Source organism: Jaculus jaculus, chromosome 2 (assembly GCF_020740685.1).
Source record: "Jaculus jaculus isolate mJacJac1 chromosome 2, mJacJac1.mat.Y.cur, whole genome shotgun sequence".
Lineage (NCBI taxonomy): Eukaryota > Metazoa > Chordata > Mammalia > Rodentia > Dipodidae > Jaculus > Jaculus jaculus.
Window position 1 is genome coordinate 96255074 of NC_059103.1, and position 72089 is coordinate 96327162.

The 72089-nt window shown below is 38.5% G+C and overlaps 1 pseudogene; it reads right to left on the minus strand.

The window, feature by feature from the left end:
- Positions 1–44784: 44784 nt before the first annotated feature.
- Positions 44785–56085, minus strand: LOC105944985 (annotated as a pseudogene).
- Between the last annotated feature and the right edge of the window lie 16004 nt (positions 56086–72089).

A 72089-nucleotide genomic window follows, 5' to 3' on the forward strand; every position in this document is an offset into this window, starting at 1 on the left:
TCGAGCCACTGCAAAGGAACTCCAGATGCATGTGCCCCCTTGTGCATCTGGTTTAAATGGATACTGGGGAATCAAACCTGGGTTAGGCAAATGCCTTAACTGCCAAGCCATCTTACTAGCCCAAGCCAACCTATTTGATGCTATATTTTACATGTTGTTTCAGTTGTATAGAGAAAGACAAAAGACTGAGAACACCTACTTGATTCTAACTCTAGATTATATTTTTGTGAATGTACTAGACATTCAGCTTACTTAAAGGGGTATAAAGAGGAGGAAGAATTATGTAAATACACTAATCAGATCAATGCAAATCACAAGAGTATATTCCATTACAGGGTTTGGGAGCCAGCTGTATAAAATAGAATAATTTTCATTTTCTTATGTTTGGGTGAAACTCCAGCAGATTCTATTTCCATATTCTGTGATTATAACTTTGTTGGGTTTTACTTTGATTACTTTTCCATGTAAGATTGTGTGAGACTACATATGGTGGAACTTGGCATTTTGGGCATAAGTGGCTTGTTTTATTTTCTTCTCTTTTTGGCTGATTGGTTTTGGACTTTGTTTCCAATAACTTAGCTAAGAAACCACACACATGGAGCTTTTGTGAGGTTTCATGCTTGACCAAAGTATGGCTTGGTAATGTGACAACCATCTCAAAGGTTTTTTTAAGAAAGGATGGTGAAAGGATCATTTTTCCCTAAAAGATTCAAGAAATATTTTAGTTTAGCAAACTTGATCCCATGAACTCAGTTAGAATACTGATGCCAAAATTTCTGGCTACTCTTTTCATATGGAAGAAGCCTTGCGTGAGTATGGAATAGAGAACAAAAGTCAGCTTCCCTGGGAGTATTGGTAGGGAGAGTTAAAGTGAAATTAGATGTTCTTCTGAGTTATCACAGTGTAAGGAAAAGACATGAGAAGAGATAAAGAAAGCAGAATCTGGTGAAATAAAATTGATCAAAAGGTTTTCTATTTAAATATAATACCATGAGTTTGTGAAATCTGGATTAAAAAATTACCTCTTCAGTGTTTCTCATGCAAACTTTTCTTCTAGCATGTAATATTTGAGTAAACTAAAATATTTTCTTCGCTTTTCTCAATTAACATTTTGGTAGTATACTTCAGGTCGATGTTACCTGAGTTAAAAGTAGTTTTTAAGTACATGAAGTGTGGATCCTTCCAGCACACCACAGTGAACACATTGGGGAGATGTACTTTGGAGAACTCAAAGGTGCTAGATCCCCGATTTAAAGAAGCATTTCACATGTTCATTCTAGTTTATATTTTCATTTAAATCTTTTAGGTTAAGTTTTAAGCTTTTTAAAAGTTAGTTTTGAGAATTGAGACATAATACTAATACTGTAGGAATTGGTGAGGCCTTGACTTAAAGCTTTCTTTGTATTGTGATTTCCTTTGGGTGTATTTTGCTAAGTGAAACTTGTTAAATTTTTTTGTTAACTAAATTTTTTTCTTAAAATAAAGACTTTTTCACAATGAAAAAAAATAAATATAATAAACTTGTAAGAATGGCTTGAGGCAATATTTTATCAGAAGGATCCAAACTTTTGTGGTAAAATCACAAGGTCTTGGACCAAATTTTAAAAATAAACCATTGCTGGATCTTTCATCCCTAAGTGGGGGAACCTGGAAAATCCATAAGCATTCTGACCCAGAGATCCCTCTGTAGGACAGCATTTACAGGATGAGAGCTTTAGATATAGATATAAATCTAGAAGGTTCCTAGTCTCATTTTCTGAAGGAGGTAATGAGATCAGAGGTAGAGACCTTGCTGAAATCCCAGAGGACTAGAACTCTATCTCTTGGTGTAATTCTTCTGAGTGGTAGGATAGCAGGTAAAGTGACTGACATATTCACTAGCAGCAAAGGCCTATGATGAGTCTATCTGCCTAACCAGCTGCAAAGTAATGCCATTGGCCAGCTCAACACCATGCTTCCCTGTATTACTTTGATGGCTTCTAACTGAACTTCTGTCCTGCCTCTCCACTACTCTAACCCAATGTCTTGAATGCTAACCCTAGTGATTCTTTCAGTCATACGTTGACTTCAAACCTTTTGGTAGATCTAATATTGTCTACTGGATACTGTTAGATCTCCTTTGTGTGGAATACAAGGTCACTTTGATATTTCTGATGTGTGCACCCACCACACAGGTTGCTCTGAGCCATCTTACTACCCACAACTCTAGCCTAATTCTCTCTCCTTCCCCACCTCTTTCCCTCTCCAAAGCCTGTATATCTTTTCAGCCTGGAGTGGCTTTTAATCTTATATTTCCATGTTTTATCGATTCCTTAAAATCAGATCTTATAAATTAAAAAAAACTAATACTTTCAAAACCACAAACAAGGGCTAGAGAGATTGCTCAGTGGTTAAGGTGATTGCTGGCAAAGCCAAAAGACATGGGTTTGATTCTCCAGCACCCATGTAAACCCAGTTGCAAAAGGTAGTACATGGGTCTGGAATTCATTCACAGTTTTGGATAGAAGCTCTGGTGTGCCAGTTCTCTCTGTTTCAAATAAATAAATAAAATATTTAAAAAAAAACCCAAATTGAAGAAGCATGATCCTATAGCTAGAGAGTTGGTGATGAGAGACTTCTTCCTTCTGAGGCAATGCGAAGGCTAAGGTGTTTGTGAGCTGTTTTACCTTCAACAGAAGACTTTCCTCCCCACTTTAGCCACTTCTTATTTCTTATCAGCACTGGGGAAAGTGGAGCCATTCCGTTGGGTCGAGGAATCAGCTATTAGGGTCCTGGAAAGCCCTTGAGGGCTCCCTTTTACTACAACTCCTCTGTGGGTGAGTTTGGCTACATTTCAAACAATTCCTTCTCTGATGCATGTATAATTCAGCTGCAGCAGAGCGTAAACAATCTAGAAATCTTTCACAGGTCTGCTAAGTCATACAATATATACAATCAGTGGTATAGACAATTCCTTTTATCCTATCCAAATAAAACTTAGATAGAGCCTGTTATAAATGAACTATTGGTCAGCTGTTTATGTTGCAGCCTAGCCTGAGATGTATTCTTTTATTTGTCTATTTCTTCTTCCTCACTCTCTTGTCATCTCCTCACTCCTCACAGAGTAATTGTCACAAAGCTATTTACCAATATAGCTGATTTTCCCAAGAAACAAGGAGCCTTGAAGATGCATCATAACCCCTCATCTCTGTGGCTCTATGACATAACATGATAGGACATGATAAATGTTTACTGAGTGCATAAGGTTCCTCTTTGTGGCTCTATGACATAACATGATAAGATGTGGTAAATAGTTACTATGTGCATAAGGTTCCTCTTTGTGGCTCTATGACATAACATGATAGGATGTGGTAAATATTTACTATGTGCATAAGGTTCCTTTGTATTTAGAATATGGAAACCAGATGAAGTAGTGGTTTAAACTAAAAACAAAACAAATCCTATTCTTCTCTCCTACCTCCATTACTGTTTTATTGTGGAGAAGGGGGTTTCTTTTCCTAGCTTAGGTATGATTATTTATTAAACAGAATTTTAACTGTTTATATAGAAAACATGACCTAATGTAGCTATGGTAGCATATAATTTATTTTACAAAGATGCTATGGCTATAAAATATACAATTATAAGGATTTTAAGATACTGTGTACCAACCATTTTTGTAGTAAATTTATTAAAACTTATTAATTTGTAGTAAATTTATTAAAACTTATTAAAAATTATTTCTTTTAAGCATGAAATTATTTTAGCATATATTAATTGAGTAAATAATAGCTTTCACTGTGACATGTTTGTAGATGTACATACTGAACATTGATTATATTCCCTGCTTTCCTCTCTTGGTCTCTTCTGCTCTCTCTGCTTCTCTTCCTGTTCCCGAGTAGCCCCCCTTCTATTCATGTATCTGATTCTCTTCATATCCAGCTTCTGAATATGTGAACGACTTGTAGTATCAGTCTTTTTGCGTGTAACTTCCTTCACTTAATATGATGCTCTCCAATCCCACTAGTTTTCTGTCAGTGGCATGATTTTATTCTTTAATATTGCTGAAGCTTTCTCTTTTCATTCAGTCCCATTATCAATTGTTGGTATCATTTCCTGAACTATTAGAGTTCTTTTCAGAAAGTCCTTGCCTCTTTCTATATCTTAAAGTATTTTCTCTCTCAATTTTAGAGTTTCAGATCTTACAACAAAGGCTTTGAGAGAGTGAGAAACAGGGACCTACTTTTAGTGTACATGTGTATATCCCATGTTCCCAGCACTGTTTGTTAAAAACCTTATCATTCCTCCAACATATATTTTTTCTATCTTTGTTGAAAATCAGGAGGCTGGGTTTACTTCTGGGCCATCTGTTTTATTCCATAGGTCTATTTGTCTCTCTCTCTCTCTCTCTCTCTCTCTGTGTGTGTGTGTGTGTGTGTGTGTGTACCAGGAGCATGCTGTCTTTGTTATTGTGATTCTCTATATAGCTGTAAAGATATTAGTATTATTCTTTCTGCTTAGCATTGCTTTGGCTATTTGGTGTATTTTGTGTTTCCACATAAATTTTTTTGTTATTGTTTTTTTTTTCAGGGTAGGGTTTCATTCTAGACCAGACTGACCTGAAATTCACTATTTAGTCTCAGGGTGGGCTTGGACTCTTGGTGATCCTCCTACCTTTGCCTCCTGAGTGCTGGGATTAAAGGCTGGCTCCACCACACCCAGTCATCCATATAAATTTTATAATTACCTTATCTAATTCTGTGGAGAATATCACCAGAATTTTGATGGGGATTGAGCTAAAATGGTGAGTAATTTTTAGCAACATAGCTATTTCCTAATATTCTGCTCATTTATGAGCCTTTAATTTGTAATGCTTTTTTCAATTTCTTTCTTTAGTGTTGTATAGTTTTCATTACTGAGGTCTTTCAACTTCTGGTTAGCCTCCCCCCCATACACCTTAGCTATTTTATTTTCTAGGCACATTGTGAATGAGATTGTTTTCCTGAATTCATTCTCACAATGTTCATTATTTGTGATTAGAAAACTGCTTGATTTTGTGTGTTGCTTTGTGTACCTTGCTACTTGTCTGAAAGTGTTGATCAAATTTAAGTGTTTTCCAGTAGTCTTCAGGGGTTAAACATAAAGAACATTTTTTTGTGTGTGTTTAGACTGGATGTAACACATTCCAATAAGAAAAAAAAAAATACTTGGACTAATGTATAGAACTTTAAGCTCCTTTTACACTTAGGCACAAATTTTAGAACAATTTTCTTTAAAAGTTTGTTTAACAATGCATTGACTTTACAAATCATAGTTTCTACTATTTCCTCAAAAGATTTAAACATGCATTTCAACTTCAGTGTATGTATCTCTGAACACATGGTAGATAATCAATATGGACATTTCTTTGTCTATAAACATACTGAAATGCTGTGCAAAATGTAACATCATTTTATCTGCAAACCATGCAAATGAGCTTGAAAAACAGAAAAGGAAGTAACTAGGTAGGTGATAGAATTCAAGGTGGGGGTAGGGGCTCAAATCCAGAAAAGCAAGTGGAAGATGGCACCTTATGGGAACCATTGATAGATACTAAGGGCTTTTAATACTCCATAGGGAAAATAGACATGTGAAGATAATACTGGGCCCCTACATAAAGTACAGAGTCTTGAGGGGATACCCAGGTTACTTATTGAAAATAATCTAGAAATATCTTCTTAGTGGCCCCAGGGGAAAGAAAAGGTCCATTTCTCTACCTTGAGGTCATGAGGTATCCCAAATTAAAGTTTTATATGTGTGATACCCAAAGAGCTTCAATTTTAAGTGTCTTCATGGTATAGGAAACCAAACCAAGACATTAACACAAAAGATAGTTCAGAGTTATAGAAACTCTAGTCATCATAAGATAGGGTTTGTGACAGGGAAATGTTCTCTATATGCATAAATAAACATAATAGCTCCCAGCCACACTTGTACTGTTGTGGCTAGTGGGACTAAATAATTTAATTTTAAATTTTATTTAATTTTAATTAATTGATTTACATTAAAAAATCACATATGAGCTGGAGAAGGTGGCTTAGCAGTTAAGGCATTTGCCTGCAAAGCCAAAGTACTCTAGTTAGATTCCCCAGGACCCATGTAAGCCATGCACAAGTAGGTGCATGCATCTGGAGTTCATTTGCAGTGGCTTGAGGCCCTGGTGCACCCATTCTCTCTCTCACTCTCTCTGTACCTCTTTCTTTCTATTTCTCTCTCTCTTTCTCTCTCTGAAATAAATAAAAATATATTTAAAAAATTATATATGGCCACTGGCTCTTGCATTAGGCAACCCAATATCCCACCAGAATTGTTGAAATCAGGTTATGCCCTGCCATAAGTTACTCCATATTGTATAAATCAGTGTTTTTATTCTTTTTAAGACTGTGTCTTGCCCTGAGACACTGTATATCACAAACAGCTTTTGAGGATGGAGAGTGACCCTTCACCTTAGTGACATGTACCCTATTATTATACCATCTGTCTGGTACTATTCACATAGCACAGACTGATGAATGACTTATTCTGGAAGTAAAGGATGCTCCATTGTAAAATTTATTAGGGTGAGTTATGAATACATGAACACATTAATGTACTATCAGGAAAAGCAGACACAAGAACTTATTGGACTTAACAGACTGAGGAAAAGTATAACTCCCTCACTTGGATCCCATAGAGGAGAACACCTGACAAGTGAATGATGTTGATGCCTGCTCCTGCTCCTGCCCCACCCTGACCCCACCCCAAGCTATCATCTGATTACCTCAGGGGCTTCAGCTCAGCTCAGTCACTGTTGACATGGCTTCCTCAAATGCTTTTTGCTTGTATTACTCTCTATCTATCAGGACCTACAACCCATCTAGTGCCCAGATCCAATCCTGCACTTCCCCTCTACAGTGTCGGCTGTCCTGCACTTCACTATGTGCCTGTGGGCTCATACTAGCCCAGTTCAACAGCAGCTCCAGTAGTCTTCCAGCCACATTAGCAAACTGACTGTTACAAAGGTTCTTTTGGCATCTCTATCAGATTCCCTACCTCTCAGACCTCTGACCTCTGTTACTTCTGTAATCTTTAAAGCCACTCTATAACATACCTACCCCCATATAATATGAATGTACTATGTGATCAGTTATATGTAAACTTAGGGTTAATATTAATATGAATAAAGAACCTATGGTTGCCTAGGTCAGGGCTGTCTTGTAAAGTAAGAGGCTGTCCAAGAAGCTTTAAGTTGTGAATTTGTTAGTCAATAAATTCTGTCATTGTGAAAAGACACAAACATGTTTACCCATGTTTCTGAGGTAACATAATTTTGACAAGTAAATGAGAAGTGATTTCACGGTACATGTACAGAACTCACTGTAAATTCAAGTAGCACAGAACAAATGAACTCCACTGAAGATAAGCATATGACAAGTGCCTGAAGATCTTGAGGAAATATCATGTTCATAGTTCTGAAGGCTAGAAAACTCAAGATTGGTCAAATAAGTCTGGTAAGGGTTGTGTGTTGTGTTCTAACATAGGAGGCAAATGTGGATGGTAAGTGGAAGACAGCATGTGCATATGAGACTGAGATATGCCAGGTTTGCTCTGTAATAGCTATTGCTCCTGATAACTAATCCAATCTCATAGGAGCCTTATTGACCCTTTCATTATGGTACAGTTCCCCTTCCCACTACCTCTTAGCACTTTTAAATTGAGCTAGGTCTCTAAAGCATGAATATCTGGGAACTGAACATATTCCATAGCACTGATTTCAACAGATACAATCAATAAGACAGAGTAGTGTTCCTAAAGTGTCCTAGGCCTATTTGTTTACACGGAAATTTCCTTCCATATGCCTGTGTCATGGTGGACAGTTCAAAAACATGTGTTAATGGTAAGATTCTGCTCTCCTGTCTCCTCCCCTCCCATCTCTCTCCCCTCTCTTCTTTCCTCTCTCTCTCTCTCTTTCTTTCTTTCTCTAGAGCTGCTGGTTTAAGTAGCCCAGGCTGGTGTCAAGCTTGTGATCTTTCTGTCTCTATATCTCAAGTACTGGAATTACAGGTGTGTACCACTATTCCCAGCTAACAGTAAGGTCTTCAATCAGTAGATAACATGAAGGTCTACAAGAAGAAATGCTGGTCCAAAGGAGTTCTGGCAAGATCTTTCATGGCCATTGATGGAAGATGGCAGACAATTTTTAATTTTTTGATTTATTTATTTATTAGATACAGGGAGGAGGGAAGAATGAGCATGCCAGGGCCTCTAGCAACTGCAAATGAACTCAAGATGCATGTGCCACAATGTGCATCTGGCTAACATGGGACCTGGAGAATTGAACCTGGTTCCTTAGACTTTGTGCCTTAACCACTAAGCCATCTATCTCTCAAGCCCACATTTTATTGTTTAATATCTGCCCATTTCATGGCCTAGAAGCCATCCTGTAGTGTCTAGCTCCTGTCCATGATCAGATAAATTCCTTATTCTTTTTTATCTGAAAACTTTTTCTTCTAGACTTCATATTTGTAGATTGACATAGATCCATTTTGGATGTAGGATACATACATGTTACATGACATATAAAAAACTTTTGATTTATTCTCAAATAATCAATAGGCTTTTGATAAGCACATTCAGTTTAGGTTCTGAACTAACAATAGAATGCAGTCACTAAATGGTTCAGGAGCCCTTAGGGAGAATCATATCTTCATACACCTTCCAAGTGTCCTTTGCTGAGGAATGTACCCTTGAATGAATGTGCCTACCCCTGACGTGTACACACACACACAGTCCTGACTAAAACTCCCATGTTTCTGCTTGGAGGTGGGTTCATAGCAGACTACCCTTGTGCTATTTTTTACTTGGTGCAAGTAGCACATATTTTATCATTCTTTAATCCTGTGATTGTATTCATTGGCTTTGCATTCACCAACAGAAGAGTTCATTGTGTTTACCTGTGGTTTCAGTTTAGAATTACCAGTACCCAACTAAATGGAGGTTCAAGTTTATTATTAAAGAAAAGTAAAATATAATGCAACAAATGTCTAATTCAAGAATTTCATAGGAAAATGATATTTTGTTAATATTTTCTTCCTTGAAGTAAATGTCAAATGATAAGTAGAGCTTATCAAATGGCATTGCTGAAATGTTAAACCAAGTCATTCAATGAAACAATTTTGCAATGTAACATAATAAATAATTTGCATTTTGGGTACCAGAAAAAGATATATAAAATTTTACCTAAATATGACACTGTGATATAAATGAGAGAGCTACCAAGCAAATTTTTAAAAAGCATTTCACAAAAATTCAGATGCACACAGATATCACTTGCCTTGGATCTAAAGATATCCAATGAATAACTGTCAACAAAAGAGGAAAACAACTTTGCTCTCTCTAAAAATAAATATATAGTTCTTATCCTATATACAGCCAAATATTTGTATCAGTTATTACATGTGAGGTGCCCAAATCTGGGCTATGCATCAACAGTTCAGATTTGAAACATGTAATCAGGAAAGTACTGTATTTGAGGTGAATACATCTCAAACTAAATTCAGTTACCAACCAAGCAACTAACTCATAGAAGAGCATGTAGCAGAACTAAGATTAAAAATTTACAAGTCTCTGAAGTTTACATCATCAAAATAAATGCGTTCCATTCAAAAGCAAACAAAAATTTGGCTGGAGAGATGTCTTAGCAGTTAAGGCACTTGCCTGTAAAGGCAAAAGACCCAATTTTAATTCCCTAGAACCCACATGAGCCAGATGCACAAAGTGGCATATGCATCTGGAGTTCGTTTTCAGTGGATGAAGGTCCTAGTGCATCCATTCTCTCTCTCTCTCTCTCAAATAAATAAATAAAATATTTAAAAAGGAAGCAAAAATTGCTTTTCAATATAAGAAATTCTTTGAGTTTTACAAACCCACCAGAGCTAAGTATTTCTTCATACAAACCAATACTTCCTAGAAGAGAGCCAAAGGCAGCATGCTTGGGCGAGGTGAGAAAAGCAGAGTGTTTTCATCTTCTCAGCAGGACAGATTCTGCATGCCATGGATTAAATGGCCCCCTCCCTCATCCATACGTAGAGTGACTTTTAATGTTTTCCAAAAGATGTTTTAAATGAAGCAGGTTTCAAATAAATTCCCCCTTTTTTTGTGGTCTCTAAGCATTAAACAGAAGAGTTGGGTAAAGTGGTTACAGACTGCCTGGTGTTGGTATCCCTGAATAGGAAGACTGCCAACCACTGATTCAATCATTTGGAAAAAATGCAGAGACTTAGAAATAGGTCTGTTACTAGAGAGTTACGTTCATCGGTGTGAGCAAGCCTCCCATTGCTATATACATTCTGAAGCAGTCTTGTTACTAAAAATATGCTAAGGCTGAGATCCCAGTACTGAAATAAAGGAAGAGTGAAGGGTATGTCAGAGGTTGGAACTGTAACTGACTCTTAAAACAACAGCATTGGTAGAGACCCAAATTGCCTTTTAGGGGCTATGAGAGAGGAGGGTGTCACAATTAGAAGACACAATATGAATTAAGGCCTCCTCGAGATTGACATATATAGAGCAATGGGCCTTCAGATAGTAGAGAAATGGGGTGGGTGAAGTTTAGCATACAGTATTAGGAGAGTGAAAGGAATTTAATAGGTATATTATATGCTTGAATTCAGTTGAATTTTCTTAGTAATATTCAAATAAAATCTTGATTTGTTTCCAAATTTCATTTTTAGAGTAAGTATTAAACTTTCTTGAATAGGATTTTTTTTTTTTCAAAACTCAATTACAAGGATTTCCGAATACAAAAGGCATTTGCTTTCTGTGTGATAATGAGAAACCTGGCAGATCAGTGTAACTTGCTGTGAGGTCCTTAGAGAAGGCGTATACAAGAACTGGCTTGATCTCAACAGTGCAATACAGGAGTGGGCTGCACCCCAATCACTGTATAACCATGGTGCATGTTTAATTTGGAAATCATTTACAAACATTCTATCCCATAAAATGAAAAAAAAAAAATCTCTCTTGGAGGATTAGATTAAGCTGGCAAAGGAACCAAGTTGTTATGACTCTGGCCTTCATCTTATCCTGGAAAACTAAAAACTTTAGAACTAAAGTCAGGGATGCACAGCCAGAGAATTCATGACATTGTGTGTCATTTTTTGGGGGGTGGTGAGGGAGGAGTAAAGTATCGCTCTAGCCCAGACTGACTTGGAATTTCTTATTTATGTAGTCTCAGGCTGGCCTCACAATCATAATGATACTCCTACCTCACCCTCCTGAGTGCTGGTATTAAAGGTATGTGCTACCATGCTCAGTGCATTTCTTTTTTTTTTTTTTTATTGTTTGTTTGTTCAGTGCATTTCTTGAAGTAGATATAGACAAGGGTCACCAATGAACCTTTCTTTACACTTATATCATTTATTCATAATGTACCCAGTCTTTCATTTGTCTGCACACTATAGTATGATTCTTTGTCCTCCACCCTTATCAAATATGATTTATGTTTTATGTTAATGTATTTCTCAGTATATATTGTAAGGCAAGTCCTTTGTTAATAAAATACTGTATTCCTTAGTGTATCACATAAGAAAGAGTCCATTGTCCTTTCTATTTATGTCCCCAAACACTGCATTATACTAGAAACATAGCTGTGACTACCTAGAGAGCCATCTGAGTCTGGACAGACAGAGGTCAATGGGGAATTCAGCATGAGCTATTGAAATAGAGGCTGTATTTATGAAGTTGACTAAGTCCAATGTACTCATTTCTATTTTTTAGCATTTGCCTTGAGTAGAACTTCCTTTTAAAAAATTATTGACTGCTTCCAAAATTATAGATAATATATCATGATAATTCCCTCCCTACCCCCACTTTTCCCACACAAATCCATCCTCCATCATATCCCCCACCCTCAATGAGACTCTCTTTTATTTTGATGTCATCGTCTTTTACTCCTATAATGAGGGTTTTGTGAAGGTAGGGCTAGCACTACAAGGTCATAGAGTCAAGGCTAATTTCTGTCTGGATGATTGCATTGTAAGCAGTCCTAGCCTTCCTTTGGCTCTTACATTTTTTCCACCAACTCTTCCAAAATGGACTCTGAGCCTTGGAGTGTATGATAGGGATGTCTCAGTGCTAAACACTGTCCACTGTTACTTCTCAGCACTACGGTGCCTTTTGGGTCATCCCAGAGGTCAAAACCATCTGAAAAGAGAAGCTTCTTTAACCAAAAGTGAGAATAACATTAATATATGTATATGAACATAAAGAAAAATGCTTACAGTGCAGTTTGGTGAGCATAATATATGCATTTAGCCAGAAACCAGCAGGTATTACTCCCCTAGGGCTCATGACCTCCCCACCATAGGTTTTTAACTAGGTTTTCAGCACCAGGCATGCATTCCCTCCTGTGGAATGGACCTCCAGTACAGTTAGAGAATGATGCCACTATTGCACCAGTTGGCACATTTAGCCTGGCTGGCCAATCATAAGACTTGCAGGATCCACTGTTGTTTATCTCTGTTGATGACTTCTCTCTCCTATAGGGCTGCATACAGCGTAGATTTTTCCAGCTTTCTGTTAGCTGATCCACAGGGAAGAGGTTGATTTCTCTGTGTAAGTCTTCAATTTTGAGAATGAAGTGAAAGATAAAGAAAGAGCTCATAGGAATTTTGTAATGAAATCTTTACAACCTAGTTTAGAATATTATATAAGTAGTTCTCTAGAGGAACAGAATTACTAATGTGTGTGTGTGTGTGTGTGTGTGTGTGTGTGTGTGTGTGTGTGTAAAATTAGTATTATCTGGAGTGATTTATTGGACTAGTTTGGATCCTGGCTAGTCCAACAATGGCATAAGACTGCTAGAAAGCCAGGGACCTGGTGGCTGCTTAGTCCAAGAAGTTGAAAGCCTAAGAACAAAGGTAACCACTAACACAATCCTAGACAGAAGATGATGATCTGGAAGCTCCCTGGAGTAGCTGGTGGAAGTCCACGTTGAAAAGCTGGAGTCCATAGGTGATTGCCTCAGTGACACATTTGCTCAGGAAGAATGGGACTTGCATGCACTGGGTGACTTCTTCTCCCTTCCTTTTTATTCTCTTTGGCACACAGCCTATTGGATGGTCTGTCCACAGTCAGAGCAGTTCTTTCCTCTGCCATAGTGGGCCCACAGATTATCATTGGAAATGCCATTGCAAATACACCCAGAAACATGTCTTGCTACTCCTAGGCACCTCTCAATCTAGTCCACTTGAAAATTGAGATTAATCAGCGTAAATGATAGCTTCTGCCCAGGTAGGGCACAGTCTCTGAAAAGGATACTTCTCTGTTTTTTGGGGGTTGAAGGGGGGAGAAAAATGTACTTTTAAGCAAACACACATCTTCATAATTAATTCTTAGCTTATAAATTTTTCCTAGTGAGTTTTGCTACACTAAAATACATAAAAAATCATAGGAATAGAATATGGAACTTTGGAAGTCAGGTAGTTTTACAACTTACAAAGCCATAAGATTTTTTTTCGTGCTTGAGTTCTTGGGCTAGAGTTCAGAACTTTGTATTCTAACTGAGTCCACTTGCCTCTGTAAGGTGTTTTGTATTTGATAGAATAGATAAGAATTCTGTGTCATTCATTAGTTGTGATTGTAAAAGAAATTCTTACTTCTTTGGTTTACAAAATCAAATCATGGATATTTCATTATTATTTACTAAAGAATAACTTAATGATACATATATGGTGGTGACTTTCTCTCTGGATACAAATATTGTTTGATGAAAACAAATCCATTAGTTTTTGAGTAAGTATATTTGTGAATATTTCTGAATTTTGCTGTTTGATTTTGTTTTGTATATTATCATTTCCTGGAGTAAATTGCGCAATTGATCAAGGAATGAAAATTGAAGAAAACATCCCTGCTAAAGATTATCTATGATGGCATACAATGTCAGTGTCTCATTTTTTTCTCTAAACAATACCAACTGATATCTTATTCATTGTCAAAATATAAATACTTGAGATGTTAAAAATTATTATTTCTTTCATAAATATAGAAAAGTTCTTCTTTAGTCCTCTCTTATGACCATGGAATTAGTATTTGGAAGATAGTAGATAAGAAACAAATGAAATTATAGGTCACCAAAAATTTTCCCATAAAGAGAAAAACAATCTAGCATAGAGATTCATAAGCATCCAGAAGATGGTAACTAGATGAATGGGTAGCAAAATACAATGTTAAGTCATTCTAGTAACTATTTTGATATTTTGGGTCTGCACTGGCTCAGTAGTTTGGAAAAAGCTGGTTCTAGTTCTGGTCTGATTTAATTTATGAGGTATTTGGGAGAAGTAATGCATAAAAAGAATTCATTGAAACATTTTAGTTGTTTTATTAAAATAGTATACATTTTCTTACTTGAAATAACTTTGGCTTCATCTTTTCCTATTTTTATCCCCCTTTCCCCAGATTAGGTCACCTGGGGTGTTCATAGTTTCTCCTTTGCACTCTAACCAACAAGTTTTAAGCACTGGTTTCAACACATTACCTCCTTGATGAAGATTTATTTTTTTTTTTGTGGTAGTGTCTCACTCTAGCTCAGGCTGTCCCTATAATTTACAATGTAGTCTCAGGGTGGCCTTGAACACACAGCAATCTTCCTATGTCTGCTTCCCGAGTGCTGGGATTAAAGGTGTGCACCACCATGCCTGGACTTGATGAAAATTTTTAATGAATATATTGATCTTAGGAAGAAACTAAAAGTTACTAGCTTTTAAAGTAAGGCTTTCCAAAAGCTAGCATCACCAAATTTATGCAATTAAGCTTATCACTAATAATAGGTTCATTAACTTGTTTTTTTTTTTTCTGAGGTAGGGTCTCACATAGCACAAGCTGACCTGGAATTTACTATGTAGTCTCAGGGTGGCCTTGCACTCTCAGCAATCCTCCTCTCTCTGCCTCCCTAGTGCTGGTATTAAAGGTCTGCGCTACCACACTTGGCTGGTTCATTAACTTTAAAAAACACATGAAGCATCTCTAAGAAAATGAGAAACTGATTCTCATTTTCAAGCCTGTATTTTTTGTTTTGTCCAATTTTCTTTTCCCCTTCTACCAACTCCTTGAGCAAGTGTTTCTGAAGTCATTCTGCTCTACCTCTTCATAATAAGGATTGTTCTAGGGCCTAGAATATCGAGTCAGCAGTGTGCCCAGAGCAGACCTCCCACTGAAACTCTGAAATCAACGGAAAACAAGTGAGCTCCCCGTTAGCAGGCATTGTGGCATGTCCTTTGCAAACTCTGGTAAGGAAAGTTTAATTTTCTTCTTTCTCATACTGTCAGACTGTATCTTTTTCTCTTTTTCCATACTGATGCTATTTCTTGGTCTCTTGATCATTCTCCTAAACTGGTTGAAGTGATGTTAAGGCTGGAAATTCATATTGTCCCATTGTCCTTTCCATTCCTTTTCTGGTCAGAGATGAATGTTTCTGTACAAATTTGGAAACTGTAGCCATGATCTTCTCCAGTTAACTTTACCTCCACTTGGTTGGAGCCATATATACCCAAAACATGCTTTTTAAAATGCATGTTTGTCTGAAGATCTTAATTTCCTTTGGAAACTACATGGTGATAATTTTAGTATATTCTACCTGACAAAGCAATCATAGGAGAAACTATCATGGACAAGCCAGGGCCTCCTGCCACTGCAAACTCTAAACATACCATCACTTTGTGTGTCTGGCTTTATGTGTGTTCTGGGGAATCAGAACCAGACTGGCAGCTTTGCCAGCAAGTGCCTTTAACCACTGATCCATTTCTCCAGTCCAAGAGCAGTAGTTTTGACTATTCTGAGTCCCTTGAATGTCCATGTGAATTTTAGAATCAGCTGGTATAATTGTACTGGGAAAAAAAAAGCTATTGATGTTATGGTAAGTGGAATTCCTTGCCTTCTGTCCCTTTCTTTTCTTCCCTTCCTCTCTTATACTCCCTCTTTACCTTCTTTTCTTCCTTTGGTCTTTTGACTGAAAATAGAAACCAGGTCCCTTCATGCATGCAAGCAAGAACTCTATCACTGAGTTATATCCCTATTCAAAATTAGGTTTTTTAACTAGTTTTTATTTTATTTTTTGCTTTTTTATTGACAACTTCCATACTTATAAACAATAAACCATAATAATTCCTTCTCCTCCCCCACTTTCTCCTTCATAAATCCACTCTCCATCATATACCCTTCCTCTCTCCATTAGTCTTTCTTTCCTTTTGATGTCATCATCTTTTCCTCCTATCATGAGAGTCTTGTGAAGGTAGTGGTAGGCACTTGTGAGGTCATGGATATCAAGGCCAATTTCTATCTGGATGATTGCATTGTAAGCAATCCTACCCTTCCATTGGCTCTCAGGTTCTTCCTGATACCACCTCCACAATGGACCCTGAGCTTTGGAAGATATCATACAAATGTTTTAGTGCTGAGCATTTCTCCATCACTTCTTAGCACTCTGGTGCCTTTTCATTCATCCCAGTGGTAATGGCCATCTGAGAAGAGATTCTCTAAGCAAAAGTGAGAGTAACAATATATGGATATGAATGTTAAGAAAAGTGTTTACAGGGCAGTTTGGTGAATCAAAAAACTTTTGATTGGTTTTGATTAGGTTTTCAGTACCAGGCATGTATTCCCTCCCATAGAGCAGGCCTCCACTTCAATTAGACAGTAGTTGGTTTCCCCCATAACAGATCCGCCGCTATTGCATCTACTCCGTCATTTGGCATGGTTGACAAAACTTGAGACTTGCAGTTTCCCCTGTTTTCACTATTGATGGCTTCTCTCTTCCATAGGGCTGCATGCAGTGCAGCTTTTTCTAGCTTTCTGTCAGCTGGTTTACAGGAAGGATATTTTCAGGTTAGCCCCAGCTTGATTTCTAATTGATCGTGCAGCCCAGACATGTGAAGTCTTCAGCAATAGGATTTTACCATCTATTTCTGGTAGGAAATCAAGAGTCTTGACAATAGCCTGCAATGTTTTGGGGGCATCAGAGACCTCCCTAGCCAACAACTCACTGAAAGGTATACCATCCCTGGTACTGAAATGTTTCTAGTAACAGTCTATGGCTTCTGGATGTGCCATTTTCCAAAAAAAGTATGTTTTCATATGGGTTGTTCACAGTATCTTGCATTTTGACTTTTAAATTAATTTTAAGATTGCTCATTGGTAATTTACACATATAAGATTGGCATTGCTATATTGATCTTGGATCCTTTAACCTTGCTGTTTTTATTTATATGATGTAATAGATTTTCTGTGCTTTTTTTTTCTATAGAAGATCATGGATCTGCAAATCAAAGTAGCTTTACTTCTTTCTTTTCAATATGACTACAAATGAAATAGACAAGGTGAGAGTGGATGTTGTTATCTTTGTGTCCTTTGTAGAAAAGAATTCAGTTTTCAGCATTAACTCTGATGTAAACTCTTATGCTAACTTAATAGATGCCTCTTACTAAGTTTAATGAACTTCCTGTTTCCACTTTCAGTATTTTTATTATGAAAATATTAGCCAAACATGTTTTCTTTATTTATTAAGACAATTATGTGGTGTTTTTTTAATTATTATAATATGGGGCTGGAGAGATGGCTTAGTGGTTAAGGCATTTACCTATGAAGCCAAAGGACCCAGCTTCAATTCCCCAGGACCCATTCAAACCAGATGCACAGGTGGTGCATGCATCTGAAGTTCATTTGCAATGGCTGAAGGTCCTAGTAACCCATTCTCTCTCTCTTCCTCTCTCTCTCTCTTTCAAATAAATAAAATTAATAGATATAAATATTAGAAAAGAAAAATATATAATACAACATGCTAGATTATTTGATTTTGGTTGTTTTTGTTTTTCAAGGTAGGGTCTCACTCTAGCCCAGGCTGACCTCACTGGAACTCACTATGTAGTCTCAGGGTGGCCTTGAACTCACAACAATCCTCCTACCTCTGCCTCCCAAGTGCTGGGGTTAAAGGTGTGTGCCACCACGCCTGGCTGATTTTGATATATTTTTTTTAATTTTTATTAACATTTTCCATGATTATAAAATATATCCCATGGTAATTCCCTCCCTCCCCACCCCCACACTTTCCCGTTTGAAATTCCATTCTCCATCATATTACCTCCCCATTACAATCATTGTAATTACATATATACAATAACAACCTATTAAGTAGCCTCCTCCCTTCCTTTCTCCACCCTTTATGTCTCCTTTTCAACTTACTGGCCTCTGCTACTAAGTATTTTCATTCTCACGCAGAAGCCCAGTCATCTGTAGCTAGGATCCACATATGAGAGAGAACATGTGGCGCTTGGCTTTCTGGGCCTGGGTTACCTGACTTAGTATAATACTTTGCAGGTCCATCCATTTTTCTGCAAATTTCATAACTTCATTTTTCTTTACCGCTGAGTAGAACTCCATTGTATAAATGTACCACATCTTCATTATCCACTCATCTGTTGAGGGACATCTAGGCTGGTTCCATTTCCCAGCTATTATAAATTGAGCAGCAATAAACATGGTTGAGCATGTACTTCTAAGGAAATGAGATGAGTCCTTTGGATATATGCCTAGGAGTGCTATAGCTGGGTCATATGGTAGATCAATCTCTAGCTGTTTTAGGAACCTCCACACTGTTTTCCACAATGGCTGGACCAGATTGCATTCCCACCAGCAGTGCAGAAGGGTTCCTTTTTTTCCACATCCCCGCCAACATTTATGATCATTTGTTTTCATGATGGTAGCCAATCTGACAGGAGTGAGATGGAATCTCAATGTAGTTTTAATCTGCATTTCCCTGATGACTAGTGACGTAGAACATTTTTTAAGATGCTTATATGCCATTCGTATTTCTTCCTTTGAGAACTCTCTATTTAGCTCCATAGCCCATTTTTTGATTGGCTTGTTTGATTCCTTATTATTTAACTTTTTGAGTTCTTTGTATATCCTAGATATTAATCCTCTATCAGATATATAGCTGGCGAAGATTTTTTCCCATTCTGTAGGTTGCCTCTTTGCTTTTTTCACTGTGTCCTTGCGGTGCAAAATCTTTGTAATTTCATTAGGTCCCAGTGGTTAATCTGTGGTTTTATTGCCTGAGCAATTGGGGTTGTATTCAGAAAGTCTTTGCCAAGACCAATATGTTGAAGGGTTTCCCCTACTTTTTCCTCTAGCAGTTTCAAAGTTTCCGGTCTGATGTTAAGGTCTTTAATCCATTTGGACTTAATTCTTGTGCATGGCGAGAGAGAAAAATCTATTTTCATCCTTCTGCAGATATTTATCCAGTTTTCAAAACACCATTTGCTGAAGAGGCTGTCTCTTCTCCAATGAGTATTTTTGGCATTTTTATCGAATATCAGGTGGCTATAGCTACTTGGGCTTACATCTGGGTCCTCTATTCTGTTCCACTGATCTACATGTCTGTTTTTGTGCCTGTACCATGCTGTTTTTGTTACAATGGCTCTGTAGTATAGGGTAAAATCAGGTATGGTGATACCACCAGCCTCTTTTTTGTTGCTCAGTATTATTTTAGATATTCGAGGTTTTTTGTGATTCCAAATGCAGTTTTGGATTGTTTTTTCTATTTCCATGAAGAAAGCTTTTGGAATTTTGATAGGGATTGCATTAAATGTGTAGATTGCTTTAGGTAAGATTGCCATTTTCACGATATTGATTCTTCCAATCCAGGAACAAGGGATGTTTCTCCACTTTCTAGTGTCTTCTGCAATTTCTCGCTTGAGTGTTTTAAAGTTCTCATTGTATAGATTCTTTACTTCCTTGGTTAGGTTTATTCCAAGGTATTTTATTTTTTTTGATGCAATTGTGAATGGGAGTGATTCTCTGATTTCATCCTTTGTGTGTTTGTTGTTAGCATATATGAAGGCTACTGATTTCTGTGTATTTATTTTGTATCCTGCTACATTGCTGTAGGTTTTGATCAGCTCTAACAGTTTGCTAGTAGACTCTTTAGGGTCCTTTATGTATAGAATCATGTCAGCTGCAAATAATGATAACTTGATTTCTTCCTTTCCAATTTGTATCCCTTTTATGTGTGTCTCTTGCCTTATTGCTATGGCCAAGACTTCCAAAACTATATTAAATAGAAGTGGGGACAGTGGACACCCTTGTCTTGTTCCTGATTTTAGTGGAAAAGCTTCCAGTTTTTCCCCATTTAGTAATATGTTGGCTGTAGGCTTGTCATAAATAGCCTTTATTATATTGAGATATGTTCCTTCTATTCCCAGTCTCTGTAGGACTTTTATCATGAAGGGATGTTGGATTTTGTGGAACACTTTCTCTGCGTCTAATGAGATGATCATGTGATTTTTGTCCTGCAACCCGTTTATGTAATGTATTACATTTATAGATTTGCGTATGTTGAACCATCCCTGCATCTCTGGGATAAAGCCTACTTGGTCAGGGTGAATGATCTTTATGAATGATGTATTCTGTTTGCCAATATTTTGTTGAGAATTTTTGCATCTATGTTCATTAGGGAGATTGGTCTGTAATTTTCTTTTTTTGTTCTATCTTTGCCTGGTTTTGGTATCAGGGTGATGCTGGCCTCATAGAAGGAGTTTGGTAGAATTCCTTCTTTTTCTATTTCCTGGAAAAGCTTAAGAAGCAATGGTGTTAGCTCTTCCTTAAAAGTCTGGTAAAATTCAGCAGTGAATCCATCCGGGCCTGGGCTTTTTTTAGTTGGGAGATTATTGATAACTGTTTGGATCTCCATGTTTGTTATAGGTCTATTTAAGTGATTAATCTCATTTTGATTTAATTTAGGTAGGTCATATAGATCAAGGAAATCATCCATTTCTTTCAGATTTTCACACTTTGTGGAGTATATGCTTTTAGAGTATGTCCCTATGATTTTTTGAATTTCTCTGGAATCTGTTGTGATGTTACCTTGTTCATCTCTGATTTTATTAATTTGTGTCTCTTCTCTCTTTCTTTTGGTCAGATTTGCTAAGGGTTTATCAATCTTGTTTATCCTTTCAAAGAACCAACTCTTTGTTTCATTAATTCTTTGGATTGTTCTTTTTGTTTCTATTTCATTAATTTCTGCCCTAATCTTTATTATTTCTTCCCGTCTACTAATTTTTGGTTTGCCTTGTTCTTCTTTTTCCAAGGCTTTAAGGCGAAGCATTAGGTCATTTACTTGCGACCTCTCTAATTTCTTAATATAGGCACTTAAGGCTATAAATTTACCTCTTAGAACTGCCTTCATTGTGTCCCAGAGATTTTGGTATGTTGTGTTCTCATTATCATTTGACTCTATAAATTTTTTGATTTCCTTTTTGATTTCTTCATTGACCCACTCATCATTTAGTAGTGTATTGTTTAGTTTCCATGATTTTGTGTATGCTCTATAGCCTTTCTTGCTACTGATTTGTAGTTTAATTCCATTGTGGTCAGATAGAATGCAAGGAATTATTTCAATTTTCCTGAATTTGTTAAGATTTGCTTTGTGTCCTAATATATGGTCTATTTTAGAGAATGTTCCATGTGCTGCTGAAAAGAATGTATATTCTGCAGCCTTTGGATGAAATGTCCTGTATATATCTGTTAGGTCCATTCCTTCTATGATCTCATTTAGTCCAGATGCCTCTCTGTTTATTCTTTCCCTGGATGACCTGTCAATTGATGAGAGTGGGGTGTTAAAGTCACCCACCACCACTGTGTTTGGTGTTATCTGTTACCTTAGTTCTAGTAGTGTTTGTTTGACGAATTTGGGAGCCCCCATGTTAGGTGCATATATGTTTAGGATTGTAATGTCCTCCTGTTGGAGTGTGCCCTTAATCAATATAAAGTGACCTTCCTTATCTTTCTTGACTAACGTCGGACTAAAGTCTACCCTGTCTGATATTAGGATAGCAACCCCTGCTTGTTTTCTAGGCCCATTTGCTTGAAACACCGTCTTCCAACCTTTCACCCTAAGATAATGTCTATCCTTTGTAGAAAGGTGAGTTTCTTGGAGACAACAAATTGTAGGATCCTGCTTTTTAACCCAGTCTGCAAATCTATGTCTTTTCGTTGGGGCATTGAGACCGTTGATATTAAGAGATATTATTGAAAGGTGTGTATTTATGTTTGCCATTTTTGTGTGTGTGTGTGTGTGTTACTGGTTCTACCTGTGCTCTCTTCTGTTAACTGGTATTTGAGTATAGCTTGTTTTTTCTAGGTCCCTTATATGTGTGCTTTTCCTTTTGTTCAGCATGGAGGATTCTATCAAGTATTTTCTGTAGAGCTGGTTTTGTCTTCAAATACTCCTTTAACCTGCTTTTGTCATGGAATGTCTTTATTTCTCCATCTATTTGAATGGATAACTTTGCAGGATAAAGTAACCTTGGTTGACAGTTGTTGTCTTTCAGAACTTGGAATATATCACTCCAAGCCCTTCTGGCTTTAAACATTTGTGTTGAATAATCTGCTGTAATCCTGATGGGCTTGCTTTTGTAGGTAACTAGATTTTTCTCTCTAACTGCTTTCAATATTTTTTCTTTGGTTTGTGTGTTTGGAAGTTTGATTATAATATGGCGAGGAGAGGTTCTTTCTGGGTTTTGTCTGGCTGGGGTTCTAAAGGCTTCCTGTATCTGTATTGGCACCTCTTTCCCAATTTGGGGGAAATTTTCCTCTATGATTTTGTTGAAGATGCCTACTATGCCTCTGGAGTGGAGTTCTTCTCCTTCTACTATGCCCTGAATTCTTATATTGGATCTTTTCATAGTGTCCCGAATATCTTGAAATTCCCACTCATACTTTTCTATAAGTTTGTCTTTCTCTTTGTTGGACTGCATTAGGTCTGCCACCTGGTCTTCTAGCTTAGATATTCTGTCCTCTCCCTCATCCATCCTACTGGTGAGATTTTCTACAGAGTTTTTTATTTCATTAACTGTGTTCTTCATTGCTAGTAATTTTGACTGGTTTTTTTGTATTATTTCTATTTCCCTATTTATGTCTTCTATTGCCTTCTTTATTTCATTAAATTGGTGTCCTGCCTTTTCTTTGATTCCTTTGATTTCCTCTTTGATTTCTTCTTTGATTGTTTTCATGTGTTCTTTGACCTCTTTGAACATATTTATAATTATTCTTTTGAACTCTTTCTCAGGCATTTCCTCTAACTCTTTCTCACTAGAGGACATTTCTGATGCATTAATACTTTTAGGTGGATTTATATCGTCTTGCTTTTTAGTGTTTCTTGTGTTATAATGTATATATTTTTGCATCTTGGATTAAGTTAATGCTTGGATTTTCTAGCTAGCTGTGTATCTTAGCTGTATCAATTGATTTGATGTAATATATTTTCAGGGTAGGACCTTAAGGTATTAGGTGTGGCTCTTAAGACTCTCAGAGTATCTACAAAGATGTTCTTAGGGGTTGAGTTTCCCTGCTTTAGGATTATTCAAGCAGGCTGAGTGGAATAAAATACAGGTCGATTCTAAAATTTAACTAAACACTGTACACATTCAATCAAAAACAGCCCCGAGTATGTATGCAAGAGTAGTTATTACAATGACCAGATCCTCTATCAACAAAGAGGTTTAGATTTCTGGTCTGTTGAGGGATCCAAGTCAGCTTGTGACCAAGTGAGACCCTTCCCTGGTGCAATCCCAGTTACCTTGGGTGATTTTGGTCTCAGTCAAGTTGTTGCCTGGGTCGTCGGGCTGCTGTTCTGATTTCTGGAGCTGGGCACTTGCTTTTCCTACGGGGCAAACCGAGTCGCTGCTGCTGCCTCTGTTGCTGCCGTATCTGCCACCACCGGAGCCACCACCACTGCTGAAGCTGCCGCTGCCGTGTCCACCGCCGCTGCTCCCCCCGAAGCCACTGCTGCGGGATCTGCTGCCGCTGCCGCTCCTGGGTCCGCTGCTGCTGGGCCCGCTGGTACTGGTGCTGGAGCCTCTGAAGTTGCTGCCGAACTCTGCTCCTGCTTGGGTCCCACTGTCAACCCAAGTTGGTGTGGCCAGGTCCTGGGCCGCTGCTGTGTTCGCTGGAGCTGGGTTCAGGCGTTGGGGGAGGGGAGGGAGCCGCGGCTGCTCTGGTTGTCTCACTGCTCCACTTGTTCTTCTACCTCGCGGTCTTCTCCTCCGCTGCTCGCTGCCGCTCTCCCCTCACGTTTCCCGAGTTGCGGAGAGCGCGGTGTGAGGGGAAAATCCAGCACCTGGCTTTTCCTGCGGCTCGAGCCGAGAGTCTGGCGGCTTTCTGCTGCGCCGCGGCTGCGGCGGTTGGCCAAGCTGCCGGAGCCGCTTTTCCGCTTGTGCAGGCTCTGGATGCTCTATAACTCTTCTACTTCTCCGCTGCCGCCTCAATTTCCTATACACCTCACTTTTTAGTAAAAGTGTGTATTTTGCTGAGTTTTTTTGGTCTTTTTCCCCCCTAGGCTGCTTTGGCGTGGTACCTACGCTGCCATCTTAACCGGAAGTCTTCCTTCACCTTCTTATCACACTCTTAGAAGAGGAAATACCCACCCTATGCTCTCAAGCATTAACCTGAAGGGTTCAATCTCTCTCTCTGCGTGAGGGTGGAGAAATTTCAAACCAATGAAGGCGTGGTGTTCCACATTTGAAAGGCTAAGGACAGGTCCAAAAGCACACACTGTAGCCAACACCACCGTGGCTCTCCGGGAGCGCCTGCACTCGGATCCCGCGGCGTCGGCGGCGGTAAGTCCGGCGCAGGTAAACAGGCACCTCCGTCCCTGACCTACTTTCTGCCTTCCCTCTGATTTTGATATTTTTAAATGACCTTTCATTCCTTGAATAAATCTTGCTTGGACATGCTGAATAATTTTAAATATATCTCTAGATCTAGTTTGCTAGTATATGTTTATTTTGTTTTTAAAATTTTATTAATTAATTTTATTTATTTGAGAGAGACAGAGAGAGAAAGAGGCAGATAGAGAGAATAGGTGTGCCAGAGCCTTTAGCCACTGCAAACATACTCCAGAAACATGCATCATCTTGTGCATCTGGCTTACATGGGTTCTGAAGAATCAAACCTTGGTCCTTTTGTTTTGCAGACAAGTGCCTTAACTACCAAGTCATCCCTCCAGCCCTGCTAGTATATGTTGAAAATTATGGCACATATATTTATAAGAAATACTGATTTTCTTTTTTTTTCTTTTTTTTTTTTTTTTTGGTTTTTTGAGGTAGGGTCTCACTCTAGCCCAGGATGACCTGGAATTCACTATGGAGTCTCAGGGTGGCCTTGAACTCATGGCAATCCTCCTACCTCTGCCTCCCGAGTGCCGGGATTAAAGGCATGCACTACTACGCCCGGCTTGATTTTTTGTTTTTAATTTAAACTGCCTTTGTCTTGTTTCAGTATCAGCACTATTTACCTCAAAGAATGAGTCAAAAAAGTGGTCCTTTTCCAGCTATGGGTTCCATTCCATTGAGTGAATCCTTTAGCCAATTCAAGAACAGTTGGTTACCCACCACGGCTATGTCCCACTATTGCACTTGGGTGAGCATCACATCAGGTTGTTTGCTGCTGAGTAGCTTAGACCACAAGTTGTTTGGAAAGATGTTGCCCATTTTTCCCCAGTTGCTCATATAGCACCTTCTAGCACTAGACAGCTAGTTGTCCAGGGACTGACTCTCTTCCAGATTCCAGCAGGGTCTTTCCATGTTCTGTACCAACAACATATGGTGTCTTCAGCACTAAGGCCTTACCATTAACCTTTGGTGGGTTATCAAATGCTCTGCTAGAAGTCTGTCTTCTTTTGGGAAACCTTGTAGCTCTCTCTGACCAACAGCTCATGGTGTCTGTTAACTATATCCTGGTACTGGGAGTTATAGGCCAGCACCAAGAAAAAAGAAGGAAGAAAAAGATAGGTAATATACAAGAGAAATAGAAGAGAGGGAGAGGGAAAAGGAGAGGGAGAAAGAGAGAGGGAGAGAGAGAGAAAAACAGGAGAAGTATCTCTCCAGGACACCTGCAGGCCTTCAATGCAGGATTGGGACTGCTGAGGCATCCAGCCTCGTGGACTGAGTAGCTACCAGGTTCCTTGACTCTTAGGAGTGTAATCTGCTGTTGTTGGACTATAGTAAACTAATCCAATAAATTCCCTTTTAATACAATTCATTCTGTCGGTTCTGTTCCTTTAGAGAACCCTAATAAAAATTGTGGTACCAGAAGTGGTTCTAGAAAAAGAGAATTGTAAGGATGTATTTCCCTAATGGGCTTGGTGCTCTCTGGAGTTGGTTCTCCAACTTAGGTGCCCCTACAGGTTCTACTGGTAATGAGAGTGCTTCTATTGGTAATCAGGAGACCAGTAATAATCCATGGTGTGAACTATTTAAAGAACTCTGTGAGATAGATGTATTTGGTGATCCTGAATCATATCTTTGAAGAGCAAGGAATTCAGTGGCTATGTATCTAGAACTTTTGAATATTTGTGGAAAAATAAGACGAGTGATGATGCTGGATGATTCCTCTTAGCATCTCTGGATAAAATATCGAAAGAAAAGCAGAAGCTCAGAAAGGAAATTTCCAAGTTTAAGACCCACATACATGATCTGAAGGTTTCTAAGGGAGTCTGGAGGAGAGTCTCCTCTCTAGTCAGAACAGGGCTCAAATTGCAGAAAACCAAACCCAACCTCTCATTGTAAGATTGGCTAACTTGCAATGTAAGCTCAATTCCCAGCACCACAGGCTATCAGAAATTAAAGTGAGGGCACTGACTGAAAATGAGTGGGATCCTATGTCTTGGGGTGGGGATGTGTGGGAAGATCCTGAAGAATCGGGGGACACTGAATTGTTAGATTTTGAAGAAGTTTTTTGCATGAGAATGTGGCCTCTCCTCCTTTAGGGGCAGTTGCATCCCTACTCCCACACCCTGAAGTCTTGCCCTCTCCACCCTTGCCTGAGGGAATTAATCCTTCTTTGTCTGAGGAACCAACTATAACCTTCCCTGCAGAAGGTGCTGATGCTTCTCAATTCCCTCTCATCTTTGCCTCTAGGCATTTTGCTTGGAAGGAAAAATGACCAAATATGTACTCATACACTGATTCGTGGGCTGTGACCAGTGGTTTGGCTGGATGGTCCAGGACTTGGAAGGAGCACAACTGGAAAATTGGTGAGAAGGACATTTGGGGAAGGTGTATGTGGATTGAACTCTCCAAATAGGCAAAGGATATAAACATACTTTTGTCCCATGTTAATGCTTATCAGAAGGTGACCTTATCAGAGAAGGACTTTAATAATCAAGTAGATAAGCTGACCCATTCTATGGATAGTGGTCAACCTCTTTCCTCAGCCACTCCTGTCATTGCCCAAGAGGCCCATGAACAAAGTGGCCATGGTAGCAGTGATGCAGGCTATGCATGGGCCTAACAATATGGACTTCCACTAACTAAGGCTGACCTGACTATGGCTACGGCTGAGTGTCAAATCTGCCAGCAGCAGAGACTAACTTTGAGCCCCCGAATTGGTAGCATTCCTCGGGGTGACCAGCCAGCAACTTGGTGGCAAATTGACTACATTGGATCTCTTCCATCATGGAAAGAGCAGCATTTTGTCCTTACTGGACTAGACACTTATTCTGCTTATACATTTGCCTTTCCTGTACATCGTGCTTCTGCCAAAACTACCATCTGTAGGCTTACAGAGTGTCTTATCCACCATCATGTTATTCCACACAGCATTGCTTCTGACCAAGGAACTCGCTTCACAGCCAAGGAAGTATGGCAATGGGCTCATGATCACAGAATTCACTGGTTTTACCATGTGTCCCACAACCCTGAAGCAGCTGGCTTGATAGAATGGTGGAATGGCCTTTTTTTAAAAGATGCTCTGAGCTTTTATTTTTTGTGTTGTAATATATGGTCTATTTTAGAGAATGTTCCATGTGCTGCTGAAAAGAATGTATATTCTGCAGCCTTTGGATGAAATGTCCTGTATATATCTGTTAGGTCCATTCCTTCTATGACCTCATTTAGTCCAGATGCCTCTCTGTTTATTTTTTCCTGGGATGACCTATCAATTGATGAGAGTGGGGTGTTGAAGTCACCCACCACTACTGTGTTTGGTGTTATCTGTGACCTTAGTCCTAATAGTGTTTGTTTGATGAGTTTGGGAGCCCCATGTTAGGTGCATATATGTTTAGGATTCTAATGTCTTCTTGTTGGAGTGTGCCCTTAATCAATATAAAGTGACCTTCTTTATCTTTCTTGACTAACATTGGACTAAAGTCTACCTTGTCAGATATTAGGATAGCAACCCCTGCTTATTTTCTAGGCCCATTTGCTTGAAACACCGTCTTCCAACCTTTCACCCTAAGATAATGTCTATCCTTTGTAGAAAGGTGAGTTTCTTGGAGACAACAAATTGTAGGATTCTGCTTTTTAACCCAGTCTGAAAACCTATGTCTTTTTGTTGGGGCATTGAGGCCATTGATATTAAGAGATATTATTGAAAGGTGTGTATTTATGTTTGCCTTTTTTTTTTTTTTTGTGGTTCCAGTTCTACCTGTGCTCTCTTGTGTTAACTAGTATTTGAGTATTGCTTGTTTTTTCCAGGTTCCTTATATGTGTGCTTTTCCTTTTCTTCAGCATGGAGGATTCTATCAAGTATTTTCTGTAGAGCTGGTTTTGTCTTCAAATACTCCTTTAACCTGCTTTTGTCGTGGAATGTTCTTATTTCTCTGTCTATTTGAATGGATAACTTTGCAGGATAAAGTAACCTTGGTTGACGGTTGTTATCTTTCAGAACTTGGAATATATCACTTCAAGCCTTTCTGGCTTTAAAGGTTTGTGTTGAATAATCTTCTGTAATCCTGATGGGCTGCTTTTGTCGGTGACTTGATTTTTCTCTCTAACTGCTTTCAATATTTTTTCTTTGGTGTGTGTGTTTGGAAGTTTGATTATAATATGGCGAGGAGAGGTTCTTTCCAGGTTTTGTCTGGCTGGGGTTCTAAAGGCTTCCTGTATCTGTATTGGCACCTCTTTCCCAATTTGGGGGAAATTTTCTTCTATGATTTTGTTGAAGACGCCTACTATGCCTTTGGAGTGGAATTCTTCTCCTTCTACTATGCCCTGAATTCTTATATTTGATCTTTTCATAGTGTCCTGAATATCTTGAAATTCCCACTCATACTTTTCTATAAGTTTGTCTTTTTCTTTGTTGGACTGTATTAGATCTGCCACCTGGTTTTCTAGCTTAGATATTCTGTCCTCTCCTTCATCCATTCGACTGGTGAGATTTTCTACAGAGTTTTTTATTTCATTAACTGTGTTCTTCATTGCTAGTAATTCTGGCTGGTTTTTCTTTATTATTTCTATTTCCTCATTTATGTCTTGTATTGCCTTCTTTAAATTTCATGAAATTGGTGTCCTGAATCTTCTTTGATTCCTTTGATTTCCTCTTTAAGTTCCTCTTTGACTCCTTTGATTTGTTCTCTGACTTCTTTGAACATATTTACAATCATTCTTTTGAAATCTTTCTCAGGCATTTCCTCTAACTCGTTCTCACTGGAGATCATTTCTGATGCATTAATACTTTTAGGTGGATTTATATCGTCTTGCTTTTTAGTGTTTCTTGTGTTATAATGTATATATTTTTGCATCTTCAATTAAGTTAATGCTTGGATTTTCTAGCTAGCTGGGTATTCTTAACTGTATCAATTGATTTGATGTTATATAATTTTCAGGGTAGGAGCTTAAGGTGTTAGATGTGGCTCTTAAGACTCTGAGAGTATCTACAAAGGTGCTTCTAGGGGTTGAGTTTCCCTACTATGGGAGTATTCAAGTAGGCTGAGTAGAATAAAATACAGGTAGATTCTAAAAGTTAACTAAACACTGTACCCATTCAGTCAAAAACAGCCCCAAGTATGTATGCTAGAGTAGTTATAACAACCAGATCCTCTATCAACATAGAGGTTAAGATTTCTGGTCTGTTGTGGGATCCAAGTCAGCTTGTGACCAAGTGAGACCCTTCCCTGGTGCAATCCCAGTTACCTTGGATGATTTTAGTCTCCGTCAAGTTGCTTCCTGGTTGTTGGGCTGCTGTTCTGATTTCTGGTGCTGGGCACTGGCTTTTCCTGTGGGGCAAACTGAGCCTGGCAACTGTGACCCTGCAGATCAGCACCCCCGCTGCTGGAACTGCTGCTGCTAAAGCTGCCTCTGCTGGGTCTGTCAGCAGCTGAAGCTGCTGCTGCTGAGCCCACCGCTGCTGCTGCCTCTGCTGCCGCTGCTGCTGTAGCTGCCACTTCTGGAGCCACTGCTGCTGCTGAAGCTGCTGCTGCTGGGTCCACTGCCACTGCTGCCATTGAAGCTGCTGCTGCTGGGTCTGTCACTGCTGCCGCTACTGGGTCTGCTGCTGCTGGGGCTGCTGTTACTGGTGCTGGAGGCGCTGATGTTGCTGCCAAACTCTGCTCCTGCTTGGTTCCCGTTGTCGGCTCAAGTTGGCGTGGCCAAGTCCTGGGACCACTGCTCTGTTTGCTGGAGCTGGGCTCAGGCGGTTGGGGAGGGGAGGGAGCCACAGCTGCTCTGGTTCTCTTGCTGCTCCATGTGTTCTTCTACCTTGTGGTCTGCTCCTCTGTTGCTCACTGCAGCTCTCCCTTCATGTGTCCTGAGTTGCGGAGAGCACGGGATGAGGGGAAGCTCCCACACCTGGCTTTTCCTCTGGCTGGAGCCGAGCCTGGCCACTTTCTGGTGCGCCACCACTGCCGCCACGGTTGGCGGAGCTGCCGGGGCTGCTTTGGCTGGCTGGATGCTCTGGATCTCTTCTACTTCTCCGCTGGTGCTTCAATTTCCTATACACCTCACTTTTTAGTAAAAGTGTGCATTTTGCTGAGTTTTTTGGTCTTTTTCCCCCCCAGGCTGCTTTGGAGCGGTACCTACGCTGCCATCTTAACTAGGAGTCCCTGAAATGGCCTTTTAAAGAAACATATACTGTGCCAACTAGGTGGCAATAGCTTGGAGGGCTGGGGGAGTGTCTTCCAGCAGGCTGTATATGCTCTGAATCAGCATCCCATATATGGTGCTGTTTCTCCTATAGCCTGGATTCACAGGTCTAAGAATCAAGGGTTGGAAATGGGAATGGTCCCACTTACCATCATCCCATGTGACCCATTAGCCAAATTTTTGCTTCCTGTTCCCACTGTGCTAGTGGTCTTGGTTCCAGAGGGGGGAGTGCCAGGAGGCACAAACAACATTTCATTGAACTGGAAGCTAAGACATCTCCCTGGCCACTTTGGGCTCCTGGTACCCTTGAGTGAACAGACTAAGAAAGGAGTTACAGTGACAGCAGGGCTGATTGATCCAGATTACCAGGATGAAATTGGACTGCTCCTCCACAATGGAGGTAAGGAAGAGTATGTCTGGAGTGCAGGAGAGCCTTTAGGGCATCTCTTGGTGTTACCATGCCCTATATCAAAGTCAGTGGACAGCTGCAACAACCCAACAACCTCAAGGCAGTGTGATAAATGGCCCAGATCCTTCAGGAATAAAGGTATGAGTCACTCCTCCAGGTAAAGAACCAAGAGCTGCTGAGGTGCTTGCTGAAGGTGGAGGAAATACAGAATTGTAGTAGAAGAAGGCAGTTACAAATACCAGCTAAGGCCATGTGACCAGTTACAAAAACATGGACTGTAATTGCCATGAGTGTTTCTGTCTTACCTTATTAAAAATGTTTGTATATACCTATACCAATATTAAGATGCTTTGTTCTTCCACTATTTCTGCATTAGGTAATTTATACTGATTAGGATCATATCACTAGTTAGACACTATTGAATTTATATTTGACTTATTATATTAGAGACTGAACATTCCTCATGGAACCTTGTTTTATATGTGCTTCCAGTTGTACAAGGGATAGTTATATCATGTTAGGCAGAGTTATGACCTTGTACTGTCTTCATTTGAAATTAAGTATGATGTAAGGAGATATGGTTTGGTGTCAAGTTGACAAGGAGTGAACTTGTGATGGTTAAGTTTGTGTCAACTTGATCTGTTTAGGAATCCACAGACATTCCTCTTAAGTGGGTCTCCAAGGTTGCTTCCAGGAAGGATTAACAAAAGGGGGAATCCTTCCCCCAGGGTGAGCCCTTCTCTCAGAGTGGGCGGTCCCTGTCAGAGGGGAGGCTTTATCAAAAGATGCTCTGGGAAGAAAGGTATTCTCCTCCCCTCCCACCTGGCTGTTGGTGCTGCTTGCTGCTTTCTAGTGTGGACTGAAGACCAGCATCTCTCCAGAACACCTCCAGGCCTTCAGTGCCAGATTGGGACTGCTGAGTCATCCAGGCTTGTGGACTGAGCAACTACCAGGTTCCTTGACTCTCAGGCCTATAATCTGCTGTTGTTGGACTGTCGTAAACTAATCCAATAAATTTCCTTTTAATACAATTCATTCTTTCAGTTCTGTTCCTCTAGAGAACCCTGATTAACACAGTGAGTTTACTGAGAATGATCTGTTCCAAGTTCCATTTTTCTTCAAATTTTATTGTGTCATTTTCCCTTAATGCTGTGTAGAATTCAATCATGTAGGTATACCATAACTTGATTACCCATTCATCTAATAGTGGACATCTGGGTATATTCCAATTATTAGCTATTACAACTTGAGCAGCTATAGACATGGTTGAGCAAATCTCTCTGAACTGAGGCATGGAACTTTTAGGGTAAATGCCCAGTAAGGGGATAGCTGGGTCTGTTGGTAACTATAATCTCCATATTGTTTCCCCATTGTGGTTGTACCATCTTATATTCTCACCAACAGTGAATGAGGGTTCCTATTTTTCCACATCCCCACCAGAATTTGCTTTCATTTGAGTTTTTAGTGTTTTCTTTCTTTACTGGTGTAAGGTGGATTCTCATAGTTGTTTTAATTTGCATTTCTCTGATGGTTAGGGATGTTGAACATTTCTTCAGTGTGTATTTGCCATTTGTGTTTCTTCATCTGTAACTCCCTGTTCAGTTCTCTGCCCCATTTTTGTGAGTGGGTTGTTTGATTTTTTTTTTTTAATTATTATTTAGGTTTTTGGGTTTTTTGTAGATTCTAGAAATTTAGGTTAGTCAGAATCATATCCAAAAATTGAGTTCACTCTCCATTATCAAGCTCCCACCAATCTTGGGCTACAAGAAGGCCTACACCTATTAAATTCTCTCTAACGTAGTAACAGTTATCCCATTTGTCCAGTTCTGACTTCACTCTCTGTTGGAGGATCTGCTTCTCTATTTCAAATGGATGCAGAACCTGAGGAGAGAATCAGCCCATCGCACCACACCAGGGCCCCAGCTGAAACCATAGAGTAATTAGGGAAATGAGTAAGAGTCCTGCTTTTTTGGTGAACCTGATACCAGCACAAGGATGATGGAAGTAGACACAGAGAACACTCAACTCCTACCAAACAAGAGATACAGAGACACAGAGGCTCCCAAGACCTCATCACTGAAGTAGACCTAAAATGAACCCAACATGGCTCAGGAAAATTTTTGGGAGAGGGGGTGGAAAGATTGTTAGAGCCACAAGTTGGGACATTATGAACAGAGACATTGCCTCTTACCCATAACTGATGGCTACCCCACAATGTACAACCCACAATCCCCAATGAGGAGGATCCCTTTGGAGAGGGAAGCACAGGAAGGAGGCTAATGATGTGCTTGCTGTTTACACCCTGAGTATGAGCGTAACTAATGAAGAAAAAATATATATGCTTGCTCAAAAGGGGACTTACAGTTAATCAAAAAGTGGTCATTTTTAAGTATCTTGAAAAAGTTTTGTGAAATGTTTATATGAGCTCTTTTTTAACTATTTTTGGTAGATATTAAAAGTGAAGACATTTTGGGGGCCGGAATGATGTCTCCATCAGTAAAACACATACACACAAGCCAGAGGACTTGGGTTCCCAGAGCCATGTAAATGCAGGATGGGCTGTGGTGGCCCACCTGTCATCCAGCATGCAGGAGGCAGAAACAGGGGATGCCTGAACAAGCTAACTATCTAGACTCACTCAATCTGCCAGCTATAGGCTGAAGTGAGAGACCCTGCCTTATGAACATAAAGAGGAGACTGATGGAAGGTGACACCCTAAGTCAGCCTCTGGCTTCATTATTGCATGTAGGCACGTGTCCCCCTGAACACATATGCCACACATAACTATACACACAAGCACACACATGAGCATGGCTTGGTGCTGTTTTCTATGACTCTTTTAAAACTATTGCCCCACTCTTTTTACTTGCTATAGGTTTAGCCATTATTTATTCTTTTGTCTTGCTAGGGATTGAATCCAGGACCTTGCAAGCCAGAGGTAGGTACTCAACCTCTGAACTGCATCTCCAGCTGCTTCTTTATAATTTTTATTTCCTTATAAGCCATATTTGGTGTTTATTTGTCCTTTTTGTCTATTATATAATTAGATACATATACTTGTCAATTCCAAGTCCTTACAGTTATATTTATTTGTTGTATATTTAAATATAATTTGCATACAGTGAAGAGCTTAGTTCTGGCTTTTGATATGCCCATATAACCAAAGATTCTATGAAGATATAGGACATTTTAAGCATACCAGAATTTTCTCTCTTCTCTTTTTCTGCCTTGTTTTCTGCTTTCTGCCCGAAGTAAGTATTCTGAGCATAGGTTTGTTAACCTTTTATTGAACTAAATATGAATGTAATACAAAATACTCTTTTCTATCTGGATTCTACAGATTGATGAAATATGTTTTTTGCAAAATATCAACATTGATCTGCCTACATTTTTATGTAACATAGAATGTATATATCAGTAAATTATCATTTTTCTGATAAGTAGTATTCCAGTATTTATTTCACAGGTGGTAGGTATTTTCTGTTTTTCTATCCTTGCTTAGAACAGCGTGTCTATATGAGTGAGTTGTAGTCCCTAAACTCTTTGAAGAATGGAGCTTTTTATTAACTTAGACAATTGCCTATGTGTGAAACTTCTGGGGTGCAAAGTTGATAAAAGTTAAATATATGAAAATTGCCAAGCAGTTTCCCAACATGGATTTTCACAGTTTCTTATCCTTTCAGCAAATACACATATTCATACTGTTCAAAAGGCTTGCCCACTCTTTTTTCCACTTGGTGTTTAATTTGGCCTCTCAGCGTTTTCAATTTTAGCCATTTTAGTTTGTTTATGGTAGTATGTTATGGTGTTACCATTGTTTTAATGTTTATTTTAAAAAAAAGTTTCCCTTGGTTTTAGTTGGTACTCAATAAGTTGCACATGTTTAAAGAACAAGTGCTAGGTGTAGCCATAGGGGTAGACTTTTGAAATGAATACTGATATCAGCTTAACACTTAACCAGTGTATCCATTATTATGACACATGCGAATCTTGATGGATTTATTCCTCCTTTTCATTCTCAGGAGAACATTGATCTGCTTTCCATCACTATGAATTGGTTTTATCTTTCAGAATTTTCTCTAATTGAATAAGGTTGGCACTTTATTACTGGTGAATTGATTTATATTTAGCTTAACACAACTATTTCAAGATTCATTCCTGCTGCATGTATCAGGAAGTTATGTTTTTATTGCTAAGTCATATGTATTATTTTCTTTTATTTATTTTTATTCTTTGTGTATGGTGGTGGGGTGGGGTGGTGTCTGTGTAGCATGTGTGTGTGCCACTCACTTGCCAGGGGCTGGGCTGCCCTGCAGTAGTCAGAGCTGAATGACATGTGCTCCACCACTCTCATGTGAGCCACAGACTCCTATGGATCCTGGAGCTTGTCTTTTTTATTTTCTGTGAGTTCCAGAAAATTTTGAGATCTCTGCTCCCCTATGGAACTCAGGACTGGGTGGTGGCCATGCCAGCTGTTTATGTGGGTGCTGGGGATCAAGCTGGGGGAGTCTCTTGGGGCTCTTAGGGTCCTGAGACTTGCATAGGAAGTGCTTTTAGCTTCTTGTCATTGCACCAGTCTGTTAATATATATATATGTGGTATTTATTTCTTTATTTGCAAGGAGAGACAGAGAGAGAGAGAGAGAGAGAGAGAGAGAGAGAGAGAGAGAGAGAGAGAGAATGGGCATGTGCCAGGGCCTCTAGCTGCTGCAAGTGAGCTCCAGATGTATGCACAACTTCATACATCTGGCTTTACATGGATATTGGGGAATTGAACCCAAGTCATTAGGCTTCTGTAAGCAAGTGCCTTAACCACTTTGCCATCTTTCCAGCCCATAATGTCTTTCTTTCTTTCTTTCTTTCTTTCTTTCTTTCTTTCTTTCTTTCTTTCTTTCTTTCTTTCTTTCTTTCTTTCTTTCCTTCTTTCTTCCTTCCTTTCTTTCTTTCTTTCTTTCTTTCTTTCTTTCTTTCTTTCTTTCTTTCTTTCTTTCTTTCTTTCTTTCTTTCTTTCTTTCTTTCTTTTTTAAGAGGTATGATCTCTCCGTAGCCCAGGTTGACCTGGAATTCATTATGTAGTCTCAGGCTGGCCTTGAAATCACAATGATCCTCCTACCTCTGCCTCCCTAGTGATGGGATTAAAGGTGTGCTCCACCACACCAGACTAATATATTTAAAAATTAATGTATGTATGTATGTATGTATGTGAACAAGAGCACATGTGGGGGACAGAGTTGTTATCTGGGTCCTACCTTCTTTGAGAGACAGGGTCTCTTGTCCTTGCAAACAAGTCTTGCCCACAAGCAGCTTTAAGGGCTGCAGGCACGTTGAACTTGGGCAGACAGGCTGTCAAAGCATACACTTCCAACCCCTGAGTCATGCCTCAGCCCTTAATTAGTCTTTCATTTGCATAGCTGTATAACAATTTGTTTACCCATTCACCATTTGGATTTTTGGGCTTTTTCCTGCTTGGGGCTATTGGAAATTAATCTTCTATAATTTTTGTGAATTTACAGTGTCCGTGTGGATATATACCTCCATTTTTTTGAGTAAAAATCTATAACGATGTTCTAGGATCATGTGGCAGGTATAGTAAGTTGCTTGAGAAAGTGTCAAGCTGCCTGTCAAAGTGGACATGCCATTTTATGTATGCTAGCACCACTGAATAGCTTTCCCTTTCTCCCACTTTGTTGTAAATATGTGAGATGATCAGTCTTATTAATTTTAGACATTCAAGGAATTGTGTCATGCTACCTCATTGTGATTTGCCTAATAATTTTGAATATCTTTCATGTGTTATTTGCCTTTCTCTCTCTCTCTCTCTCTCTTTTTTTTTTTTTTTTTTGAGGTAGGGTCTTACTTTGGTCCAAGCTGACCTGGAATTAACTATGTAGTCTCAGGGTGGCCTCGAACTCATGGTGAACCTCTTACCTCTGCCTCCTGAGTGCTGGGATTAAAGGCATGTGCCACCACGCCCGGCTGTTATTTGCCATTCTCTTTGTATAAATGTCTATTAAAATCTTTTTGACTGTTTCTAAAACAATTGAGTTGTCTATCTGATTACTTGAGTTTCACATACCCTCTGTATTAGTCTTTTACAAGATGTGATATACAAACATTTTCTTATAGTTTATTTCATTTTTACATTTTCTGAAAAATTTAAAAGGAGAAGTGCTTAATTTTGAGAAAAAATCAAGTTGTATTTTTTTTTAGGGAGGATCAAGGTAGGGTTTTGCTCTAGCCCAGGGTGACCTGGAATTCACTATGTAGTTTCAGGCTGGCCTCAAACTCAGCAATCTTCCTACCTCAGCCTCCCAAGTGTTGAGATTAAAGGTGTGCACATTGCAGTTGGGTAAAATATTTTATTTGAGAGAGAGAATGAGAGAGAGAGAGAGAGAGAGAGAGAGAGAGAGAGAGCAGAAAGAGGCAGGTAGAAAGAATGAGTGTTCCAGGGCCTCTAGCCACTGCAAACAAATTCCAGACACATACACCACCTGTGCATTTGGCTTTACTTGAGTACTGGCAAATCAAAACAACGTCCTTAGGCTTTGCAGGCAAAATACTTAACCACTGAGCCATATCTCCAGCCCCAGAGTTGTATTTAAAAATATATTTTTGTTTATTTATTTATTATTTACAAGCAAAGAGAGAGAGAGAGAGAGAAGAGAAAAAGGAAAGAGAGAGAATGGGCACACCAGAGTCTCTAGCCACTGCAAATTAACTCCAAATGTATGTGCTACTTTATACACCTGGCTTTATGTGGGTAGTGTGGAATTGAACCTGGGTCCCTAGGTTTTGCAGACAGGTGCCTTAACTGTTGAGCCATCTCTCCAACCCCTAAAGTTGTATTTTTTTTTTAATTTTTGTTTATTTTTTATTTATTTATTTTATTTATATTTATTTATTTATTTTATTTGAGAATAACAGACAGAGAGAAAGAGGCAGAGAGAGAATGAGAGAGAGAGAGAATGGGCGTGCCAGGGCCACCAGCCGCTGCAAATGAACTCCAGATGCACGTGCCCCCTTGTGCATCTGGCTAACATGGGTCCTGGGGAATTGAGCCTCAAACCTGGGTCCTTAGGCTTCACAGGCAAGCGCTTAACTGCTAAGTCACCTCTCCAGCCCTAAAGTATTTTTAATCAAATCTTTTCTCTTACATGTTTCTTCTGTATGCTTTATAGTTTGAGTTTCATAGTTAGGGTTATGATTTATTTTTGACATTAAAGTTTTAACTATTTGAGGTATGGATTTATCATCCATTTATTTATCTATCCATCCATTCATCCATCATCTACCTATCTGTTCTGGCACTACTTATTTAAGAAGATAATCTTTCCATTGAACTGCCCTTGAATCTTTGTCAGAGTGAATTGAACCTATACATGTGGCTCACATGAACTTCATTCTCATAATGAGTACATTTGTCTATCTTTACACCATATTATACTCTATGTATTATAGCAGTTTGCTAAGTAGCATAAAATGTTTTTAAACCATTTTGCTTATTCTTGGTCTGATGCAGTTCAATAAGACTTTAAAATCAGTTTTTCAGATTTTTTAAAAAGGTTGTAATAATTTTTATTAAATTCATTTTATGATGTTGCCCATGGTTTTTTTTTTTTAATATTCTCTTTTCTGACTGTCATATTTTAAGTTAGTTCTCTCTTTTGTGTTCACTGACTTGCTTCCTGCCTTCTACTATTTTCTTGGGCACAGAACTCCATCTTAGTCCTTTTCATCTTTTGCTTAGCTGAGCTCCAATCTCCTTCAATCTAATCCTTTATTCTATTCCTTTGCCATTACTCATTATAAAGAATAAAAATGTAAGTCTGTGCATTTCCCAGAGGAAGACATGCTGAGTCTGGGAATCTAGGATGGGCCTCTAACTTAAAGTTCCTTTTCTTTATGGTAGTCCTCAGAGTCTCCAGAGAACTGTGGCCTGTATTCATTTATACCTCAGGGTACAGTGTCTTAAAAGCCAACCTGGGAAAAAGCAAAGGATAAATAATAAATAAATAAAGGATCTTTCTAGTACCAGTCTTTGATATGCCAGGTGTGGCTTAAGGAACTTCTGGTAAATCCTGGATATGGGGCATTAAGGCAGATCTGTTATCTATTATTAGGGCCTGGATATAGGAAGCCCATTTTTGGATGGTTTCTTCCCCCTGGGTATCTTGAACTGGGTGTTAAGGAATGGAACATGTGTTTTAGATGTAGAAATTCATGAATAAAATGGCCTTTGGGTAAGCCTAGGTATTTTAAACATCTGGTCTTCAAATGCAGAAACCAACTTTCTGTTCCTCTTGATGTAAGAACCATCACGTAGTGAGGGGGGAATTCTGGGCTATGGCAACAGCATTGTAACTGATCTCATTGCCTTCATTCTGCCCTTAATATTTTCCTCGTCTAATATTTTAGTCTTTCTTATTTAAGGATTAATTTTTGGTCCTTAGAGTAGTGTTTGGTTCCCATTTCTTGGTACTGAAGGGATTTTCACACATTTTAGTTTGGCCTCATTATGCTGGTACGTCTCTCGATTGTAGGTAATGTAGAAGTATGTATGTTACTATCTCTGTGTTTTGCTTCTTCAATTTTTCTTGCCTCTGTATCCTCTGTTCAAATTATTTGGATATTTAAATATCCACTCAAAGCTGGGTGTGGTGGTACACGCCTTTAATTCCAGCACTTGGTAGGTAGAGGTAGGAGATTCGCCGTGAGTTTGAGGCCCCCCTGAGACTACATAGTGAATTCCAGGTCAGCCTGGGCTAGAGTGAGACCCTACCTCCAAACCAACCAAACAAACAAAAATCCACTCAAGTGTCACACTCTGGACTCTAAGTAACCACAAGTTCCTTTCAGGTCACAACTTCTTTTCTGCCTGTTCTGGAATGGTCAGCGTAATCACAAATGCTGTATGAAGCTGATGCCAGGATTCAAATGCAGTGTTTCTTGCCCCAGTGCATGTGTATATGACTTATTGTGACACATGCAACTGTGTTCCATTTTACTTTAAAATACTTTTGGAACAATATGATTGACATGGCTGGAGAGATTACTCAGGGTTTAAGGCTGCAGGCCAGGGCTCAATACCCTTGCACCCATGTAAAGCCAGATGTAAAATGTGGATCAAAGTATTTATTGACACTGGCATGCACACACACACACGTACACACACACACAAACACATGCAAATAAATAAAAAAATTAAAATATGACTGACAATTCTCCTGGAACTCATTCAAAGTAGTCGAAACAAGAAGAGAGGTCTAGTATCAGGAAACCAAGAAACTTAAGAGAAAGAAGTAGGAAATCACTAGAGCATCAGAGAACAGGGCAGTCATGCTCCAAGACACACACTCACACACTCTTTCTCCCTCTCTCAGATTATGTGGTTTCTTGTGTGTTGCCATCAATCAGTCTCCCTCTTTCAGTTGTTCTGTTCTCATTGTGGGTCATTGTGTTCAGCAGGAACTGGCTGCTCTAGGAATGTAGCACTGTCCTCATACTCCACTGGTCAAGATAGGCTCATTGATGTTTTATGTTCCCAATTCCAATTAATGAAAGAGTAAGTGTGTCTAGGGCATGAGTCCATCCTTGGTCATCTCACCTGTAGCCCGAGGACAACAATGTACTGCCAAAATGACCTCATAGTTGTAGAAGTGAGATTCAGTGAATGGAAGGCCTAGGCTAGCTGAGGATGTTTCTAAAGTAGTTCTTACTTTAGGTAAGTCTATGGCCATGTCTTGATAAACTCATGATTTGTTACATTAATCCCATATTACACTAGTAAAGATGATATGATATTTTTGTTGTATCTTAAGTGAAAGTGTAGACACTGAAAGATGTGTATTTCAGTTTCAGAGATCTTAAGTATTGTTGACTAGCACAATAACAAAAGAAAGAGATGTCCTTATTTTCAGGAGAAAAAGCTGTCTACATTTCCTATATGTTTGAAATACATCAATTGTTTGATTGGGGCATTCCTTTTTAATTTTAAGTATATAGTGTATAAAAGTATATAGTGTATATAGTGTATAGCTCTTGGAATTTAGAAAGAGAATGCATACCATACAATGCCATATTGATCTTTAAGAAGTCAGTTCTTTTACCATGATGTGTCTAATTCCTTAGAGAAAGACACATGGATACAAGAGGCCATCACTCCTCAGTGTAACTCTCAAGATTTTATCAACAGTATATACAACTGTACTGCCAGAAGGTGCTACATGGGTAACTGGGGAAAAATGACCAAGATCTGTCCAATCAACTCATGGTCTAACCTACTTAGCAGCAAATAGCCTGTCATGATGCTCACATAAGTGCAATAGTGGCACACAGCCATGGTGGGAAACCAATTGCTCTTGATTCAACTAACTGATCAGCTCAGTGGAACAGAACCAGTAGCTGAAGCTGGGAAACAAGTCAGAACCATATCCAACCATGAGCCCACTCTCCATTATCAAGCTACTACCAATGGTGGGATACAAGAGGACCTACACCTATTAAATTCTCTCTCTAAAAAAAAATAAGGGTTATCCCATTTGTCTGGTGCTAACTTTACTCTCCATTGGAGAATCTGCTTCTCTTTTTCAGATAGACGCAGATCCTAAGGAGAGAACCACCCCATCATACCTCAAAAGGGCCCCAGCTGAAACTAAGAATAATTGGCATAACAAGCAAGGGTGCTGTTTTCTTGGTGAACCTGGTACCAGCACAAGGGTGGAAGAGATCAACACAGAGAACGATCAACTCCTACCAAATCAGATATCCAGAGACACAAAGCAGATTCAAAATGAACCCAACATGGCTCAGGGAAATTTGTGGAAGAGGGGGTGGAAAGAATGTCAGAGCTACACATTGGTTCATGATACACAAAGACATTTCCTCCTACCCATAACTGAGGGCTAACTCTACAATGCATGACCCATATACTTCAACAAGGAGGGGCCAGGGGAATGGGGGAGGACAGGGAGGAGGCTAACAATGGTACCAACTTGACTGTATTCACTGAGTACAAAACTAATTAATAATTAAAAAAAGGGTTTTGTTAAGTGGTGTTTCCTCACAGAGGTTTTGACCCTTATTTGAGTGCATTGTCAGATATTTTCCATAATTATAGAGGGAATAACAGCCAGATTGATCAATATACAGAGAGCAATGCCAAAGGGAAAAATGTTCAGAAGTGGACCACAAGCTGCCTCCCAGGACTTCATATCATTGTTTATTAATTGGATGTTGACAGTGTGTTTACCTCCCTGTTAGTGAGGGAGAAGAAACAGACTCAGCTTTATGAGTTCAAGCCCTGAGTTGGGCAGGCAGTGCAGGATGGGTTGTGAGACTCTGTGGACTATATCTCAGGGGAGGAGCTGCTTTACTTGAACAATAAAATTTCTTTTTGTGCAGCTATTAAAGGGGAAACAATGACTAAATAGCATTAAAAAGGTAGGAAATTCAGAAAACTTTGAGAGACAAAAATGAGTTTTATGGTGACAAAACAAACAGCAATCCTTCTCTTTCTCCCCCCATCTTCTCGTTTCATCCTCAAGTAGTTAACTAGAGATTTTATGTGTAGAAATGAATCTAAATTCATTTTACTTTCCTGGAGGTTTGTGGCTCTTCAGTATTAGTGCATACATCTTGCCTGTGTGACAGGAGATGAGATTGGGTATAAGGCACACACTGATGTAGAATATAACCATGCTTCACCAGTTATTTTAATTGAATTAACTCCCCTATTCAAAAGTGCTTCTGCTTTTGTAGATAGCTATGTGTGGAATTCCATACAAGTTTTATCTGATTTCATCTGACCCATACGTTGCATAAAGAATAAAAACGTGAGAACACATTTGAAAACTTGAAACAGCTCTTAATTGCTAATATTCCCTTGGGGCTGGATAGCCCAAGAATACATTTGTTACCTTCATGGTTGTGGTGACTGATGAGTTCTAGAAGAGAATTTGAACTTTGATAGGAAATTCGTGGAAGAACTGTTAGTGAATCATGGTGCAGCGCTAATTGTGCCTATATGTTATTCTGACTCCGTGAGGATGAATATGTATGTGTTCTGTTAAGTGTAGAGGGGGAGAAGGAAGATAGAATTATGTTACAGGAAATGGGAGTCAAAATGAAACAGAATTGTTTATTGGAAGGTATAGATCGGGGAAGGTTACAGCTAAAAATACAAACAATGAATTTTAAGTTTCTAGGATAAATTGGAATACTTACAACCTGTAGGTAATATCATTTTACTCCCAATTTTTTTTGTTATTGCAAACTTTATTTCCTGATATCTTGATGCAGGAATGAAAGATGTGGTTTCCTCTGCAAACCAACTGTGCATCACGTACAGGGTCAAATGGTTCACAAGTCATTTTAGCTGTAGCTTATATCTTCCTTGGAAATAAAATTTTGTCTGAGTTTTTCCTATTGCTTTAATAACTATATAATTGATGTACAATCATCATGTGTTGGACTGGAACTTGGGATGAGATTATATGTTCATCATGCAGTTTTTTTTTTTTTTTTTTTTATATTCCTCAACTCAACTAAGAGGGATGCTTTGCACTACAAATGGAAGGTGAATTTAATTCATAGATTCTAAATTTCCAAACTTACTGTAACTCTCATATACTACCAACCAATTTCTAGCCACTTCCATGATCTTTTCTATCATAAAAATATTCTGGCCAGCAGAGCTGCTGTGGGATTTGAGCTATGGCTTATTTTAAATTGACTGGTATGGATGTCCATCCAAAGACTACTCTGTGTAGCCGAGCCACCTCTGGGATAAGGAACACTTTGGATTCTTCCTCCAAAAGCATCTATAATGAACAGAGTCATTTTGAAAGCAGTCCCTGAAGTTCATGTCTTAATTCAGTCATCTGGGAATATGAAAGCAGATCCTTGTCTGCGTACCACGAACTTGGATTTCTATGGTATTATGCACAATCCTCCCATTTATTTTCACAGTGATAGAGTAGATTCTGAGCCAAGTTCTTCAGGCAACTGGGGAAGAAGGAAAAGGTTTCAGGTGGCTTCAAATTCTTTAAGTGACAGATGATGTTTTTTATTTTATTTTTTCTTCTTTGGAAATGAAGACACACACACACACAGTTTAATAACAGAAAAATACAATTATTGCCTTTTATTTTGGCAAAAATAAACTTGTATGACATCAGCCTTGATACAGACTTTGGAACAAAATAATAGTGAAAAAAACCTATTTGATTTGAGAAATTTTTTATGACTTTCCTTTATATTCTGTTGTTTGTGCTCTTAGAACTGTGGATTCGCTTTCACCTAACTTTCTTTATTACTATGAAACAACAAAGAGAAGGTGAGCTGTAGAAGAGGCAAATTCTATGGCCCGTGGGCATTAATCATGAGATAGAATCCATCATCATCTCCTTAGGTGTTTGCCTATCCTTTTCTTAGAACTGAACCTTTCTTATTATCACCTTCTTTTTTTTTTTTCCTTTTATTTCCATTTATTTTCATGCTGAATTTACTCCCGTGCCATAACTTTTTGTTTCTTCAGTTTTTTCTGGTATATCTTTTTCTTCTGTGCAACCTCCTCTTCTAGTTTAGGAACAGTCTGTTCCTTTTCAGTGAGGATCATCTCAATGTGGCAGGGAGAGCTCATGCAAGGTTAATCTGACCATGAGCTCTGTAAGCACGACAGCGCATTGTGGGTGCTTTGTTCACCTGGATCTGTTCAGTGACCAGAGAATCCACATCTAAACCCTTAAGTTCAGCATGACTCTCTGCATTTTTAAGCATGTGCAGCAGAAATTCAGCATTTGTTTTGGGCCACCAACCCTGTGTCCAGCCCCACTGTTTAGCCCGGGCACACCTACCAACTCCACCATTGTGTTGCCTGAATGGCACACAAGGCTTCTTTAAAGTGACGTCTTGCAAATACTTGGTGGCTTTTTGGATATGCGTACCCTTGATGGCCTGAGCAGTCTCATGGGTGTTCTTAAAGTGAATACAAAGATGTGAACCCCTTGGCTTGCATGATTTTGTGGGGTTTTCTGAGTCGAGAGAGTAGCAAACCACTTTCACAGGTCACCTCAGGCAGCTAATAGGAAGAGCTATTATTATTACCCTCTTTTCCGGCAAGAGATAATTTATTGAAAAAGAATTCTGACTTCTAAAACGTGGAGTATTTCTCAGCTAAATGTATAATGAATTATGTTTGGGAATTGAGGTCAGCAAACTTACAGCTGCCTTTTGCTTAAGAAAACAACGTGCTAGCTGGGTGTGGTGGAACATGATTTTAATCCCAGCACTCAGGGGGCAGAGGTAGGAGCATCACCATGAGTTCAAGGCCACCCTGAAGCTACATAGTGAATTCCAAGTCAGCCTGAGCTAAAGTGCGACCCTACCTCGAAGAACCAAAAAAAAAAAAAAAAAAAAAAAAAAAAAAACCAAACAAAAAAAATACCCCCTGCTATATATAAATAAGAATCTATTGGTCACACAGGTTTTCATGTTGTTTGTTTTACTTATAATATTTCATCCTTTACTAATTTTTAAATCAACTATGACCTTCAGAATTTACTCGTTAGTGGGGAAGAAATTTTAAAACATTAAGTAAAATATTCATCATGTACTTATTAAAGAGAGTGAAAGTGATGGTAAAAAACAATTTTCCAGGAAGCATTAATGAACAAAAATGCCTAAAGAGCAACAAAATGCCTTCATTTAAAAGTGCCTTCCTTTTATATAATGAAATTGCATTGTTTCCTTTATAGGTACTATAATGAGATATCATTAGATCAAATACTCATTTACAATATAGAAAGAATCCAAATATTTTATTCAGTACCTTGCTCAACTAGAGCCATGTGAATGTTCTAGTAGTTTAATGAGTAGGAGTTGTTGATGATTCTGTCAGAAAGTAGAAAATATAAAGAAAAAAGCAAACTGTTCCTTAAGAATGATCAATGCTAGAAGAAATTTTACTGTTGCCAGGAGTCTAGGTTATATTTATATAACATTATATTATGCTATACAATACATATATTATAAAATACATTACAATATGTTTTAGACAAATCTAGTAGTCCTACAATTGTAAAGAAATTAGATGTTGATATGCATAAAATATCTTCTAAAACCAAATAAAATTGAGAAGTCTTTGATTACTTTGTATTTCTTACATTTACCTCTTCTTAGTCTGATATTTTAGGGTGTTTCCTCTGAACTGAAAATTGAAATGGCTTCAAATTCATTTAGGGACAACAATTGTTATTTTAATTTTGACTTTTTAATATTTTTCATTCACAAAAGCAATATATAGGAAGAATTAAATCTAATTCTAAAATAAGATAGTCAGTGTTAGACATAGAAATCCCCAAACCTTAGGTCTGAAATAGATTCAGAACTAGATAATAATACATATTTAATGCAATGATAATGAAGATAAAGAATATCAGTTTATTTTCTAAAGACAGTGGATTTTATCCAGGTTAAGTAGAAATTATTAGAAGTGATCATCACATATAACTATAAACTTGTTCATTTCATTAAATTGTACATAGCAGACTATATGTATCTCTGATATCTTGTTACAGTCATTATTATCAAAGAACTAGGCTTTCTAGGGAAGTGGTTCACTTCTGAGTTCTGTCCTAGAAACCCAGGAAACACTTATTTAGCCAGAGTTGAAAGCTATTCTTGAAAACCTTCTCTTACTTTGTCTGCCAAATTTTTTGTAGGTACTAGATGAAGAAACAAGTGAATGAAAATGTGACTGTAAAGCTAAGGAATCTAAAAGTGGACATTTTTCTACTTCCAAACATGATGAATACTGCAGCTTTAGAGATAGACTGTGCATGTTACTATGAACCTAATTCTCATATTTCATTTCCAGAGGTATATGCGGTGGTTTGATTAGGGTGTCCCCCATAAAGTTAGATGTTCTGAATGCCAGGTTCCCAGCTGATGGAGATTTGGGAATTAACATCTCCTGGAAGCACTGTATTGTTGGGGGTCAGCTTATGGGTGTTATAGCCAGTTTCTCCTTGCCAGTGTTTGGCATGCTCTCTTGTTGCTGTTGCCCACTTTATGTGAGCCAGGGGGTGATGTTTACCCTATGCTCATGTCATCGTTTTCTCTGACATCATGGAGCTTCCCCTTGAGTCTGTAAGCCAAAATAAACCTTTTTTTCCTCACGAGCTACTCTTGGTTGGGTGCTTTATACCAGCAATGCGAACCTGACTGCAACAGTATACTCATTAACATTGAATAAAAAGATTCAAGCTATTCTACACTGGAAAAGGTTATTCTAAATAACCCCCCCAAAACACACACACACACACACACACACACGCGCGCGCGCGCGCGCGCACACACACACAAATAGTATGAAGAACAGCCCTGAGGATCAAGAAGAGATTGAAGTGCTGTAATTGTGGTTCAGCAAGTTCAGCTGATGTCTAGGAAAAAAAGTGATGCGGAGAGCACAGATGAGATTTCTTCTTTCTTAACCTGTTAACCTTACTATTGTTTCTTAAGCTTGCCAATAACCAAATTTTGAAAACCACTGGACATGCTCCCAGGAGGAGCATTCCTGTTCCCACCATTATTTTATTATTTTGAGCTTTCTCTAACAATAGGTTGTGACTACGTGCTGTCTACTAGTTAAATTTGACTTATCAAATGGTTTTTGCAGCTAAAAACTAAAATAAGTATTTAGAACATTATAGAAATGTACCCAATAGAATTCAGGATGAGAAAAATGTCCCAGGCTAAACTAGTAAAGTGAATCCACCTCATTGCATTTGACACCCTGAGGTTCGGTGCCACCCTCTAGGAGGGAGGAATCCTTCACTCAAGTTTGCCACCGCTGGCTTAGAAGATCATAGAAAAACTGGTTCACTGTAGGCTCAAAATGTGGATTTGGTGCTGATTAAGGCTATCCACAGTCTTTGGTTTGGGACTACATCAGAGAAAATTTAAGTTGACACTTCATCTTATTTCATTTTAATTTAATGGATTTGACACTGAGTTGGTCTTTGGAGGTGAGAAAAGAGAAATATTTATTTGTCTGGAAAGTCTCTTAGTCACAGTCTCTTTATGAAAGGATGTGACTATCTGACATTGAGTTCAAGTCACGTTAGCACTCTGTGGAATTGTTGCAAGCTGTCTGCTGTGTGGGTGTGATACTTGGAAGGCCTCAGCCAATTTCTTGAACATATTTTTATGTCGTCTTTGAGTTGCCAAAAAATGAGAAATCAGTAGGTCTCTGCGACACAAAAACAAGTGCTGAGACATAGTCAAGCAAGCGATGTTGAAATGTCATTTCAACAGTCACACTATTATATGATAGCAGTTATATACTATAAAAATACTTCATCTAAAAACTATGGTAGACAATGCAGCATTATTCAGTGCTAAGAAGAAATGAGTAATCAAGGCATGTTATGTATGGAAGAAAGTAAAGAAGTATATTACTAGATGAAATAAATTAATTTTGAAGAAAAACTGTATGATTCAAACTACATGATATCCTGAAAAAGGGAAATTATGACAGTTAAAAGACCAGTGGTTGCCAGGGCTTAAGGATGAGCAGAAGAAGTACATCAAACTATTTGGGCACTGAAATCATGCCCTATTGTCCTGCAGTGCTGTGTGAATGTCATCGTGTATTTGTCAGAGCCCACTGAATGTGTCACGTAAGAGTGAACCCATGTAAATGATGGACTTTGAGTGGCAATGATGTAACAGTATAGCCTAGTGATGGCATTGGAACATATATTCTTTTGTGGTACAGGATGTCTGCAGTGGGTATGAGTGTTGCTTGTGAGGAGCAGGATATATAGAAACCATGAACTTTCTGATTAATTTTTCTTAAACCTAAAACCTCTGTAAAAAGTAAATTTTACTAAGAAGAAAGCATGCTCCCAGTTTTTTTTTTCTCCATTTTTTACAATCCTGTAGGGTGAGTAAAAGATGCTCTTTTGTCTTTTAATAACATGTGTTTGTTCCCTGTTCCAAGTGTGGGGTCATGGTACTAAATAGCCCTTGCTGTTTCTTACATGGGACAGCTCTGTTACTTTTACTATTAACTAAAACTATGTTTCCTTTAATTTCATACCCTATAATCCTTCCAGGACATTTCATATCTTCCTTATGCCTAATACTCCTTGGATAAAAGAGGTTGAAAGTTCACATAGACTGTAGTTAAGTGATTAAGAAAAAGTTCCTGATTATAAAGCATAAGTAAAATGAAATCAAGGTATGTGGCATTTTACTTAGATGAGGGGGAATCACTGTGAAGTTGAGGTGTAGATACTTTGGATATGGTTTTAAGTATAAAATACCGAAAATGAAAAACTAAACTGTTGCTTTCAGATATACTGGCTCCTTGGAAACCCGTTTTGTAGATGAACTGTTTTCACAGCTACAGAAATGAGTGATTTTCACAAGTATTTCTAGCATTTCCATGATAGATTTGACCAATATGTGGTCGTTTATAACTTGGCTGTACAATGAATCTCTTTTCTTTTGAAAATATGTCTTTCTAAATAGACTATCTGGAAGAAGTTTAAAGGAAATGTGTTGATACTTAGTTTTGTTATAACAAACATTAGATGTGTTTAAAGCCCTTTTGTCAGAATCAGTCTAGATTTTACCAAGGTTATTTTTGATTACAAAAGTTCATTTCATCACCCTTTATCATTAGAGCCTGCTCCTGCCTTGGCTAAATTAAATATGCTTTCAAAACCAGAATTAATTTTTTTTGTTGTTGTTGAGGCAGGGTTTTACTTTAGCCCAGGCTGACCTGGAATCCACTATGTAGTCTCAGCGGTGGCCTGAACTCACAGTGATCCTCCTACCTCTGCCTCCAAAGGGCTGGGATTAAAGGTGTGTGCCACCACACCTGGCTCAGAATTTAGTTATTTTTGAACCACTCATTTAAAAGCCCCACCTTAAAATTGGAATTAAATCTAGATTAATTGTAGTTAAAAGAACCCTGGATATTTCCTTTGTTTTCCACCAAAAGACTTTCCAGCTTTATCCCACTATAAAATAAATTTCTGTGCTTATAATTAAGCAACACTGAATTCTAATATTTTCTGGTAGGGAGAGCATGGCTTGGGTTTGAATCCTAATCTTTCTTTGTAATGCCTACCTTCTCTATGTAGTTTCTAATCCCTCTGAAGTTGGATTAGGAAGACCTGCTGTCTCTGAGCCCATCTACGCAATGCATGTAACTTGGACAAAAGAACTCACCAGGACAGGACAGTTTCTTATAGCAAAATAAGATGAAGGATCAAGTTAGTACTATTTGTTTCTTTTGAACATAGAGAAATATTTTTGTTACTTTGCATTTTACCTTAAATTTCTTACTGTAACAGCATCTCTGCAACAGTATTTCTTACTTTAATGGTATCTATGCAACAGTATTTCTTACCAAAACAGAATCTTACTATGATAGCATTTTGGTAACAATATTTCTTACTATCATAGTATCTTATCATAATATTATTTCTGCAACAGCATTTTTTACTGCAATGGTAGCTCTGCAATAGCATTTATTACTGTAATGGTATCTTACTTTAACAGTATTTTTTACTGTAAATAGTATCTCTGGAATAGCATTTCTTATTATAACAGTATCTTACTTTAATAGTATTTCTGAAACAGTATTTCTTACTGTAATGGTAGCTCTGTAATAGCATTTGTTAGTGCAATAATATCTTACCATAGTAATATTTTTGCTGTGACAGTATTTATACTGTAACAGTATCTCTTAATTAATAGTATCTCTTACTGTAATAGTTATCTCTGTAACAATATTTCTTACTGTAACAGTATTTCTTACTATAGTAGCATGTCTGTAACAGTATTTTTTACCATGATAGCATCACACTGTAATAGTATTGTCACTGGAGGAACATTTTTAAGGATCATTATTTTTCTCAAAGGTCTCACAGAGAACCCCTTGATTCAAAAACTCAGACTCTGAGAATGGCTTACTTTGCATTTCTACCTCAGAGTAAGTGATTCTCTAGAAAGATTTCTAATATTAGAGATACTGAGGCTAGAGGTAGCACAGAACCAAGATTTAAATGACAGCTTTGGGACTGGGGAAATGGCTCAGGGTGGGGGGAGGCAGAAGTGTTTGTCACACAATCATGAAGATTTGATTTTGGCTCCCCAGCAGCCTTTGATGCTTGTAGAGTTTATCCCTTTCTCATTTAATGAGCAAATAAATATCATCATTGCAATTTCTAGAACAAATTGTATTTATTTTCCCAATGGATATTGAATTTTTCTTCATTTCAGAATTTTTTATGTGTGTAGCATGTGTGTGGTCTGTGACTATATATATATATATATATATATATATATATATATATATATATATATATATATAGAGAGAGAGAGAGAGAGAGAGAGAGAGAGAGAGAGAGATCATCACATGTGCTCACCTGTGACACCCTGTGAGCTCCCCTGCATGAGCTGGAGGAGAGCATCGGGTATCTCCCTCCATCACAGGCCTGCTTGTTTTTCCTTGCAGTAGGATCTCTTGTTGATTCCTGAGCTTGCAATTTGCAAGTCACAGAAATTCTCAGGTCTCTGCTTCCCCACAGGACTAGAGTTACAGACACATGTAGCAACACCCAGCTATTTTACATAGGTTCTGGATGTTTGAACTTATGTAGTTTCAGGTTCCTCAGGACTTCATTCTTATAAAGGAATTGCATTTAACTGCTGAGTCATCGCTCCAGCTACATTCAGCAATGTTTATTGCAACACTGAATAAAAATTTGATTCCATTCATTGCACTTTTTACTTAGTTGATATTAATCATTGTTTGGATTATATATGCTTTTTTAGTTATTTTTCTGGATACAGTTGCCTCTTTTCCTCATTAGCACAAGGGCCTCCCATGATTACCTCAAGTTTTTTTCTTGACCAATATTTATCTTTCCAGAGATACCTATTGAAATCATTAATCTTTGAAACCTGCTTATTATTTCTAAAAATTATTTCATTGTTTCCATTGATATTCAATTGAATTCCTTTTCTTCTGACTAATGCTTTATCACATATCCTTAAGCTTTTTTTTTTTTTTCAAATGTTTTCATTTATTTATTTGCAAGGAGAGAGAAAGAAGAGAGAGGGAGACAGAGAGGCATGCCAGGGCCTCATGCTATTGCAAACTCCAGATGCATGCACCACTTTGTGCCTCGGGCTTTACATGGATACTAGGAAATTGAACCTAGGCCATCAGGCTTTACTAGCAAGTGCCTTTAACCACTGAGCAATCTTTCTACCACATCTTTTGTTATATTGAATTTAACTTCTCATTAAATTATGAAACTTCTTCATTATAATCCTTGGCCTACATTCATAGTCTTTTGCTGTGCTATCTCTCTGTCTGACTTATGCATGAGTGGCTTTGTTCATACATTAAATTTGTTGTTACGTGTAATGGATAACTTCTTGATTCTCCTCCAATGTTAAATGTTCTTCATACTACAGGTAATTAGGAGAGCAAAAAGAAAAGCAGAATAGGATAGGGAAAAAGAGTGGAGCTGTTTAGTCTTTGCTGGAACACCTGATCTCTGTTCTCCTGAAATGTACTGAACTTTCAGAGAATTCTTCACCTGGGAGCAGTATTTGAATTCTTATTCAAGATAAAGTGAAGACAATTTTTAACCATCTGCTCATAACATTACATTTCTAGAAGAGACATAAAAGAAGGACAGGATGTCTTTATTCAACCATATTATTTGACTGAATTCTGGTAGGGGATAAGATTAGTAGCTGAAGCCTGGGGAAGCATGTTATGTCTTTATGGTATCTAGATTTCAAGATACTGTATTAGGCTTTGCCATTGAAGTAGGTTGGAAAAAGGTCACAGTTCCATTCCATCCTGTAGGTGACTTTGTAGACTTCCTCTCAAGAAGGTAACATTTGTTTTTCTATGAATATGGGTTTTCCTATGTGTTTGCTATAGTTAATGGGGTAGAGCCAGGTCAGAGAAGCACAGGAACAAGCAGTAAGGGCTGCTCTTTCTCATCTAGCTTAGAACTCTCTGGCCACCATGCATTCAGACCTAGGATCCCCCACTAGAGGACTAGCAACATGTGGCCCACTGTTAATAGTTTGCATCTTAAATGTTCTCCGAAAGCCTATGAGTTAAAGGCTTGGTTCCCAGAATATGGCACTCATGTGGGGAACACCTGTAAGAGACAAGCCTCAAGGAAGACAATTAGGCCTTTGGGGGCATACTCTCAAAGGGGATATTGGGACCCCAGCTCCTTTCTCTTTCTGACTTTGCCTTTTGGCCATCATGGACTGAGCAGCTTGCTCTCCTATGGTTTCCTTGTCTTGATATACTATATCACCACAGGTCCAAAGAAAAATGGTGTCACACAACCATCAACCAAAATCTCTGAAAGAATAGCCAAGGTAAATCTTTATTCTTTATCATTTGATCATTTCAGGTATTTGTTGTAGCAATGAGAGCTGCCTAGTGTACCCACTTACCCATAATATTCTAGATATTAACATGTCAATTACTAGACTAGGGAAAGATCTTAAGTCATAGAGCCACCAACAGAGCAACTAAACAGACTGAAGAAAGCACCCAAGAGATAAACAGAGTGACATGATTAACCACAGAATCTTAAACATGAATTTGTTGTAAGTCACTGTGTACTGGGGGTTGTTCTGCAGTAAACAGCTCACGAATCCAGCATCTTGCTATTGTTAGGTACAGGGAAAGGGAAAATCTAAAATGGAATTGAGTTGCTCAGCCAAGATTGTAAAACTTAGTTGTTTCAGTTTGTTTATCAGGACATATCTAAACATTGGTTATAACATAAGCTGAACCCAAGTTACTTATTAGCTCTATAATACTGTAAAACCCACTGTCATGCATTCAAAGCATTGTATTTGCCACACATTTACTTTTATGAACAAAATATGTCCAGGTGATCAAAACAATACTTCTTATTTATTCTTTCTAAGTGGGTAACCCTGGTTAACAACTTTATACTTTTAATTCTATATCGACAAAAGTATGATTAACTGTAAAAAAAAAAAATGGTAGATTTTCTAGGCTTATCCCACCCCCATGATGAATTTATTCAGAAAGGTATTAATCATCCATCAAAAGAATTCACAATGAATTCATTTTGGGCTGTCAATATGGGAAATCTCAACACAAATCTTACAAAAGGGCCACAGAAAATAATGGCAAACAAATGCTCAGAAGCAAATAATTATTGAATGCAGCAGAATGTCACATTTGTTTTCAGCCTCAAGGGCTCATGACCCTTTTAATGGGCTTTGTTGGAAAAGATCTGAAGGCTTTCATGTCACAAAGCTAGAAGGTTGGTAATTTTGGCTCCTTTCCAGCCAGACCTATGCATTTAAAGACTGCCTTGCTGCAGAAACACTTTTAGTTTTTGGTACTGAATGAGGTTAAAAGTCTAGGCAGGTGTTTCCAGCACTGACCTAAATGGTTCCAAACCCTAGAATTTTGTTAGATGTGGATGAAATTGAAGTTTGTTTGCATGTTTCAGCCCTATAAGTCAAGTCAAAATTCATACTCTTTCTGACTTGGCATTTGTACCAAATAGCAATAGCAATTGGTTTAGTGAAAAGAGACCCCATTGAAGTTAGAAAATTGTGACTTGGACTTGGCTCCACAACCCATTAATAGGGCAGCATTTGGCAAGTCTCCTAAGTAAATTGAACCTCAGTTTTCTAATCTGTGATGTGAGAATGATAGCATGTGATTTCCTTAAATGATTTTCTGTGAGTCAAATGAGCCAGTGTTTTTGTAAGCACTTTGTAAATTATAATACAGTATATAATAAAATTGCTTAAGTATGTGGAATCTCTGCAGAGAAACAATCCTTTGATTTACAAGATACCTCTTCCTCTTAATGTTCCCCTTTGGATAATCTGCAGGCATTTGTTCTTTTTGTGATCGTTCCAAATCTATGCCTCTCTAGCAAACACCCATTTTTCTGCATTTCAGAAGTATTTATTCTTGGGCACCTCTGAGGCCCCTCAAAGGCAGTAAATCAAAAAAAGAAGACATTATTCTCCCTGTAGATCACTGCATGGATAGTTTTTTGTCTTAGCCAAGGGCATTTTATATGCTCAACTTCCCAGCATAGAAATCTTGGTCTTATTTGAAGCATTTTTTTTCCCCTCATTACCTATATACAAATAAACATTCAACTTTGAACTCTACATCCCTGGATGAAGTATGAAGTCATACCCAGACATATTTCTATTTCCTTTGCCACAATCCTGGATCAGCCTGTTAATTTTTTACCTGTATTAATAACATGGTCTCCTTTGTTATCCCCTGGCTTCTGCCTCCTCCTTTATTCTCTTATTTTTCAGAATCCTGGAGCCAGTGATCATTTTCAAGTGCAAAACTGATCATATAATTTTAATAAATGATTTTATGCCTCCTTTATTTTTTTCAGATAGTTTAGTATGTGAGAGTTGCCATCACATGATGCTGGCTTGTATCTCTAGCCTTTTTTTCTCACCTCATCTCTCTTTACACAGTTCATTCTCCTTTGTACATGATGCAAATGTGGGTTTTTTGGGGGGGGGGAGGAGTGTTTTTGTGCATACTTGGAATGACCCATCTCTTACTCATTTCTGCTGAATAATTAGTTTCTCGCTTCTTAGATCCATGTATCATATTCTCTAAGAAGTCACTTGTGACTCTCTTCCCCACCACTACATTCCTAAATTCAAATAGGATTGGCTGCTCCATGAGCCCACTTTGCATTTATGGTAATCTCTACAATAACAATCCATCACATTGTATTATAAGTTGTTTTTTTTTTTTTTTTTTTTTACTTGACCAGACTCAAGGCAGTAGCCAGTGTTATTCATCAGACCACTAGCTATCACTTCTCTCTTCCTCTGGTTTATCTGTCTTTGACAGACTAAGGAAATAATGTAGCATGACAGTTAATGTTGCTGGATTTGGGGTCAGACATATATGCATTTGAATTTAATTTTTAAGTCCTTTACTTCTTGAACTACAGGACAGAAATGAAGGCAATATCTACTCCCTAGAGTAAAATGCTAGACCCAGTAGGCCCAGTAAGTGTTCAAAAGCTATTGTCATTATTTCTGACTTTAGTTTTCAAGAATGAGTATCTTTGAAAATCAAATATCTATGAGTTAAGTAAATGAGCTCTGAGTCTTAGATTTTGAGATGTTTATATTAACAAATTGACATAATAATTGATTATATTCTTATTCTTGGATATTAAAAATTGCCAGATTAGGATGGGGGAGGTAGTTCAGTTAGTAGCAAGCATGAAGACCCACATTCGTATCTCCAATACCCATGTAAAAGCCAGATGTGGTGGCATGACTCTGCACTCTACCTGAGGGAGTCTATGGAGGTAGAGACAGGAGGATCTCTGGGGCTTTCTGGCTAGCTAGTGTAGCTGAATCTGTGAGCTTCATCCAGGCTCAGGGAGAGACTCTCAAAAAATAAGATGGAGAGTGATTGAACGAATTCATTTGACATTGTCCTCTGACCCACATGCACAGAGACATTGGGGACATGCATACACACACATACTTGCTCACACAAATATAGACATGCACACACATCACAAGTACATACAGGTAAACAAAAAAAAAGTCAGCTTATTGTATCGTGGATAAGTTAGACTTTATCAGACTCAAAATTACCTGTTCAGACTTCATGGCCATTCTATATATAATTTTACATTTTGAGCCCCACATATTAAAAAAAAAAACACAAGTCAAAACAAAAGAAAGCAAAGCATACAAAACAATCACAGAACCAAAATGCATACAACTTAAGTCAATAAAACATAAGTTTAGAAAGGGAACTCGAGATTTCAAAACCTGGATAACATTTTATTTTAAAGAAAACCAGTGTCGCACTATGCTCTCCATTTGGTCTCACAACAGAGCAGCTCTAACAAACTGTAAATATAAGAATCAGGAAGCTCAAGGCGGATAAATTTAGGTCAAATATAATTAATCCTTGATCATACATTAATTAAATCCAGCTGTGCCTGTGACTTCTTGTGGAGCACTGAACTGCTTTGGCTCTCATCCGACTGTTTATTCATCCAATTATCTGTCAATCATCAATCCTAACATCTACCCATCCAGTCTATTAATCCTACTCTTACTAATTGAATACCTACTGCATGCCAGGCACTATGATAAAGACAGGTCATGACTGTTTTGTGACTTTCACTGCACTGTTAAGTAGAGCATTTCTATCTTCATGTCTCTTTTAGAGTTCCCATTGCATCTGATATATTTCATGGGAAGGTGAACATTTAGCAACCTACAGTTCTGTGACAAAGATGCCTGCTTCACCTTTGCTCAGGAGTTACCTTGCAAACAATATACAGGTCTCTCTACTGTGCCTTCATCTTTCTCCTAAATGAGTAGACAAATGCCAACTTTCAATAACTGGCCACCTATAGTTATTGATTAGATTTCTCCAATGAGCAAAGCTTTCATTGTCTTATCCTTGTTCCCAATCAGCCTTGCTAACCAGCACCAGATAAGCAGTGCTCTAAGACAGCATTGTCTAATCCAAATATAAGCCACATATAAATAAAAATGGAAGGATGAAATTAACTTCAGTGAACACCCTCATTTGCTCATATGTACGTATAAACTATTATCTCTTTAAAGTACAATTAATATAAAACTGTTCATGAAATGTTTGCTATTTTATTATACATGGGTTTTCAGATCTAGTATGAATTTTACACATATAGTACACCTTGATTTGAAGTAGAGACATATTAAGTGCTCAATATGCAACTAATTATTACCATATTGAACAGTGCAACTCCAAGGGTGAATTTCACATCTATATATCTATCTACTTGTCAAATTGTTAACTAAACACTTCATCTAGAACTACTACAGCTTCTTTTCATCACACAGAAACAAAGAACAGTCCTTGTTCTCCAGTAGCTCAGTAGAACATGAAAAAATAGAGTGTCATGTTAGTTGTTTCAGAAAGGTGATACTTATGATGACAATGGTGTGGTTTATGAAGATACAAAGGGTGCCCAAGGGAGGGATGCTTGGCACAGGAATATTTTCTGGAGAAGGTGACATTTGAACTTGACTTGAAGAAGTGAATGGTATAGAAAAAGGAATAATAGTGAGAACAATATAAATAAAGGCACACGGGCTTTACAGAGCCTGAGAGAGCATGATGCATGAAGCAGTGATCAGTGTTTGGACAAGACTGAGACCAGGAGGGGAGAGGGAAGCAAGAGACATAGATAAGACCTATCACATCCTGAAGCTAGAAAGTAATAACTATCTCTGTGCACCGAATATAAATAGCAAAATAAAATATATGTGGTGGTTAAGAAAGTGGGCTCTGGAGACAGACTCCCTGAGTCTGAATGTGAGGATTGATGCTAGTTCTGTGACCTTGGGCAACTATTTTTGCCTTTATGCTTATAATTTCTCATGCCCAGTTGTAGTTACTATTAGTATCTCCACTACAGGGTGTGGGTAAGACCTTTATTTTTCCCATGAAGCAGTCTTCAAATGACTCCTGGATTTGACTTAGTAAACAGTAGATATTAGAATCACAGAATTTTAAGTGGCAAAGCACCATAAAAAGGTCTGCAGTTCATAAATATCAAGGATGAGCCAAGGAAGAAACATTAGTCTAATAAGGAAGTTGCTCAAAAATTTACTGAGATCTAGGTGGGAAGCAGTGGGAATAGCAGTGGTCGTGACAAGTGCTGGCAGCTTTGAAGAGTGTCTGAGGTGAGAGAGCTGGATAACTGAGATGATGGGGCCATAGCCTACTATAGCTCCCAGGTTTCTGTTCTGGACAGTTGCATGAGCAGTGATTCACTCAGTACACAGGGAGAGGAAGAGAAAAGATGGCTTAGTGGTTACAAGTGCTTGCTTTCAAAGCTTGTGACCCATGTTTGATGCTCTCCAGCACCCATGTAAAGCCCCACACATACTGGTACTTATCTCTGGGATTCCAACTTATCTTTGACAATGGAAGACAGAGTCAGAGGAATTCAAAGCTCACAGGCCAGCTAGTCTGGCATTGGTGTCTTCTTCTCTCCTCCTTTTCCTCCTCCATCTTTTTCTGAAGTAGCGCCTTACTCTAGAGTTGATCTGGCACTCACTCTGTAGTTCCAAGCTGGCCTTGAACTGACAGCAATCTTCTTACTTTTGCCTCCTGAGTGCTGGAATGAAAGACATGTGCCACCACACTCAGCTGGCATTGGTTTTGCAGCAGCAATAGGCACTTTCTCAAAAGAGATAGAAGAACACAGACACCTTGAGTTTTTCCTCTGATCTCCATACATGTGTCATAGCATACATACATACATACATTTTTTTAAAGTATAGAAAGAGTAGTTTAGTTGTTGGTGTGGGAGTATGGGTGGAAGTGAAGATGGGGAGGAGGAAATGGATTGAAAACAATTGGTATGATTAGATGTGCTGAGTTTGGGCTGATTAAGTGCTACCCTAGAGTGATTGTTTAATAGTAGAGAGGCGATGGATCTAATCCTTAGGAACTGATGCTTTGTTTTTTGGGGCAAAAGTCTAAACATAAAATATCTAGGATATTTTAGGATATATTTAATTTTGAGTCCATTGTAGACACTCTTTCTGGATCAGTTAGATCCTTTTTGACTTGGGAGATGACAAATTTATTACATAATTTAAAGCAGTTTTGTATAGACTCCATAAACAAATCAGCTAATATTACAAACTATTTTAGAGAGATTAGACAGACCTATGCACAGCCACAAGTGATCTTAAAAGCAACAGAAGTTTCAACAATACAGAATAAATTTATTCCTTTTACATACAAACAGCATGGGTCATAACCTGGCAGTTTCTCTTTATATACATGATAAGGATGGCAGTGCTGCAGGTGCAAAGGATTAGACAGAAGCAAAAGTTATGCTCCAAAATCGTAGTCTACCTGGTTAATTTTGTATATGACTTAAGCACATTTTTACCAAATAGTAGAGATCCCTCCCTCCTTCAGGCAATCTGCCTTGGAGTATGGAATGTGCTTTTTAGTGTCAGACTCAAGTCACTCACTACATTCAGGAAATATCTATGTAAACTAATGCCAGAGAGGTAGATCCCTGGACACTGAGGCTCTGTTAGAGCCATTTGTGGTGAAAATCCCCAGACCTAACTGAAGGGGTTCATTTAGCAGATGTGCACCTGGCAAGCACTAAGGCAGGGAGGAAGAGAGAAGTAGCACGTTGTGACAAAGGACAGATGTAGGGGGAGTTTAATGCGAGAGGAACCAATGGTTTAGAGATGCCGAGTGAGGTGGGGGTTGGAATGAGCCAGATGAGTAGAAAGGTGAAGCAGGAGGTTTGAGATCGAGTTTGTTATGGTTTCACAAGGCGCTCCCCTTTTCTGTATGAGGATTCCGCATCTCTGCTCAGTGGACACCAGGCCTGTTCTTAGGACTGGATTTAATTGAAGGAAACAGGGGAACTCATGTATACTTTTATAGCAGAAGGTTTAGGAATTATTGCAAAATCTTCCTTTTTTGTTCTCTTTCTGCCAGGTGATCAGCGCATTTCGAGTAGGTATTTGTATCGATGTATGTGCAATGCAAGAAGAGCAAACTTGTCTCCCTCATTGAAAGTTATAAAGGTTTTGAGGTCCTTTGATACTGCAGCATAAATCTGATTAATAAAGACCAAGAGAAAGTAAATAATGAGATTATGGGCAGGTCAGAGGCTTGTTTGAGGTCAAGCTCAACAATAGGAGTTCTGGTCTTTAGGTTTCTACATGGAGCCTTATAGCTAGAATCTCAGCCATGAGTATTATAGTAATGAGGACAAGCAATAGAGAGCCTCCTATACTCAATGGAAAAGCTATTAAATATTTCCCTACCTTTTTATTTTAAATTATTTTTGTTTCTTAGAGGGAGACAGAGAGAGAATGGGTGCACCAGGGCCTCTAGCCATTGCAAATGAACTCCAGACACATGTGCCACCATGGGCATCTGGCTGACATGGGTTTTGGGGAATCAAACCTGAGTCCTTATGCTTTGCAAGCAAATTACTTAACCAGTAAGCCATCTCTCCAGCCAGCTCCCTGCCTTTTAAAGTAGCTTCTTCTCTAGTGGGAATAACAAAACCTACCTTGTACTGTTTGTCTTAAGGAATGAATGAGGTAATGAGGGTTTCATAGAATATTCTTATGCATAGAAAACACCAAGTAAGAAGTAACTATAGTTATCATTGTGTTTTCATGAAATCAAGTATATTTAAAATTAGGAAATGTGGGGCTAGAGAGATGGGTTAGTGGTTAAGAGCGCTTCCTATGCAAGGATGAGGGCCCGAGGAGGCTTGAGAGAATACACAAATTGTTCATCAGGAAGTGGCCATGTGTGTTTGTAACCCTAGTCCTGTAAAGGAGCAGAGAACTGTGAATGGGCAGAGCTTATGGAAAAATGGTGAGTTCTGGGATTAGTAAGAGATTCCAGTTCAAATAAGACCTGGCAGAAGAAAGATGGAGCAGGACACTGGGAATTCTGCTTCAGTCACTGTAGGCCAGAGCACCCTGTGGCAGTCAAGGACATGAGACACCACATGGGTACATACACATTTATGTGTCATATTATGTGCACATGTATAGACACACATATACAGCCAAACGTACTGGAGTTTATATGAAAGATTATTGCATATGTCAACAACTTCAAAAAAGAATGTATTTAAAAAACTGTCATAATAGATATTTGTTCAAGTTTTGCTTAAGTACTTACTAGGGTGATTGCTTAATGATCTAGTTTCATGATGCTTCTCAAATAAAAATGGAAATAATCTCATAGTTTTACTGATTCAATGCATTATTATGTGTTTTTATACTAACAATGGCTTTCATATATTAAGGCAGGGTATTGTTCATTTGTCTACATTGGAAATGGCTCTGGTAGATAAACAATAAAAGGCTATGAAGTTATGAAGCTGATCCATGGGTTGCAGTGGAGACCCCAAGTTTTTGGGAAAGTCACAAATATGGGATGGCTGCCAAAAACAAAAAGCTGGCTTGGGTGGATTATGCCCAGGAAGCAAGTAGCACAGCTGGGGGGGTGGAGTTGATTAAGATTTTTGGAAGTCGCAAGGATTTTCTCATGAGTCCCTGCGGCTTGGCACAGAGCTGCAGGATTCTGCACTTGTTTTTGCTAGCTTTCAATCTTGCACTAGTCCAGTTTTTCCTTGCTGTGCTTCTGTTCCTCCTTTTGAAGTGGGAATATGGGCACTGTGCCATTATATTTTGGAAGTGTTTAAGTGGTGCTTTTGTTGTATAAAGCTCACAGTTAAGAGTCTGTCTTGAGTCTTAGAGGAAACTTTGGGTTTTTGAACAGTATTGGGACTAGTAAAGATTATGGGGACTTTTAAAGTTGGAACAAATGCCATTTGCATCATGAATGGCCATAAGTCTGCAGGGTTCGGGCATGTAATGTGGTGGTTTGGATGAAATATTCCCCATAGGGTCATGGTGTTTTTGAATATTTAGTCCCAAGATTGTGGCAGTTTGGGAAATTGTTGGGATTTTTTTTTTTTTTTTTTTTTGGAGGAGGTGTATTACTAGGGGGCAGGCCTTGGGTTTTATATTCTATCCCGTTTTTCAATGCATGCTATCTCACTTTTTCTGCTACCTTCCAGCTGATGTGCTAAGATGTGATGCCCCGCTACCTCTTTTTTTTTTTTTTTGTCATGCTTTCCGTATCAGAATGAAACTTCCCCTTCAAACTGTAAGCCAAAATAAGACGTTTTCTTCCATAAGCTGCTTCTGGTCTTGTCTTTCATCCCAGCCATGAGAAGGTAATTGTTATAGTTGTAGATCTCTGTGTCTTGTGGATAATAGCAAAAAGTATCTTAGAAAGAAAACCATATTGGGCTGGAGAAATGGCTTAGCAGTTAAAGCATTTGCCTCCAAAGCCAAACAATCCCAGTTTGATCCTCGAGGACCCACATAAGCCAGATGCATAAGGGGGCACATGCATCTGGAGTTCGTTTAGAGTGGCTGGATGCCCTGGAATGTCCATTCTCTCTCTCTCAAATGAATAAATAAATAAAATATATTTAAAAAAAAGAAATCTTAAAAAAGAAAGAAAACTGTAGATTTCAGCAAACATACGTGGGGGACAAAATAATGCCCCCTAATATTTCTACATCTAAGTCCACAACTTGTGAATATGATGTTACATGGAAAATATGCTGATGGAGTTTGCTACCCAGCTGACAAAGGAGATTATAGTACATAATCAGCCTAAACAGAATATTCCTTATATGTGGAAGGAAAAGAAGAAAGGAAAAATAGACGAGTACATGAAAAAGTCTTGATCTGACATTTGTTTGAATATGGAAAGATGACATCCTGAGCTAAAGACATGCGTCTGAACACACATGCTCATGGACATATACCATTTCCAAAACAGAAGTAACAATAGCTACCTATGACATATCTGAAATTATGTATGTGATAATTATATGGGGGAACTGGTTAGAAGACTGACTGAAATAAATGTTGGTTATTATTTTTCACAAAGACACTAATAAAGTCAAAAGCATTCTTACCTTAGTTTCTATACCTCTGTGAGATAGGCTAAAAACAAAACAAATCTTGTCTGATTGAAGTTTGTGTGAGAGACTTATTTGCTTTTCCCAGAGCTTTGCCTTTTTGTAATGGTAATGTCTATCGTGAAGGAGGCATGTAGAACATTTTCAAAGCCTGTGCAGGGATCATGGGGATGAAAACAATGACTTATCTGTACTTTGGGATCCATTCTTTCATCACATGTTACAATCCATCTTCTAGTTTTCCAAGTCTCTTAATCCTGAGGTGCATTTGTGGCATTTGATTCTGTCTCTGTTTGAGATGGAGTTGCCTTTATTTTTCTTGCACCTGTCTGGCCTAGGTCCTCCTCCCTTACCTGCTCTTTAGCATTGCATAGCCTGTGCTTGTCATGGAAAATGCTGAAGGATTCAAGTAGGGCACTATCTCAATATGCAAAAGAGCATATTATTATTAACTTATTAATTCTTTTGTTAGCATGTGTTGTCTAATACACACTAATCTAATCATCCAAACTTGAATGATCTTTTAAGTAGTCCTTGTATCTTCCCCCTCCTCTTTTTTATTAAGAACATATTTTGTACAGATACATCATGTGTTGGTACCATCTGTTCCCTCCTCCCTCTCTCTATCCAAAGGGGCCCTCCTCAGTGGGGTTGCTGGTATTCCCATGGGGTTATGGGTTATGCATTGTAGGAGCAACAGCTATTGGGGGAGAGGCAATGCCTCTGGGTATGACATCCCAACTTGTCGCTCTTGCAAGTTTTCTACCCCCTCTTCTGCAAAATTCCCTCAGCCATGGTGGGTGTGTTTTAAGTCTACTTCAGTGATGAGCTCTTAGGAGCCTCTGAATCTCTGCTTTGGTAGGTGTTGAGTATCCTCAGCATCTGTCTTCTTCACCCTGGTGCTGATTGTCAGGCTCACCGTGGAAGAAGCTTGCTCATTTCTGTCTCTATCCCTTGTCATGTTTTCTCTTTTAAAAATGTTTTATTACAAAACCAGCAGTGTGATCTTGGAACAAGATGGATTGATTCCTGCTGAAAAGCTAGAGAGAATCAAATGATAAGCTTAGAAGGGCATTGTTGATAGCTGTGAAAACACAAGAAGAATCAATGGGGATAGTGAGACCAAAAGAGCAGAAGCCGAGGGCCTGAGCTCCAATGAGCAAATGTTGGAGTTGGGATTTTTACTGGGACTTGGTGCTGTTCAACATCAAGCAGCCTGGTGACTAACAGTTGAAGCATATAGAGGATGATGTTTGTCACGTAGGAAGACAGTTCTATTCTTCTGCACTGGGTAAGTGACAGCAATGACTCAGGGGCTTTCCATCTTTCTAACATGCTATCCCTTAGCATGTGAGATTTTCAGCTCCACAACATTGGGACCTTCCTGGACCACGGCTTCATGATTGCTCTTAAAGCAGAAAGTGGGGTCAGATAGAACCCGTCACAAATACCTCTTTAACTGGATAGCAAACTGTTTTCCAGAAGCCATCCTTTGTCTCCCCCAGCATATTTTTCTTAAATGTTACTGGTCAGAATATGCCACATCATCATCTTTATTTCTGTAGGAGACAGAGACACATGATAACTGTTCGTCTTTGGTATCTAAGGGCATTGTACCTGCAGACTCACCAACTATTAATTTAAGATGTGAAAGCATTGTGCTGAACTGAACATGTACAGATATTTTTGGGGGGATAATTACTTCCTAAAGAGAACAACTTTGTAATTATTTACTCTAGACAATTCAAAATAAGTAGATTAATATATGTTGTCCTGTATTCAGAGAACCCATTTTTATTTACATAGAATCATATGAGCTACTATAATTAATCTAGAGCTGATACAAGAAGACAAATATAGGTTATATGCAATATTATGACTCTGCATGTAAGACACTTACGATTCTAAAGATTTTGGCATCTGCAGGAGTCCTAAGATCAGTTCCTCATGGATCACGAGGGATGGCTATATATAATCCTCTGTAGGTCAAGGTGCAAAAGGGATGGATATTTGGTGAGCTAACCAAAAATGTGGCCACAAGCATTCTTTATCAAATTCTACTGCTTTTTCAAGAGGGTAGCCCCAGCACAGGGCCCAGGCCAACACAAACCTAGCCTGGACAGAGGGGCCTGTGTCAGGCTACTGTTCCTGCTGAGTGGGGGCACTTTAAGGCACATTAGCTGTATCTTATTTGCCGACTTTAAGGCTGAGCAGGGATATTTATGGCTGCTCTGGTATGAATATGTTTTGTCTTCACTAAACTCAAGAAGTTGTGGAGCCTTTATGAGACATTTAGATCATGAAGGCAGACCCTTCATGAATGCATTAATGTTTGCCTTGCAGGAATATGCTTACTACCATGGAAATTAATCTCCCCCTCTCACTTCTGCATGAGCCTACATGAACTTCTGCTTTTCCACCATGTATGGAGTAGCATGAAGCTCTTTGCAGAATGGAACACATACTGGTGTCATGCTCTTTGAGCTGAAATGAACCCTCCTTCCTCTACAACTTATCTAGTCTCAGGTATGCTGTTCTAGCAACAGAGAATAGACTAACACATTAGCATTTTCAAGTAATCCACCATCTTAATATCATTAGAGAAATCACTAACAACATTTTACAAATCTTCAGATACTTTTTCTATTATTTATAGAATGCTTGGCACAATGTCAAGGACTACTTATTTAATGAAAAGAAAAAAAAAAAACTCAGTGAAGAGGTAATTAGAAGGAGGTGATAATATGGAATGTAACCACAAACATTGGAGTTAGCAAAAGGGATGGCCAGGGCCCAGGTCTTCAGGAAAAAAAAAAAAAAAAAAAAAGCCTGACTTTGTAGACTTAAGTAAAGTGATCCTGGGTAAGTTTGAAATAGAAGGATAATTAGACAAAGTGTCCATGTCTGGGTCACACTTAGAAAGAGGACTACAGTTAATTTAAATCTGAGAAGAAATAAAATTGGAGTAAGGAGCCAAATAATTGGAATCTGCTTCAAGAGTTATACTGAAAAAAATTCCTCTCCCATCAGTTGACCTACTAAAAATAATCAGTATTATGAGTGGTAGAGTTGAAGGAAACTTTTCTGAAAGTTGGGATTCCTCTGTTTGGGGGTTTACTAGAACAATCATTAATAGATAGCCCTTGCAGAAATCCTTGCTCTCAAAACTTACCTAAAACAGTTCTGTTTCAGGCTGGGAATATGGCTCAGCAGTAGAGCGCTTGTTTACCATCTGAGAAGTCTGGGGTCCAATGCTCAGCACAACAACTTAAACATGGCCATATTTTGAACAAATCAAAGTTCCTTGCTTCCAGAAAGACCATGTGATTAAATTCTGAGACTTCAAATAGAAACATATGAAGGGTTTCCTACTCTGTGAATTACAGAGACTTCTCCTTTTGGGAGCCTCTGACACAGGTGGTATTTTTTTCCATTCATATGTATGCTTTATTTTGAATTAGCTCATTTAGATTTACCCTTAAATAAGTACTGCTACGTGTCTAGGTGAGAGCTACAGTCTAAGGAGAGGAGAGGCAGCCCCGGCACACTGTAGATATTTGACCGGGAAAAGAACTTGAATGTGTGTGTGTGTTCATATGGTATGTGAGGGTGCCTGTGCATATGTGTGGGAGGCCAAAGGTTGGCACCAGATGTCTCTTTCAATCACTTTATTCTTTGAGCCACGTTCTCTTAGTGCCCTTAGAGTTCGCCCCAGTTTCCCCTTGAGCCCAAGGGATCTTTCTATGTTGCTTCCGCAGTGCTGGGATAGGCACTATCATATTTTCTGTTAGTTCTGTAGATCAAAACTCAGGTCCTGGCCTGAAGAGATGACTTAGTGGTTAAAGCATTTGTCTGCAGATCCAAATGACTTGTGTTTGATGCTCTAGGACCCACATAAGCCAGATGTACAAGGTAGTGCATGCATCTGGAGTTTGTTTGCAATGGCACTGGTGCATCTATTCTCTCTTTGTCTACCTGCCTCTCTTTCTCAAATTAAAAAAAAAAAAAAAAAAAAAAACCTTCATATCCTTCTACTTTTACATGGCAAGCACTTTACTGGCTGAGCTCCAGAATAATGCTTTAAAAATGCAATGACTATTTTCAAACTCCTCATGGAATTTGTGTAAGTTTGAAAATGGCATTTTTATATTATATTATATTATCTTATAATTCCAATGTAATAGAGTCACAACTCTAGGTCAAGTTGGAAAAGTTCAAGTTTGCTTTCCTCCATGTTCAATTTAATTTTTCAAAGCCTCCCCAAGCTGTTGTTTGCATTGTCATCTATTGAAGCTAAGAGCATTCTGTTTTTGACACTGGAGTTTTGGATTAGGTTACAAACTTAAATTTTTGTTTACATCACTTATGAGGCATGCGACTTCAGTGATCTGCACATTGAAAAATGATAGTAGTTCACATATCAAACCTAACCATCCATCAAAAGGCATCAGGAAACAAGAACAATCCAACCCTAAGAGTTCCTATCAGAGCAGAAATTAATGAATTGGAAACTAAGAAAACAATTAAGAAAGTTGATGAAATGAAGAGCTAGTTCTTTGAAAAAAATAAACAAGATTGACAAGTCCTTGGCTAGTCGATCAAATGAAAAACAGAGAAGTCTAAAATTAACAAAATTAGATATGAGAAGGGAGTGATCACAACAGATATCAGTGAAATGGACAGAATCATGAGGACATAATTCCAAAAACTCTGCTCCACAAAAATTGGATAAGCTGCAGTAAATGGATGAATTCCTAGACATATACCACCTACTAAAACCAAGTCCAGAGCAGATAAACCTCCTAAACCTGTCACATACATGGAGATTGAAAATGTAATCAAAAACATCCCAGGAAGGAAAAGTCCAGGACATGAAGGATTCTCAGCCAAATTGTGCCAAACCTTCATCAAAGGACTGAAACCATTTTTTCACATAATTGGAGAACAGGCAATGCCCCCCAAATCCTTATAATACCAACACCAGACAGAGACACAACAAAAGAAAACTATAGATCTATATTGCTGATCAACTTAGTTGAAAAAATCTGAACAAAAGCCTTTCAAACTGAATTCAACAACAACTCAAAAGCATTATCCACCTCAATCAGGCAGGCTTCATTCCAGAGATGCAGGGATGGTTCAACAGACAGAAATTGATCAATGCAATGTAATATACCACATAAATGAACTGAAACACAAAAACCACATGATCATTTCAATAGATGCAGGCAGGCCTTTGCCACGATACACCACCACTTCATGATTAAAGCACTTCTTGTTGAAGAGAGTGGTGTTGTAATATGCTTGATGGGAGTTAATCACAGCAGTCTTCTGTCTTCTGAGCTTGCCTTTTGGTTAGGCACCCTTTACTACAAAGTATATTTGAAAGAAAAAGAAAAGATTTTCAAATTCAATATAGTTCTTTAATTTCATTTGTATAAATTAGAAAGCGAAGATTTTCATAGGCAATAATGCTTTAAATTATGCTCTGGGGGCTGGAGAGATTGCTTAGTGGTTATGTGCTTGTCTGTGAAGCCTAAGGACCTTGGTTTGAGGCTCGATTCCCCAGGATCCATGTTAGCCAGAAGCACAAGGGGGCGTACACATCTGGAGTTCGTTTGCAGCAGCTGGAGGCCCTGGTGCTCCCATTCTCCCTCTCTCTGTCTCCCTCTCTGCCTTTCTCTCTCTGTCTGTTGCTCTCAGATAAATAAATAAAAACAAACAAAAATTTAAAAAAAAAATATGCTCTGATTACTTCTATGTGCAAATTTAACACATCACAAAGGTTGATGTGCTTTCTTTAGGAGTCTGCTCAAGCATTCAGTTTTGGATGTTTTCAGGGGATTAACTTCAAAAGGATTGGCCACGTATGTACACATATAGTATTATCATAAAGTGCATATAATTTCTTGAGTTATCTTCCAAGAGTACTATGTAATTTAATAATCCTAGTATTGCAATTGCTATAGTAGGTGGCTGATGTTATTTATATGCATTTTACTGATAATAAACTCATTGTGGCTAGATTGAGGTTTACACAGAATTTATTGGATAACCTGGGAATTGCAATTATGTAAACAAGCCCCTTTTCTAGCTGTCACACAGACGCATAAGTCTTGTCTTTCAGGTTTGGACCAAGTAGAACCATAGTAAAATTCACTTTTCTCTTCCCATTCTTTTTCTACCTTAAAAAAAATATTTTTATGAGTTTTCTTTTCACATTGAAGAGCATACTTTGGTGGGGAGACAGACCACAAATAAGTATTAACATTAAATTCCCTTTGTTTCTTTCCTTAGCTGTTCTTTCAGTTGCTGCTGCTTTGGCCTCTGGGGAACCTTTGCATATAAAGGATGCTTTTAAGAACTCTGCTTATAGGTTCAAGATGTAACCCTCTTAGTTGGGTTATGATAAACTTCATTTACAGCATGAAAGTTTTTATCTTAAAATTATGTATTGAGCATATGGAATTTGTGTATTACAATTTTATATCCATAACACATGTGTATGTATGTTTGCACATTTTAGTGAACCTGTATCTTTTAAAATTTGGGAAGAGGAAATATGGATTTAATTACAGGTGAACTGCTCAATGCTGATTTATATATAAAGTTGAACTTTTTGCATCTCTGGAGGGGAAACTACCACTTTATCCCACTGCCTTTTCCACTTTTGCTACTTTTATTTTTCCTGGGAATATTTCAAGAGATATTACAAAACATATTTTCTGTCTGATTCTATCCCTCTTTCTGTGTCTTCATAGTCTTTTCTTAAACAACCATTCAGATCAGAGGAAACTTCATGGTTAGGTCTGTTTTTTAGTTGTGGAGCTCACAATTTGTTCCATGACAAATGCAGCCCTCGGGGGTTGTAAATGTCTCCAGTCCCCATTGAAGTAAGGTATCAGGGACTTGGAATAATGGGGGATAGGAAGAAGACAAAGCTGGGTACCAGTTCTCTTCATTTCTATTTCTACCAAGAGGGCCATTGTCCTGCAATCCGTATTCATTATTCATTTTACATAAGGGTGTTAACCATCTGGTTCCTCTTGTTTTCCCCTTCTTGCTCATTTACATCTGCTGCTTTTTTCATTGTTCTACATACGCTTACATTCCATATTTAATGTTAATTTCCATAAAAATTCCATATTCATGAGAGTGTCTAGATTTTACCTGTAGGTCTTTTAAGGCAATTACAGTGAAACAGTTTATTCAGATTCAATGGCTGTACTGCATGGAAATCTCTGGCAAGGACAAGCTGCTGGCCATATTTTGCCTGTGTCGTGTTCGAAAAGAGAAGTACACCTAGCCATCTGACACATCCTTCCTGGTGGGGTCACCACATAGAGTGTGCTCAGCTATTTGTAAAGCTATCTGGAGAGAGAGAGCATGTTAAATTGGAAACAGATGGATGAAATGACACACACTGCCCTGGAATTCACAGCGTAGTGTGCAGAGTTCAATCAGGTGCTTGACATCCTGACAATTTTGTCTCTGTAGGAAAAGAAAAGAAAACACCTGGAGACTCTGGATTTGATGGTGGCAAGTTCACATTTGGAGCTGTTACAGTTTGGTTTTACTAAGGCTGGTTTCCCGTTTTTCTTTAAATGCTACCTTAATCACTGTGGCATTGAGTAAATTATTTGTCAGTAAGTTCATTCCTAGACCTCACTTCCTTCATTTTTAAAATGTGACTAGTAAGAGTGACGCCTCCTGTGGAGATGGAGTGAGATGCCCCAGATGATGAAGGGGGCATGACAGTTTTGACAGTAGCTCAGGAAATGCTAGAAATTTTTCCGTTGCTCAAACCAGCACAGAGTAAGAGGAGATGAAAACGTTCACTTCTGCAGGTAAGCTCTTGGGCATCAGGGACCCGTGGCAAGCACATACATGTTTCATTCTACCAAAGTCCTTAGTAATCTTAGAGCCAGCTAGCGAATTTGGCTGAATACCTATTAGTTGCCAAGTACTATTATGTTAGGCACTGTAGCGGTTTGACTCAGGTGTCTCCCATAAGCTTATGTGTTCTGAATGCTTGCTCCCCAAGCTGATGGCAAGTTGAGAATTAGAACCTTGTTGGAGGTGGGTTGGGGGTGGGCTTATGGGTGTTATAGAAAGCTACCCCTTGTCAGTGTTTGTCACACCCTCCTTT